This window comes from Electrona antarctica (genome assembly GCF_951216825.1).
Source record: "Electrona antarctica genome assembly, chromosome: 22".
In the NCBI taxonomy this organism is placed as follows: Eukaryota; Metazoa; Chordata; class Actinopteri; order Myctophiformes; family Myctophidae; genus Electrona; species Electrona antarctica.
In genome coordinates this window covers 35769301-35841389 of record NC_136805.1, presented here as the reverse complement: position 1 = coordinate 35841389, position 72089 = coordinate 35769301, and the positions used below count along the sequence as shown (strand labels likewise).

The following is a 72089-nucleotide window of genomic DNA, read 5'->3' as shown; positions in this document are numbered from 1 at the left end:
TGTGCGCAAGCAGAGTTGAAGTGGGCCATGAAGTGCGCTCACCACTGCTGGTGTTGGACACACTACAGCTCACCCATTCTTGATAATTGGGATATACCATGTCCTACCAAAACAAAATCAAATTATTACTTATACTAGTACTAGTCCATACCTGTTTGGGGATATGACGATATTCTTTTTTGTCTTTCTTTTGCTGCGACGAATTTGGTTGAGTGCATTGTGAGTACATGTCATGCTCCTCTAACAACCCCTGACCCTCCATACAATGCATTCCATACATTACATAGGGCTGGACCAAACATGGACGTATGACATCATCAACCTGCGGCGGGAGCAGTCCCTATTGAGTGAAAGATTCTCTATATATGAAAGAAATAAAATATTGGTGTTTTTATTTTCTCATTTTTGTTATAGAGGGCAAGTATAGTGTTTTAAGGCATATTTGTCATATTAGCCAGGGATCCTTTTAAGTATATAGAATTCACAATTCCAAAACACATTTCAACTATACATCAGGCGTTTTCTTTGTATATTTTAAACACTGCTATGAAGTGAATATTTTTGTTGTTCAGTGTAGGACGTCCTGGGAAGATCTGTCTGTTGGTAGCCTGATTATCAGACTGTAGCTTAGAGATGCAGTCCACTAAGAGAGTGGGCGGGGTCTTTGGGCTGGATCCAGGCTAGTCTGTTGGACCATCAGCCGCCGGGTGACCAGCTCATCGACAAAGATGCCTGCAGCGAGGACGAGGAGCATGACCCCGAGAATCAGGCCACGCCGTACCACCAGCTGTCTGCATGACAGAGCCACCCTCACTGTAGTGGCAGCTGCCACATCCTCACCCTGACCCGAATCAAGCGCTCCTGAGACCACGTCCGCCTTCTGAGAGGTCAGAGAACCAGATCCAGTGCCCAGCACCTCCTCCAGGGGTATGAGAGAAGACCCTGATTGGGGGAGATGAAGAGATGGGGAACAAAAAAGGTGTCATGAGAGTGAAGCTTCCCAGTGTCAAGAGGCCATTATTTGGGGTCAACCGCTGTTGATCCGAGCGTGGTTTGATAGCTCAAACATGAGATGCTGGTTCAGCTATCAGAAGTGTTACAGCACATGGAGGCTTATTTTTGCTGTGAAATGTGAATAACGTTTTTTTTTTAAATCCACAAAAATATCAAGTTTGTTCAGAGATGTGTAAGGATTCGGAATAGGAAATTGGAGTTAGCTTACTTTTTTCCCCGATTCCAAACATCTCTTTCCTCTCTGTGATTGGGACACCTGCTCTCTCCAATGCCTAATTACGGTATGTAAAGTACGTCAAATTGTCAGTCCAAAAGCATCTCATCCAAGTATAAGTTGACAGTTTTAATATTCAGTGTATAATCATAACAGCATTGTAATGATTAAATAAAAATAAAATAAAGAAAATGTAATGTAATGAAATTAAAATAAAACCTATGAGTCATGACATTTATCCATGGACATAGATGTAGGCCAGACACCTACCTCTGTAGTGGCCTTTTTCCAGTCCAGTTTACATAGGTAAACTATTAAAACTATGGACAACAATGTGACAGCGGTGAAAAATCCCAACCACAGCCCTGCAACACATAGGGAACCGATAAGGACAGAATAATTGACTCTAGTACAGTGACTCTCAGTATGTGCACTCTCTCCAAGCACAGCTGTACTGACACACTATTGTCTGTTTCTACTTTAGGACTGTGCATAATAACTGACATTTTATGAGACCTGTTCACATTTGTGTATCTTGGCTAGCTGTAAAGTGCAATCCATCTCTTTTAACTTTTCTAGTCCCAGGTCATTACTAGTTCTAGTAGTAACAGCTGCGTCCACATGTAATCAGTTGAGAACCACAGTTATGGCTAGTTTATAAGCACAGCCCTTTCGACAAGACAAGCAAAGCAATGAGTCATGAAATATAAATTAGCCTTTACTTATTGTAGTGGTTCTCAAACATACTGTATGCAATACTATGCATGTCAGGGATCCCCGATATGGACTCCCTTTTGAAAATAGTTTGTGCCAAGGACCAACAGGAAGATTTGTCAACATTTTCCAAATATAACAGCTCATCTATTATACACCGTTCATCTCTTCTCACCTACAATGCCCATTTTGACTGGGAACATTAGGGCCACTCCAATGGGGAAGCCGATGAAATAGAAACTGATGAAGGAACTCAGTGCACCGACATTCTGCTTCCCTGCTCCTCTAACAACCCCTGCAGCCACAGCCTGTGAAGATTTAATACACCTGATTCCAAATGCCTCTGGAATTTGCCCAACATAAGGATGCTAAGTAAGTAAAGTAAGTAAGTACTGTGATATTGTCAAACATAAATAAATATATATCTCTCAGACAGTCTGCATTTCCTTTTGGGAATCCGGTCTGACCAGAAGCAGGTATAAAACTATAGTCCGCACTGATTGTCCAGAAATTGAACCCTGTACATGACCTTGAAATAAAACAAGGCATTTTTAAATTGGTATATCCCTCACCGCAACGGCATCAGACAGATGGATAAAACCATACAGTATCATGACATCAGCAACCCTCGTAACGACATCTCTGAAAGAAAAGCAAAGACATTAACATCTTAAAATATATACACATATGTTTTAGAAAATATGAGGGAACATACACTAAAAGGGGAAAATATAGCTTAAATGTTTTTTGCGCAAATATTAGGTGAAGGTAATTAGTTAGTGTAGAACAAAAACACAAGGGGGCCTATTATAGGGCCTTGGTGAATTCTGTTCAACAAGTATAGTATACAGTATAGGATTAAGTGGTTAAGAGACATCAAAGTACCATAAGAATGTACTCACTTCTCTCGGGTGAAAATATATCCTATAACGTCTTTAGTGACTCCAAGAACGATCCCGACACAACATCCCCCTATAACTGAATTGGGGAAAAGAACCACTCTATTATAGTTGGCCGAAGCATGGAAGAATACTTACTGTACAACTGACACTCTAAACAAGGAATTAGAGGACATCCTTTGCCAATAGAATTGTGATGTAATAATAAAGCAATAAACCACAAGAGGTCTCAGGTTACCGTGTATTTTATAATGGCTGAGAGGCATGGTGAGACACGACGTCTATCCATTCCGTTATTTGTCTATCATCTGTCCTCTGTCCATCATCTGTTCACTAATGTTACTCCGTCTTTGTTTTGTTGTAGTGCATGTTCTGCCTGTGACATTGCTGATCTATGCTGCTATGATCTATCTATGCTCTGGTCTAGCGACTCACCTGTCAATCATTTGGTCCCAGCTGTACTTCATGAGTGATTGAGTGATTAGTGTCAGAGGAGCTGTGGCCAGCAGCTGAAACAGTTGTGTTCCCCTTTTGTTGCTCTGTTATTCTTTAGGTAAGTTTCAGATGGGCTGGTCGTAAGTATTCTTTTGGAGTTTGTTTAGTTTTCTTCTTTTGTTTTTGTAGTTTATGGGGTGTCTGGGGACTCTGACATGCACATAGTGCATAGCTCCCCCACTTATTAGTTTGACCAGCCCATATTTTTGTTTGTTTGTTTTTGTTTGATGCTTAGTTAGGTCTTTAGTTTATCTTGGTTATTGATTTTGGCATTTATTCATTTAGTCATTCTGTCATTCATTCAGTTCACTCAGTGCTTTTTGTGTTGTACATTAATTCATTCATTCATCCAGTGCTGGTTTTGTGGTGTTCAGTAGTCTTTTCTATGCCCGATTTCAATTTTAAATAAACTTGTAATATTTCATTGATGTAGTGATCCGTACTTGTACAGATGATGGAGACCTTGGCAGACAGCTTGGCCTGTTCCGTGTTACCAGCACCAAGAGCATTCCCAACACGCACACTGGCTGCTACAGAGAATCCTTGTGGTAACTGTGGGAAAGGATGAGGTCAAAATGTATACTGTAATAACATATAATAATGTAATAACACATGTAATTATTCCATTCTCTTTCACACATCTTGAAACACTGTACAGTACGTCTAAAACATATCTAAAATATTATATTTGTGAAACTATATTTCCATAGCCCAAAATGTGTTTCCAAATAAATGTATTGTGTGCCATGTTGTGTAGGCCAACGTTTAAAAGAAAAATATTATTTATTGCTTCATTTTGTCTATTTCATGTTCATTGTGTCCATTTTCAGTATTTTTAGCAATACATTGTCTGCAAACTATATTTATGTACAGTATACTACTTATACTGGAAAATGTATTTCTTCTCATCATGGATAAACATGACTGTATTGGATATTGAGAGTTACTTTGAAAGCAAGCCATGCCAGCCCATACACAACAGCCTGAGCATCCAGCTCGGTTTCACTTATGACACCAGCCAGGAAGTTTCCGATCTCATTCAACCACCACTCCAGGCACATCATCAACATGCTGGGGATGGCGATCCGCATGAATGGTCCCCAATCCTGAAGACATTCAGTTGACCACCCTAGGGGTCATAGACGGTCATGGGTCACACCGGTAAACGTTATTATATTGTGTGACTTTACATACTGAAACGGTGCAGTCCACATTTTAAACAGAAGAGGACCCTCTGGATACTGTAACAGACAGTCAAATCAATTGTTCCCCATTCAACTGCATTACTGTTTACAGTGTGTGTGTGTGTGTGTGTGTGTGTGTGTGTGTGTGTGTGTGTGTGTGTGTGTGTGTGTGTGTGTGTGTGTGTGTGTGTGTGTGTGTGTGTGTGTGTGTGTGTGTGTGTGTGTGTGTGCGGGTACTGCACACACACGCATGTGTCATGCTAAATAAATGGCATGATCAGTAACATTACAATACAACCCACTGATTTTCCTCAGTATGGAATGGAATGGAATTGGAATGAACTCAGTCAAATATGAAATGCCAGCATATCACCTTTTGTAGAGAAGTGTAGAGTATGCCTGTTTAAACAACGTGAGTGAGTCAGCCAGCCAGCCAGCCAGCCACCATATTGACTATTATACAACTTGGTCACATATTAGATATTACACACTGGAATGTGACCAATGGTCAACGTATTCTGACATTATTAGTAGGTTGAATGCAGAGCAAGAGGCACTTAATAATCGTTGCTGCAATGGCAAACGACTAAAAACCTTTTAATAGCCTCAGAACTGTCTTGTGGTCTATAATGACTCGGATTGAATGAAAAATGATTTCAATGGGAGACACATCTCACCATCCCATGTGGCCTCGTGTAGCCTCCTCCAGCGGATGTAAACGTACAGGAACACAGCCAAGGAATACTGGGTGATAGCATTAGCTGCAGCAGATCCACTTCATCAGGGATGAAGAAGAGCAAAAAGGTTTAGTGGAGTGAGCGATGCACTCTGTGGCATTACAGGGACCCCACCACACACAGTGCAATCCTCCTGTTCATTTAAAAGCTGCAATGCATATAGGATTTATCTCCTTCCAGGGATTCGAACGCAGGGCTTGACGCTAGTAGCAACATTAAACAAGGCTGTAAAAGGCTCATTTATATTTTGTCACATGACCTTTCTAACACTGGTTTCCTCAAGGTCCCCGAGGGGTTTCCAGGGGGTCCCAGCTGAATGATTGATATTTAGAAACCAAATGGATCCCTATGGGTTCATTCCATTTATAAGTGAAGGTACTGCACTGCATGACATACACTGTACAGTAGGTGACTGTGTACTGTATGGGTATATGTTAGACAATGCATATAGGCCGTGTCCAAAATCACTCACTGCTCACTAGATATTGGATTGTGCAACAGCAACGACATAAATAACAGTGCTCCGAGTAAGTGTGTGAAATGTGTTTGTTGTACTATACAGAGAAATAAGTGAATGAGCCATAGAGGCTGTGAAACTTACGCAACACCCATGTCCATAGGATAGAGGAAGATATAGTTGATAAGTGCATTAAGGAGATTCCCCACAGCTCCAGTTATCACCTGAGGCCATATGATGCCCTGCAAACAAACACCCTGCTTTTAAGATCACAAGATTTCTTTCATTCTGTATTATAATTTTACCTTGCTTTTAATATTTATTTTATTACTTATTTTAACAGCTCAGTGGCTTTGTGGTTAGACTGTCTGCCTGAGATTGGCAGGTGGGGCCAAGAGTTCAATCTCCAACAGATTCATAGCAAAGACTATAACAAAGGTACCCAAGGCCTCCCTGCTAGGTTGTCAGCATCAAGGGTTAATTTGGGGGTAAGTCCCTGTGACATACTAGCGTCATGTTCAGGGGTGTACTCGCTGCCTAACGTTACAGAAACAGGAGAAAGACTCCTGACCTCTGGGCCACATATGGGTCGGATTGGTTCCCAATACCACTTTCTCCTCTTTACAGTACATTGCCACATTCTAAACAGAGTGATTTGAATTAAAATAACATCCAGTCCAAGTCAACAGTACTGACCTTTCTTTTTAAGACAGCAGACAGATGTCTTACTGATGTTAGATGTATTACTATCCATATGTCAATTACTCAATTTACAATTTAGACATTTAGCAGACACTCTAGTCTTAACCAGAGCGACTTACAGTAAGAAGGTAAAGCATCAAATGCAGAGAGACAGTGTAGTGCCTCTCAGTAAACCAAGAACGTAGCATGAGTCTAAAATGCTAAACAATATATGCACCACACCTGGTTTTGAAGATATCGCCCCTGCAGCTGATACATGAAGGCAGCCTGTGAAAGACAGCCACAAAATAGCAGGGTTGAATGGGCATGAACAAAACAAACCATGAAACCATTAGGTATACTGGGAGTGAACTCGACTCACTGGCAGAGCTGGCATGAAGATCATCACATACAGCTGGGCAACTCTTTATGGCAGATGGACATGAAGGTAAGTTTTAATGACACTTGCAAATGAAAATGAATGACTTAATTAATTTAATGAGAGAAGCATTTTGGATCCATTTCTAAAATACTGAATTTCTTAAAGGTCTAAATGAAGAATTGGTGTTAAACTGTTTTCTATGATTATGTTATTTTTTAAATGAATTAGAAACGAATGGTTCGAAGTTTCGCTCGAAAACTCCTGCCGAAGTTCGAGTCCTAAAAACAGGGCTAGGGTACAGCTGTGTGTGTGTGTGTGTGTGTGTGTGTGCGCGTGCGTGTGCGTGCGTGCGCGTGCGTGCGTGCGTGCGTGTGTGTGTGTGTGTGTGTGTGTGTGTGCGTGCGTGTGCGTGTGTGTAAGGAGGCCTGACCGGGCGACCTCAGGGCTCTGTCTGACTGCCAGCAGTATAGGCTGGGTGTTAATGAGGAGCGCCCAGCAGGGGAAACAGGCGAGCAGCAGAATGAGAACCCCTCTTTGGAGCAGCACTCCTACACGCTTCAGGTTGCCACTCCCATACGTCTGCATGGAGGAAATGCAGGCAGTACAGTCAGTCATGATGTAGTCTCGCGTAGCTATTCCACAATCTCCGAATGCTATACTATAGCCCCCATGAGCTGAGTAACGGAAGCTGCCATTTCCGTTAATTAATATTAACTCTTATATTAAATATATTTTAAAATCTTTAGAGCTTATTTTTTTATTTCCTTTTCTGCTAAGCAACAAGCTATATATTCTTAGATGTTTTCTATTTATATTAGGATAAATGTGCGCGACTGTAAAGACGAAACGGAAGTGGCGAGGAGGCTCCACTTTCGCTTTATAGTATACTCATGACAGCTCTTCCGTTGGCCCAGACTGTATGATGAAGCGTTTGGAAATCGCGGAGGCAACAGTCTGGTAACGCGAGACTAGTCATAATTCATAATGGCACGTGGCAATTCATTTGTAGAACTTTTCAAATGACGCAAGATAATGATGTGAATTACTGTGGGTATAGGCCTATATGCTTCCATCAGTTACGTTGAAGCAATTCGATGTGTTATTTATTTGACATACCCAAAATAGGGATAGCAGGTTGAAAGTGGTATGGGCGTGATATTAAAGTGAGTGTGACAATTAATACAAGACTCAAGTATATTATATTACCTGAGATATTAGAGTATCACAGGCCAATGCCAAACCAGTGCCAATGGATATACCAGTGACGTTGATCACCTAGATTGAAATCAAACATTTTTAAACAGTAGAAATATATATACTGTGCAGGCACAATTAATGCATTCATTAATTAAAATTTTAGTCAGACTACATGTCTGCAATGCTTGGAGATGGACCTGTGTCCATGTTGGAGGGCTGACAACAAAAGGAAAGACTAGTTTATCATGGTCAAAATATGTTTCAACCCTGAAACACATGACCTATGATGGATCTGGTATGAACATGGACACATGTATGTATCAGTCAAACCTATTTTCAGCTAGGTACACTGACTGTACACACTGACTGTGCACAGGACAAACTGTAAGTTGATACTGTGGTGACACACAGAAGAGTAAACTGCTTAGAGGTATTTACAATTAGGATGTAAAAACGAAGCCTTTGTTAGAATGCTGTCAAACACCCCAGGGGGGTCGGGGGACAGTTCCTAATCATAGGGACAGCTCCTATCTCAAACTGCAAACTAACAGCTGTGTGTGTATAGGGGGCTTTCTGCTCTCTGTCGAAATGACATGATACTACAATGTATTTGGGCTTTAATCATTTAGACTGGTTAACAATACAGTTTGAACTATTTCATTACATGTGTTAAATAATGTTCTGCATACTTCATATATAGTAGATATTGAATTAGTATATCGGTATAAAACATATAGTTCGTTACATGAGCCAGTTGCCATGTGTCCCTCCTCCTCTCACAGGATTTTCCTGTGAAGGAAACATTCTGATTGGCTCCCATAAAGCGGAGGTAGCCTGTTTGTTTCCATGGAGGCGGGATCTTGAAGTTAGTAAATACTGCGATGCTGTGAACTTCTGTGTGTTCACATGAGATCAGCCTATACGATGTGACTCCTGAATGCCACGGGGCCTTCTGCCCGTGGTTGCCTTGTACTGAGTGATTCTGTTCAATAAAACTGATCAGATTCTGTGACGACTAGAACCTCGCTTGCCTCCTTTCTTCAACTCAACCATCACTGCTACAAAGACACAATGGGTCACTTGGTGCATAAAATATACATCACCTACACATTATGTTTGCACTCAAAAGGCTACAATGGAAATAAGCTCTTAAACCTGTATGTGTTCAATCCTTTTCACAGATATACAAATGTATCTCTGCTGTAGGGGCAGAAACCAGCTAACTCCAAAATGTCAATTTGTCAGGAAATTAAAACCTTATATTTTTAAAACAAATACTGCCTCATTAAATGTGGTATTGTGGGCCTGGGCCGTGGCTCAGCGGGCTATACAAAATATAAAATAAAGGTGAAAGCCACAAAAAAAAGTGCTATTGTGACTTTATATATTGTCAGATACTTGCACGAGAGGGGGAGATTTGATTGATTGATTGAATAGTTTATTGAACATCAATACAGTCAAATACATCAAATACAGTCAAAAGGGATAGCTGCACCAAAAAAGTCCTTGCGGTCTTGTTTCCATTCAGGCCCTATGCAATCAATTCATAGACATTACATGAATAATAACAAAATTCAATATCATCAATACCAACAAAACATCTATATAATTTCAGGAAGAAATATGTACATTATGTACAGAGTGGGGAGGGGGAAGGATCATTTCCTCTCCATTGGTCCTGCTGAACGGTGGATTTTCAGTTTTAAAAGACGTAAATGATCTGCATTATTTGAGGGAGGGGTCAGGGCATTCCACGCCTGGGTGGCTGTGTTGTAGAAGGAGAATTCTTTTTATTTTTAAAGAGGGTGGTACCAGATCGCTGTTCAAGCTCCCTCTGTGGCTGTCACTGTGGCTGTCACTCACTTTTTTTTAGGTAGTTAGTCAGGTACAGTATGCAGATACTGAGGGCATTGAGGGCAAGGCTGCATTTACAATTTTGAATGTCAAACCCATTTTCAATTGCTTAACTCTGTCTTCTACCCGGAGCGAGTTTAGACTAGCAAAATAGGTTGGAAAGAGGTGGGTCGTGGAATTAGTACATTTTGGGAGGTCTCTGAAGCTTAGTCTTTAAGTGACATTGTGATGCTGGAGAACCAAGAGGTGAAAGCATAGTCAAAGGAGGGCTGAATTAGAGCTCCCGCTAGAGTTTTGAGACTTTTGTTGACAAAAGAGGAAATTATTTTATGCTTCCCCAAGGAAGCATACTTCCTTGGGGAAGTATGCTTCCTTGGGGAACCCCACAGTTCACTGGGAGGGACGACGAGAACATGGTTCCATTGATGTCAACCACTTGTTTTCTTCCTTCCAGGTAGGATTTCTTCCAGTGTATTGATGTGCTATCAAATCCGAGAGGGGTGGTATTAGCTGATTTAGCAGATCCAGTGTCCAATGGAGTTAGTTGGTTTAGTCAGAAGCAGTTTTTCATTGGTTCAATATTTTGGTTTCAATATTTTTTAACCAACACACACAAAAAAGCATTGGTGTTCAAAAGCATTGATTTATGAAAAGAATTGAGTTAGCTGGTTTCTGCCAGACACTGACGATATGTTCTTGTACTGTATGCATTGTTGGCAATAAAAACATGTACCAATGAATCAATTTGTATATTTTGTCCCTACATACAACTCAGAAATATGCTGCTGATCTTGTAAACAGTGCCACCACCCTCTAAACATTCCACAATGAGAGGTCTTTACAGGAACAGATGTTATTAGACTGTAAAGAGTTTCCTTACTGCGATTGCCATTGACACACCTCCAAGCTCTATCTTGCCCAGGTGTCCACAGAATACCATGCTGATGAAACTCACCAGAAACATCATCAACTCTGAGACCACCTGAAATACAAAAAGAAACTCAATGACAATTCTAAACCATGTTATCCTTCTTTATCTTATCATTCTAATTTTTCAGTATCTTATCAAATGGCTGTAGTATCACAATGCATGGTAGCATGGTTCATTATACACAGAAAACATACTTTCTTAAAAAAAGCTTGTATGGTCCAAATGCTATATATATATATATATATATATATATAGCATCATCAATCAATTCCATTCTGTGTACCACAGAGAACGTTTATACACAATGACAAATCTGACAATGGTTCCTTCTGGCACTATAATGGTTAAGCATAATTTGATGTGTAATGATCATAAGTTATGTTTGTGAACTTCTCTAAATCAAAGAGTTATGCCTGACAGAAAACAGAAAACACAACACAAGTACAGTTTATGCCATGCCAGAGTTATGACAGAATCGAATGTTCTTTTGTCTATTCGGTCCAGTTAAGGATACAGTCTGAGCCTTAAAACTTGGCAAAACATCTTCAGTTATACTCATTGACAAATCAAGAACGTGTGTGGGGCTAAGACACAATGTGCTGTTGGTACGGGAGAGGCTTGTGAATGTTGTTTAAGGGACACAAACAGCAAATTCGACACACGCGTTCCACACCCCCGCAGGGAGTGCAGTGCCCGGTATCGAGTCGGTCGGACCCACGGTTCTCCAGAACCACCACAAAGGGCTCTGGTCAGGCTCTGCCAGTGGGCCTAATCAGCCTAAATCCCCTCACCTGTGCAATTTCCAGCCTCTGCCTCAGCCAATTGATTGACACGGCAACCCCACACCTGCCAATTGATTACTTAACCAGTCCACTTTTCAGTCTATTGCTTGCTGTAAATACTGCTGAAATGCAGGTGAATGTCGCAGTTCTGTCATAATTATGCGTGTGCTCTGTATAAAAAACAAATTAAACATTTGCATGTTGGTGGCTGCGGCAGTTCAACCTGCCACTGAGACTGACTGGTTAACATGTTAATTATTATTTATGATTGCAGAGTGATATTTGTTATTTTGACTATGTATATTGATTGATGACTGATTGGTAGCTCCATTGTAGGGAGCACCTACCAACTGTGTGTTTGGGTGTAGGGGTCATCATGCCAACCGTGTTTTGTTTAGAGAGTATATAGAGAGAACTCTAATTATCTTATATTGTTTGTATATGGTTAATTGATTGAATAATAAGTTATGTATAATATGTGATGAATAATATGTGTTGTCCCTGGACATTATGAAGTACTGGTTTAATTGTGGAATCAATTCAGGGTGGTATGTTTCAGTGGGAGGGGCTTAGCCTTTATATGTAGGGAGGCCTCCCACTGCCTGGCAGTCAAGGTAGGACTGTGGAGGTGGAAGGAGCCAGGGCCACCGGTCCAGCACAGCTGTAAATACCTTTGTTTTTGTATGTGTGAATAAATACGAACATCATCTCTGCATCAACGACTCTCTGTGACAGTGGCCCGGGGCCAGTTATCTCTAGATCCGCCTATGACAAATAGGCCTAGTGTGTACAATACTGTACATTCATAATGTACACTAGACATGTTTGAGATATTAACAACATTTAAGGTCCCTGCACACTGCTGCGTTTTTCGGATTTTTAGCAGCGTTTTTCTGTCGTTGCTGTCAATAGTGACGGAGGCGGAGGGTACATTAATAGTTTACAGAGTAAGTTGAGAATTATTTGCTTTCAATGTGCTTATACAGTACAACAGATTATATCTACAGACATAGAGCAGGTCAATTTGGGTTCTGCTATGATGAAATATCGAGTCGGATTATGAATGTATTACTAATAATAACACAATCTTAATTAGCATTCCAACCCTAATTACTCTAGTGAGTACATGGTACATCCAATGTAATTCTTACCACTGGTCCTGCTAGCTTTAAAAGTTGAACTATCTCATTCTTGTAGTCCACCGGTATCCAGGTCGTGATGCATTTAAGGAAAGGACCACAGCATACATGGGATTTGGGAATCATTCTTATGAGTAATAACATCCGTTTGTTCAATTTTGGTCTGTCCATTTACTCCATTGGCAGTTGTTGTAGAGTCGTCCATAGTGGAATGGGAATGGAATCTTGTACTACTTGAATAGTTTGAATGAGCTCCTTCAGAGGCAGGCGCCCCCGCCTATCTCGGGCGGGGCTAGATAGAAGGTAAACACACACACACACAGCGAGAGAGAGAGAGAGAGAGAGAGAGAGAGAGAGAGAGAGAGAGAGAGGCGGATACGCGCAATCTAGTTTGAATTCACTTTCTTTCAGCACCACGCAGTGGTGGACAGCTCCCGCGGAGAGACTCGAGGCTCATTTATACTCCGAAGTATGACGGTGTCGCTTGCAACAACAAAAAGACAGATCTACAAGGTAACAGTGCATTACAATGCGACGCATTGTTAGCTTGTAGATCTGTTTCTTTTGCCAAGCACGCAACACCCACTTCAATTCAAATTAAGGGCTTTATTGACATGAGAAAAGTCAGAAAACATATACGTTTACATTGCCAAAGCAAATTCAGGAAATACCGAATAAATTACGCGCATTCCACAATTTATTGTTTCAGTCAGCAATGAAACGAAAAGGCGGTAAAAAGAAAATCGGAACGTTTATCAGTAAGTAACCAAGTAAACTTGTACGCTATGCACTCTTACATCTCCTGACATCTCGAGAGGACCCTTTTATTTATAACACAAGGTTGTGGTGACATCTTGTGTTTATACCCTGCAAATACACACGCTCCCGTTGAGATCTCTCTGGGGCTTCACTGGTGTAAAGTAACTAAGTACTCATCATACCTTCAAGTTAAACGACTTTCATGTGTGGAATCTGGAATTCCATAATTCTAAGTAATGTGTGTTCCTGCATGTGTGTTCAGCCGTTGTCACCTACGTGGGTGTTGGCCTGAGACCCTCTTCTCAGGGTGATGGTTTGTTTACACCCCTGGAGCCTCTCCTGTGGCTATTTGTATGACAAAGGAGTTTGTTGACCTGAAGGTCAACAGTTTGTTCAACAAACAAAACATCTGTCGACACCCCACACTCATGTAAAATGCTTAAACGGTTAACTAGAATACGACCACTTTGTCAGTTGGGCGTGAGCCCTGTGTGTGGAGCATGTCTGCTGGCGTGAGCCTTAACCTGTGCCGTGCTGTACTTCGCTGAAATAAACAACAACATCTCATCTGCCGTGTCTCACAAACTTTCTTCGGTGCTCTCCCAGTTTTAACAGTATGGTATAGACCAGATACAACACCTTGACAGCCCATACATCCAAACAGAAAAGTCCTATCTGACTATACATTAAACGATGTTAAATCATGTTAAACTCACTTTGCCACTCGATTTGCCACTCACTTTATGCATGCGCATACCCTCTATAGTTATTCCCCTAATAGTTGGCTTTCTGTTGTAAAGCTCTGTCATTGTCTCTTTTCCTGCGAGAAATATCAGTACCAACTCGGCCATACCACCCGAAATTTACATTTTAAAACAAAATGTGAGACGCCAGAGGGGTTTAATAACAAAATTGTAGGCAATATTAGGCCTATGGTCGAATATGACAATCAAGGCACTTAATAAGTTGTTAACCCTGTCCCGTCCCCCCTGTCCCACACAAGTGATACGTAACGTCTGTCCCTCAAATGAACAGTTTGAATCTGGTGGTCACCCTATAGTGTGAACTGTGAACCCATTCTATTAGAATCAATCTGGTTGTCCCCCTGGCTGGAAACCCAGCTCTACGCAGCTCCAATGTCATTATAATGAGAAACTGTCTCGAAATAAATAACTATTTATAATTTCAGAATATTAGGCCTACTACTAAAACCTTGTTTTTGGGGCCTGCCTGCACCCAACCCAGGTGGTCTATTTCTACAATATAGACACACAAACTGACCAGAGAAGCGTTCACCAAGGCTGTGGTCTGACAGAAACTGACCTATGATTCCCGATGTGCAGCTTTATGTCATTCATTTAAATATTTATTTTATGGCTGAGTATGTATGTGTCAAGAGCTGAGCTCGTAAACCCACCAGTAATTACTAATTACTATAGAATATGATACACATTTCACAGTGTATGTCACAGTGTACAGGTGTAGCATTTCCTCCAACATGAAGTCTGGACTGAATTGGATTAATATAATTTTCTGACAAATGCATCACAAAACAACACGTGTTTATACTGTCTCCTTGTATACCGCCAGATAATCTTCATTATACTTCAGTTTATGCACATGCATTCAACCTTCTGCTGCAGATGGGTTGGTATTCACAGGCCTGAAATAGAGACTAGCTTCTCTGCAGCTTTTCAGTCAGCCTATGAGAATATATATATATAATAGCAATGTATCTGGTAGTTTTAGGACTGTACTGTATGTGCGGTTGTTTTTGTTTGTTTGTTTGTTTTCTTATTTTGACCATAAGACATGAAAAGCAAATCTTCTACGTCACTACAACTAAACTGTTGGTCTTCACTTGACATACATCTTCACTTGACATACATACAGTATGCAGAAGAGCGAAAATAGGAACCCATAGCTGCCACTGTAAATGATGCATTTATACAGCGATTTATTTAAATAGGCCTACATTTATTTACTTGGATGTCATGTAAATCAGAATCAGATACCTTCAGAGTCCTATTTTTCACACTCCATCGTTTTGTAGGTAGAGTGAGAGAAAAGAGAGATAGAAATTGAAGTTGAACAGGCAGACAGCAGACAGCTTCCTTTGGCATCTTAGGTGTGCCCAGACCCAATGGGAACCGGTTCAGTTCTTTTTGGTTCTTAGTCCAGAGCTCCAAAATTGGAACGTTAATTATGAATTGAGTGGGTTAAACTATACACTTGTTTATAGGATCAATATAAGTAAATTAACATATGATAACCCTTCCACAGTAGCTTTTTCATATTTTCAATTGTTTGCATATTTTCCTATATAAATAGGATATATTAAATTTGTAATACAATAAATCATTGTCTTTGTGTAAGTAATCAACTGGGGAAGTTTCATGGTGATAACAATTTAAACCACATTCAACCTGATGGTTTTTTTTTTATTTTTTTACAGAAAACATCTCGGACTTGGGACTTGCATCATGCATGCATTAACACCTATACATACTACTGAACTCTGGTCTGAAATGCTATAGTACATATCTTTCATGTGTTGTGTGAGAGGTGCCTTGGCATGAGTACATACTGCACATTAGTGTCTTGGTGAGAAGGAGATGCACGTTCGCAGTTCAGAGAGTTCAAACAAATGGAATGAATGGAACTTAATGAATGGGTTGACATTTGGCTGCATGGCTCTTTTTGACTATGAAGGGTAGGCTATAACCCAGAACCGAAACTTTCCAGAACCTTGTGAATGTGATGTTTTTTTTTAAACTATACACTTGTTTATAGGATCAATATAAGTAAATTAACATATGATAACCCTTCCACAGTAGCTTTTTCATATTTTCAATTGTTTGCATATTTTCCTATATAAATAGGATATATTAAATTTGTAATACAATAAATCATTGTCTTTGTGTAAGTAATCAACTGGGGAAGTTTCATGGTGATAACAATTTAATATAGGTATGGTTTGGTTTTGCACATTCAATTCATAATTAACGTTCCAATTTTGGAGCTCTAGGCTCATGGAAGAACCAAAAAAACCTGAACCGGTTCCCATTGGGAACCAACTGGTGGAAAAGGGGCTTCAGGGATATAGGCTAAAGTACATATTGTCCATGCCCTGAACAATATGTATACTGTAGCTAGGCTAGCTGGTTCAACCGGGTAAACAAATTGCGTGCGTGCGTGCGTGCGTGCGCGTGTGTGTGTGTGTGTGTCTAAAGTACATTTACTTAAGTACTACTATACTGACTACTGTACACTTAAGTACAATTTTGAGGTATTTGTACTTTAGTTGAGTATTTCCAATTTCCAATACTTTTACATACATCTCAGATGTATGTAAAAATTTCTACTTTTACTCCACTAGACCTACAATTATTTGAAAACTTTAGTTAGGCCTAGTACTTTGGAGATTTTAATTTTGATTAGAAAACATACATTAACCACTTCAACGCTAGCCTATATGTGTCGGGATGCGACACTCACAACCTAAACAAGCTTGTGAGAAAGGCAAGACAAAAAAAAATAGTTTAGCTTGTATAACTTGTTTACAGTGTCTCCTCCTAATATGAAGTACGCACCCATTCACCTTTGCAGCTAGTGGCCCTTTTTCTCCTGCAACTGTACTGATAATACCCAATTATGGAAATCCCAAACATGTAATATACTTGGACCATGCATATGCCACAAATAATGTCTGTCTCAGGAGGACTGCCACCTGCCAGTATACAGTGGATAACGTCCCAGTCTCGCTGGCTAACTATAGCTAAACACCCTGAAATCCCAATTTTTGGCATGTCATTATAGGCTACAAAGAAAAGAGAATTGCTGATGACCTTGTAGGTCGGCTTTTCCCCCCAAAACATTTAGATTTTTCTTTTTGATGAGTGGCTTGTTTTAACACTTGCATAAGGCCAGGTATACCACACAAGCTCTCCTGCAATGTTATTGGCTACTGTCTCCCCTTTTTTGTCCTAAAATATTGTCTATATACATACATTCATGAATCCACTTGCTGACCGGCTGTCAGTATTGAGCAATTTTTTTATAGGGGTTTCTTGTGACCCTACTATTAACATCCTTTGGCAGGCAAAAATGTCAAAAATGTCAAACTTTCCTTTTGCTTTAATGAATCCATTCCAAGCATTCGTTTTGCACAACATACACTCCTTGGGCTAAAAACAGCCATAGCCACTTGCCAAAATGTCCCCAAAATGTGCTGACCTTATCACATTTGTGCTGACCTCATCACATTTGTCATAACGTCTATGGCTGTTTTTAGAGTGTTTTTTGTGCAAAACTAATGCTTGGAATGGATTCAGAATCATGAAAACTCCCTAGTTTGACATGTCACATGCTACTTAAAAGCATAAGGAAAGCCTGACATTTTTGACAATTTTGCCTGCCATAGGATGTTAATGGTAGGGTCACAAGAAACCCCTATAAAAAACGTTCTCAATACTGACAGCTGGTCAGCAAGTGGATTCATAAATGTATGTATATAGACAATATTTAGGGCAATAAAAAAAGACCAGTTGGCATCTCTCGAGATGCCAACTTGCGCCTTGCACACAACTTGTGCGCAAGCAGAGTTGAAGTGGGCCATGAAGTGCGCTCACCACTGCTGGTGTTGGACACACTACAGCTCACCCATTCTTGATAATTGGGATATATCATGTCCTACCAAAACAAAATCAAATTATTACTTATACTAGTACTAGTCCATACCTGTTTGGGGATATGACGATATTCTTTTTTGTCTTTCTTTTGCTGCGACGAATTTGGTTGAGTGCATTGTGAGTACATGTCATGCTCCTCTAACAACCCCTGACCCTCCATACAATGCATTCCATACATTACATAGGGCTGGACCAAACATGGACGTATGACATCATCAACCTGCGGCGGGAGCAGTCCCTATTGAGTGAAAGATTCTCTATATATGAAAGAAATAAAATAGAGGGCAAGTATAGTGTTTTAAGGCATATTTGTCATATTAGCCAGGGATCCTTTTAAGTATATAGAATTCACAATTCCAAAACACATTTCAACTATACATCAGGCGTTTTCTTTGTATATTTTAAACACTGCTATGAAGTGAATATTTTCGTTGTTCAGTGTAGGACGTCCTGGGAAGAACTGTCTGTTGGTAGCCTGATTATCAGACTGTAGCTTAGAGATGCAGTCCACTAAGAGAGTGGGCGGGGTCTTTGGGCTGGATCCAGGCTAGTCTGTTGGACCATCAGCCGCCGGGTGACCAGCTCATCGACAAAGATGCCAGCAGCGAGGACGAGGAGCATGACCCCGAGAATCAGGCCACGCCGTACCACCAGCTGTCTGCATGACAGGGCCACCCTCACTGTAGTGGCAGCTGCCACATCCTCACCCTGACCCGAATCAAGCGCTCCTGAGACCACGTCCGCCTTCTGAGAGGTCAGAGAACCAGATCCAGTGCCCAGCACCTCCTCCAGGGGTATGAGAGAAGACCCTGATTGGGGGAGATGAAGAGATGGGGAACAAAAAAGGTGTCATGAGAGTGAAGCTTCCCAGTGTCAAGAGGCCATTATTTGGGGTCAACCGCTGTTGATCCGAGCGTGGTTTGATAGCTCAAACATGAGATGCTGGTTCAGCTATCAGAAGTGTTACAGCACATGGAGGCTTATTTTTGCTGTGAAATGTGAATAACGTTTTTTTTTAAATCCACAAAAATATCAAGTTTGTTCAGAGATGTGTAAGGATTCGGAATAGGAAATTGGAGTTAGCTTACTTTTTTCCCCGATTCCAAACATCTCTTTCCTCTCTGTGATTGGGACACCTGCTCTCTCCAATGCCTAATTACGGTATGTAAAGTACGTCAAATTGTCAGCCCAAAAGCATCTCATCCAAGTATAAGTTGACAGTTTTAATATTCAGTGTATAATCATAACAGCATTGTAATGATTAAATAAAAATAAAATAAAGAAATGTAATGTAATGAAATTAAAATAAAACCTATGAGTCATGACATTTATCCATGGACATAGATGTAGGCCAGACACCTACCTCTGTAGTGGCCTTTTTCCAGTCCAGTTTACATAGGTAAACTATTAAAACTATGGACAACAATGTGACAGCGATGAAAAATCCCAACCACAGCCCTGCAACACATAGGGAACCGATAAGGACAGAATAATTGACTCTAGTACAGTGACTCTCAGTATGTGCACTCTCTCCAAGCACAGCTGTACTGACACACTATTGTCTGTTTCTACTTTAGGACTGTGCATAATAACTGAAATTTTATGAGACCTGTTCACATTTGTGTATCTTGGCTAGCTGTAAAGTGCAATCCATCTCTTTTAACTTTTCTAGTCCCAGGTCATTACTAGTTCTAGTAGTAACAGCTGGGTCCACATGTAATCAGTTGAGAACCACAGTTATGGCTAGTTTATAAGCACAGCCCTTTCGACAAGACAAGCAAAGCAATGAGTCATGAAATATAAATTAGCCTTTACTTATTGTAGTGGTTCTCAAACATACTGTATGCAATACTATGCATGTCAGGGATCCCCGATATGGACTCCCTTTTGAAAATAGTTTGTGCCAAGGACCAACAGGAAGATTTGTCAACATTTTCCAAATATAACAGCTCAGCTATTATACACCGTTCATCTCTTCTCACCTACAATGCCCATTTTGACTGGGAACATTAGGGCCACTCCAATGGGGAAGCCGATGAAATAGAAACTGATGAAGGAACTCAGTGCACCGACATTCTGCTTCCCTGCTCCTCTAACAACCCCTGCAGCCACAGCCTGTGAAGATTTAATACACCTGATTCCAAATGCCTCTGGAATTTGCCCAACATAAGGATGCTAAGTAAGTAAAGTAAGTAAGTACTGTGATATTGTCAAACATAAATAAATATATATCTCTCAGACAGTCTGCATTTCCTTTTGGGAATCCGGTCTGACCAGAAGCAGGTATAAAACTATAGTCCGCACTGATTGTCCAGAAATTGAACCCTGTACATGACCTTGAAATAAAACAAGGCATTTTTAAATTGGTATATCCCTCACCGCAACGGCATCAGACAGATGGATAAAACCATACATTATCATGACATCAGCAACCCTCGTAACGACATCTCTGAAAGAAAAGCAAAGACATTAACATCTTAAAATATATACACATATGTTTTAGAAAATATGAGGGAACATACACTAAAAGGGGAAAATATAGCTTAAATGTTTTTTGCGCAAATATTAGGTGAAGGTAATTAGTTAGTGTAGAACAAAAACACAAGGGGGCCTATTATAGGGCCTTGGTGAATTCTGTTCAACAAGTATAGTATACAGTATAGGATTAAGTGGTTAAGAGACATCAAAGTACCATAAGAATGTACTCACTTCTCTCGGGTGAAAATATATCCTATAACGTCTTTAGTGACTCCAAGAACGATCCCGACACAACATCCCCCTATAACTGAATTGGGGAAAAGAACCACTCTATTATAGTTGGCCGAAGCATGGAAGAATACTTACTGTACAACTGACACTCTAAACAAGGAATTAGAGGACATCCTTTGCCAATAGAATTGTGATGTAATAATAAAGCAATAAACCACAAGAAGTCTCAGGTTACCGTGTATTTTATAATGGCTGAGAGGCATGGTGAGACACTACGTCTATCCATTCCGTTATTTGTCTATCATCTGTCCTCTGTCCATCATCTGTTCACTAATGTTACTCCGTCTTTGTTTTGTTGTAGTGCATGTTCTGCCTGTGACATTGCTGATCTATGCTGCTATGATCTATCTATGCTCTGGTCTAGCGACTCACCTGTCAATCATTTGGTCCCAGCTGTACTTCATGAGTGATTGAGTGATTAGTGTCAGAGGGAGGAGCTGTGGCCAGCAGCTGAAACAGTTGTGTTCCCCTTTTGTTGCTCTGTTATTCTTTAGGTAAGTTTCAGATGGGCTGGTCGTAAGTATTCTTTTGGAGTTTGTTTAGTTTTATTCTTTTGTTTTTGTAGTTTATGGGGTGTCTGGGGACTCTGACATGCACATAGTGCATAGCTCCCCCACTTATTAGTTTGACCAGCCCATATTTTTGTTTGTTTGTTTTTGTTTGATGCTTAGTTAGGTCTTTAGTTTATCTTGGTTATTGATTTTGGCATTTATTCATTTAGTCATTCTGTCATTCATTCAGTTCACTCAGTGCTTTTTGTGTTGTACATTAATTTCAAGTTCAAGTTTATTGGTCATTTAAAATAAACACACCTTATACAATGTATTCAGGGTATATATTTTTCTGTTGACCAAAAGGGATTGTTTGGCAGAAGCCTCAGCTTATAATGCCAGCCCTTTTAATATTCAACATAACTATAACGGATGAAAAATACCAACAAAAAACAAAAACAAGACAAAAACAAAACAAGCATAACAAAACAAACAAGACAAAAACAAAAACAAAACATACAAACAAAAAAAAGAAAAAGGACAAAGAGAAAATAAATAATAATAATAATAGTAAAAAATAATGATAATAATAATAATAATAATAATAATTATAATAATAATAATAACTATAATTATAACTATCATAATAATAATAATAATAATAATAATAATAATAATAATAATAATAAACGCAAAGGAGGGAGGAAGGAGTATTTGTTATTCTTTTATGATATCAATCCACTTTATAATTGTCTATCATATTGTTTTTAAGAGTTTTTTTAAATAAATGTAATGAGCTGCTTAATTTTACCTCTTTATTTAGGCTGTTCCATGATGTTACTCCTGCAAATGTTAAGGATCTTTGTTTGCCATTTGTTCTGGTTTTTATTTTTGAATAAACGCATGTACCTCTGAGATTATATCTTGTTTCTCTTATATGGAACATCTTCTGGATACAGTCTGGGAGCATGTGATTATTTATTTTGTACATGAATTGAGCGATTTTAAAGTCCACTAATTCTCTGAATTTTAGACTGTTTGATTTTATAAATAATGTATTGGTTGGCTCATAGTACTCAGCATTGTGGACAATTCTTATTGCTTTTTTTTGAAGTATGTATATTTGGTTGCTTAATGTTTTATAAGTGTTTCCCCAGACTTCAATACAGTATGTAATGTGTGGTAATATTAAAGATTGATACAGAATATATAGTGAATCCATTGAAAGAATGTTTTTTGTTTTATGCAGTATTGCGATGGCCCTTGATATTTTTGTTTTTAATTGATTTATATGGGAATTCCAGCTTAGCTTATGGTCAATAACCACGCCAAGAAATTTATTTTCATAGACTCTCTCTATTTTTACTGTGTCTATCATAATTTGTATATTTTGTTCAATTTGACGATTTCCAAATATAATAAACTTAGTTTTATTTAGATTTAATGATAGTTTATTTGCATCAAACCACCTTTTTATTGTTTTTAATTCCCTTTCCACTGTATCCAGAAGATGCTTCAGATCTGTGCCAGAGCAAAACAAGTTTGTGTCATCAGCAAACAAGACACAATCCAGCCTGTCGGAGACATTGCATATGTCGTTAATGTATAAAATAAAAAGCTTTGGTCCCAGGACGGATCCCTGTGGGACCCCACAAGTGACTGTTGATGATTCAGATCTATCATTATTAATTTGTACGTATTGAGTTCTATTTTCTAGATAGTTTTTAATCCATGCATTTGCAACCCCTCTAATACCATATCTATTTAATTTATCCAGTAGTAATCTATGATTTATAGTATCAAATGCCTTTTTTAAATCTATAAATATTCCCAAAGTGTATTCATTATTTTCGGTGTTGGTAGATATTTTATCTATAAGTTCCATGACTGCCATGGTTGTGGATCGGTTAGATCTAAAACCATATTGTTGGTCACTTAATAGTTTTTTTGTTTCTATGAAATGTTCCAGTCTGTGTGCAAAAAGCTTTTCTAATATTTTTGAAAATTGCGGGAGAAGAGAAATTGGCCTATAGTTGGAGAAATTATGCTTATTCCCATTTTTGAAGATCGGAATGACCTTTGCAGTTTTCATTTTATTGGGAAATATTCCTGTCAGAAATGACTGGTTGCAAATATGGGTCAGTGGTTTTGCAATATATAATATAATATTTTTAACTCATTTTTTTATTTTTAATTCATTCCTTCAGTCATTCATCCAGTGCTGGTTTTGTGGTGTTCAGTAGTCTTTTCTATGCCCGATTTCAATTTTAAATAAACTTGTAATATTTCATTGATGTAGTGATCCGTACTTGTACAGATGAAGGAGACCTTGGCAGACAGCTTGGCCTGTTCCGTGTTACCAGCACCAAGAGCATTCCCAACACGCACACTGGCTGCTACAGAGAATCCTTGTGGTAACTGTGGGAAAGGATGAGGTCAAAATGTATACTGTAATAACATATAATAATGTAATAACACATGTAATTATTCCATTCTCTTTCACACATCTTGAAACACTGTACAGTACGTCTAAAACATATCTAAAATATTATATTTGTGAAACTATATTTCCATAGCCCAAAATGTGTTTCCAAATAAATGTATTGTGTGCCATGTTGTGTAGGCCAACGTTTAAAAGAAAAATATTATTTATTGCTTCATTTTGTCTATTTCATGTTCATTGTGTCCATTTTCAGTATTTTTAGCAATACATTGTCTGCAAACTATATTTATGTACAGTATACTACTTATACTGGAAAATGTATTTCTTCTCATCATGGATAAACATGACTGTATTGGATATTGAGAGTTACTTTGAAAGCAAGCCATGCCAGCCCATACACAACAGCCTGAGCATCCAGCTCGGTTTCACTTATGACACCAGCCAGGAAGTTTCCGATCTCATTCAACCACCACTCCAGGCACATCATCAACATGCTGGGGATGGCGATCCGCATGAATGGTCCCCAATCCTGAAGACATTCAGTTGACCACCCTAGGGGTCATAGACGGTCATGGGTCACACCGGTAAACGTTATTATATTGTGTGACTTTACATACTGAAACGGTGCAGTCCACATTTTAAACAGAAGAGGACCCTCTGGATACTGTAACAGACAGTCAAATCAATTGTTCCCCATTCAACTGCATTACTGTTTACAGTGTGTGTGTGTGTGTGTGTGTGTGTGTGTGTGTGTGTGTGTGTGTGTGTGTGTGTGTGTGTGTGTGTGCGGGTACTGCAATATTGTTAGCATACGTGATGTCAGGCATGTGTCATGCTAAATAAATGGCATGATCAGTAACATTACAATACAACCCACTGATTTTCCTCAGTATGGAATGGAATGGAATTGGAATGAACTCAGTCAAATATGAAATGCCAGCATATCACCTTTTGTAGAGAAGTGTAGAGTATGCCTGTTTAAACAACGTGAGTGAGTCAGCCAGCCAGCCAGCCAGCCACCATATTGACTATTATACAACTTGGTCACATATTAGATATTACACACTGGAATGTGACCAATGGTCAACGTATTCTGACATTATTAGTAGGTTGAATGCAGAGCAAGAGGCACTTAATAATCGTTGCTGCAATGGCAAACGACTAAAAACCTTTTAATAGCCTCAGAACTGTCTTGTGGTCTATGACGACTCGGATTGAATGAAAAATGATTTCAATGGGAGACACATCTCACCATCCCATGTGGCCTCGTGTAGCCTCCTCCAGCGGATGTAAACGTACAGGAACACAGCCAAGGAATACTGGGTGATAGCATTAGCTGCAGCAGATCCACTTCATCAGGGATGAAGAAGAGCAAAAAGGTTTAGTGGAGTGAGTGATGCACTCTGTGGCATTACAGGGACCCCACCACACACAGTACAATCCTCCTGTTCATTTAAAAGCTGCAATGCATATAGGATTTATCTCCTTCCAGGGATTCGAACGCAGGGCTTGACGGTAGTAGCAACATTAAACAAGGCTGTAAAAGGCTCATTTATATTTTGTCACATGACCTTTCTAACACTGGTTTCCTCAAGGTCCCCGAGGGGTTTCCAGGGGGTCCCAGCTGAATGATTGATATTTAGAAACCAAATGGATCCTTATGGGTTCATTCCATTTATAAGTGAAGGTACTGCACTGCATGACATACACTGTACAGTAGGTGACTGTGTACTGTATGGGTATATGTTAGACAATGCATATAGGCCGTGTCCAAAATCACTCACTGCTCACTAGATATTGCATTGTGCAACAGCAACGACATAGATAACAGTGATCCGAGTAAGTGTGTGAAATGTGTTTGTTGTACTCTACAGAGAAATAAGTGAATGAGCCATAGAGGCTGTGAAACTTACGCAACACCCATGTCCATAGGATAGAGGAAGATATAGTTGATAAGTGCATTAAGGAGATTCCCCACAGCTCCAGTTATCACCTGAGGCCATATGATGCCCTGCAAACAAACACCCTGCTTTTAAGATCACAAGATTTCTTTCATTCTGTATTATAATTTTACCTTGCTTTTAATATTTATTTTATTACTTATTTTAACAGCTCAGTGGCTTTGTGGTTAGACTGTCTGCCTGAGATTGGCAGGTGGGGCCAAGAGTTCAATCTCCAACAGATTCATAGCAAAGACTATAACAAAGGTACCCAAGGCCTCCCTGCTAGGTTGTCAGCATCAAGGGTTAATTTGGGGGTAAGTCCCTGTGACATACTAGCGTCATGTTCAGGGGTGTACTCGCTGCCTAACGTTACAGAAACAGGAGAAAGACTCCTGACCTCTGGGCCACATATGGGTCGGATTGGTTCCCAATACCACTTTCTCCTCTTTACAGTACATTGCCACATTCTAAACAGAGTGATTTGAATTAAAATAACATCCAGTCCAAGTCAACAGTACTGACCTTTCTTTTTAAGACAGCAGACAGATGTCTTACTGATGTTAGATGTATTACTATCCATATGTCAATTACTCAATTTACAATTTAGACATTTAGCAGACACTCTAGTCTTAACCAGAGCGACTTACAGTAAGAAGGTAAAGCATCAAATGCAGAGAGACAGTGTAGTGCCTCTCAGTAAACCAAGAACGTAGCATGAGTCTAAAATGCTAAACAATATATGCACCACACCTGGTTTTGAAGATATCGCCCCTGCAGCTGATACATGAAGGCAGCCTGTGAAAGACAGCCACAAAATAGCAGGGTTGAATGGGCATGAACAAAACAAACCATGAAACCATTAGGTATACTGGGAGTGAACTCGACTCACTGGCAGAGCTGGCATGAAGATCATCACATACAGCTGGGCAACTCTTTATGGCAGATGGACATGAAGGTACGTTTTAATGACACTTGCAAATGAAAATGAATGACTTAATTAATTTAATGAGAGAAGCATTTTGGATCCATTTCTAAAATACTGAATTTCTTAAAGGTCTAAATGAAGAATTGGTGTTAAACTGTTTTCTATGATTATGTTATTTTTTAAATGAATTAGAAACGAATGGTTCGAAGTTTCGCTCGAAAACTCCTGCCGAAGTTCGAGTCCTAAAAACAGGGCTAGGGTACAGCTGTGTGTGTGTGTGTGTGTGTGTGTGTGCGTGCGTGTGCGTGCGTGCGCGTGCGTGCGCGTGCGTGCGTGCGTGTGTGTGTGTGTGTGTGTGTGTGTGCGTGCGTGTGCGTGTGTGTAAGGAGGCCTGACCGGGCGACCTCAGGGCTCTGTCTGACTGCCAGCAGTATAGGCTGGGTGTTAATGAGGAGCGCCCAGCAGGGGAAACAGGCGAGCAGCAGAATGAGAACCCCTCTTTGGAGCAGCACTCCTACACGCTTCAGGTTGCCACTCCCATACGTCTGCATGGAGGAAATGCATGCAGTACAGTCAGTCATGATGTAGTCTCGCGTAGCTATTCCACAATCTCCGAATGCTATACTATAGCCCCCATGAGCTGAGTAACGGAAGCTGCCATTTCCATTAATTAATATTAACTCTTATATTAAATATATTTTAAAATCTTTAGAGCTTATTTTTTTATTTCCTTTTCTGCTAAGCAACAAGCTATATATTCTTAGATGTTTTCTATTTATATTAGGATAAATGTGCGCGACTGTAAAGACGAAACGGAAGTGGCGAGGAGGCTCCACTTTCGCTTTATAGTATACTCATGACAGCTCTTCCGTTGGCCCAGACTGTATGATGAAGCGTTTGGAAATCGCGGAGGCAACAGTCTGGTAACGCGAGACTAGTCATAATTCATAATGGCACGTGGCAATTCATTTGTAGAACTTTTCAAATGACGCAAGATAATGATGTGAATTACTGTGGTATAGGCCTATATGCTTCCATCAGTTACGTTGAAGCAATTCGATGTGTTATTTATTTGACATACCCAAAATAGGGATAGCAGGTTGAAAGTGGTATGGGCGTGATATTAAAGTGAGTGTGACAATTAATACAAGACTCAAGTATATTATATTACCTGAGATATTAGAGTATCACAGGCCAATGCCAAACCAGTGCCAATGGATATACCAGTGACGTTAATCACCTAGATTGAAATCAAACATTTTTAAACAGTAGAAATATATATACTGTGCAGGCACAATTAATGCATTCATTAATTAAGATTTTAGTCAGAATACATGTCTGCAATGCTTGGAGATGGACCTGTGTCCATGTTGGAGGGCTGACAACAAAATTAAAGTTTATCAGACTAGTTTATCATGGTCAAAATATGTTTCAACCCTGAAACACATGACCTATGATGGATCTGGTATGAACATGGACACATGTATGTATCAGTCAAACCTATTTTCAGCTAGGTACACTGACTGTACACACTGACTGTGCACAGGACAAACTGTAAGTTGATACTGTGGTGACACACAGAAGAGTAAACTGCTTAGAGGTATTTACAATTAGGCTGTAAAAACGAAGCCTTTGTTAGAATGCTGTCAAACACCCCAGGGGGGTCGGGGGACAGTTCCTAATCATAGGGACAGCTCCTATCTCAAACTGCAAACTAACAGCTGTGTGTGTATAGGGGGCTTTCTGCTCTCTGTCGAAATGACATGATACTACAATGTATTTGGGCTTTAATCATTTAGACTGGTTAACAATACAGTTTGAACTATTTCATTACATGTGTTAAATAATGTTCTGCATACTTCATATATAGTAGATATTGAATTAGTATATCGGTATAAAACATATAGTTCGTTACATGAGCCAGTTGCCATGTGTCCCTCCTCCTCTCACAGGATTTTCCTGTGAAGGAAACATTCTGATTGGCTCCCATAAAGCGGAGGTAGCCTGTTTGTTTCCATGGAGGCGGGATCTTGAAGTTAGTAAATACTGCGATGCTGTGAACTTCTGTGTGTTCACATGAGATCAGCCTATACGATGTGACTCCTGAATGCCACGGGGCCTTCTGCCCGTGGTTGCCTTGTACTGAGTGATTCTGTTCAATAAAACTGATCAGATTCTGTGACGACTAGAACCTCGCTTGCCTCCTTTCTTCAACTCAACCATCACTGCTACAAAGACACAATGGGTCACTTGGTGCATAAAATATACATCACCTACACATTACGTTTGCACTCAAAAGGCTACAATGGAAATAAGCTCTTAAACCTGTATGTGTTCAATCCTTTTCACAGATATACAAATGTATCTCTGCTGTAGGGGCAGAAACCAGCTAACTCCAAAATGTAAATTTGTCAGGAAATTAAAACCTTATATTTTTAAAACAAATACTGCCTCATTAAATGTGGTATTGTGGGCCTGGGCCGTGGCTCAGCGGGCTATAAAAAATATAAAATAAAGGTGAAAGCCACAAAAAAAAGTGCTATTGTGACTTTATATATTGTCAGATACTTGCACGAGAGGGGGAGATTTGATTGATTGATTGAATAGTTTATTGAACATCAATACAGTCAAATACATCAAATACAGTCAAAAGGGATAGCTGCACCAAAAAAGTCCTTGCGGTCTTGTTTCCATTCAGGCCCTATGCAATCAATTCATAGACATTACATGAATAATAACAAAATTCAATATCATCAATACCAACAAAACATCTATATAATTTCAGGAAGAAATATGTACATTATGTACAGAGTGGGGAGGGGGGAGGATCATTTCCTCTCCATTGGTCCTGCTGAACGGTGGATTTTCAGTTTTAAAAGACGTAAATGATCTGCATTATTTGAGGGAGGGGTCAGGGCATTCCACGCCTGGGTGGCTGTGTTGTAGAAGGAGAATTCTTTTTTTTTGAAAGAGGGTGGTACCAGATCGCTGTTCAAGCTCCCTCTGTGGCTGTCACTGTGGCTGTCACTCACTTTTTTTTAGGTAGTTAGTCAGGTACAGTATGCAGATACTGAGGGCATTGAGGGCAAGGCTGCATTTACAATTTTGAATGTCAAACCCATTTTCAATTGCTTAACTCTGTCTTCTACCCGGAGCGAGTTTAGACTAGCAAAATAGGTTGGAAAGAGGTGGGTCGTGGAATTAGTACATTTTGGGAGGTCTCTGAAGCTTAGTCTTTAAGTGACATTGTGATGCTGGAGAACCAAGAGGTGAAAGCATAGTCAAAGGAGGGCTGAATTAGAGCTCCCGCTAGAGTTTTGAGACTTTTGTTGACAAAAGAGGAAATTATTTTATGCTTCCCCAAGGAAGCATACTTCCTTGGGGAAGTATGCTTCCTTGGGGAACCCCACAGTTCACTGGGAGGGACGACGAGAACATGGTTCCATTGATGTCAACCACTTGTTTTCTTCCTTCCAGGTAGGATTTCTTCCAGTGTATTGATGTGCTATCAAATCCGAGAGGGGTGGTATTAGCTGATTTAGCAGATCCAGTGTCCAATGGAGTTAGTTGGTTTAGTCAGAAGCAGTTTTTCATTGGTTCAATATTTTGGTTTCAATCTTTTTTAACCAACACACACAAAAAAGCATTGGTGTTCAAAAGCATTGATTTATGAAAATAATTGAGTTAGCTGGTTTCTGCCAGACACTGACGATATGTTCTTGTACTGTATGCATTGTTGGCAATAAAAACATGTACCAATGAATCAATTTGTATATTTTGTCCCTACATACAACTCAGAAATATGCTGCTGATCTTGTAAACAGTGCCACCACCCTCTAAACATTCCACAATGAGAGGTCTTTACAGGAACAGATGTTATTAGACTGTAAAGAGTTTCCTTACTGCGATTGCCATTGACACACCTCCAAGCTCTATCTTGCCCAGGTGTCCACAGAATACCATGCTGATGAAACTCACCAGAAACATCATCAACTCTGAGACCACCTGAAATACAAAAATAAACTCAATGACAATTCTAAACCATGTTATCCTTCTTTATCTTATCATTCTAATTTTTCAGTATCTTATCAAATGGCTGTAGTATCACAATGCATGGTAGCATGGTTCATTATACACAGAAAACATACTTTCTTAAAAAAAGCTTGTATGGTCCAAATGCTATATATATATATATATATAGCATCATCAATCAATTCCATTCTGTGTACCACAGAGAACGTTTATACACAATGACAAATTTGACAATGGTTCCTTCTGGCACTATAATGGTTAAGCATAATTTGATGTGTAATGATCATAAGTTATGTTTGTGAACTTCTCTAGATCAAAGAGTTATGCCTGACAGAAAACAGAAAACACAACACAAGTACAGTTTATGCCATGCCAGAGTTATGACAGAATCGAATGTTCTTTTGTCTATTCGGTCCAGTTAAGGATACAGTCTGAGCCTTAAAACTTGGCAAAACATCTTCAGTTATACTCATTGACAAATCAAGAACGTGTGTGGGGCTAAGACACAATGTAACACATCGTTTCTGCTGTTGGTACGGGAGAGGCTTGTGAATGTTGTTTAAGGGACACAAACAGCAAATTCGACACACACGTTCCACACCCCCGCAGGGAGTGCAGTGCCCGGTATCGAGTCGGTCGGACCCACGGTTCTCCAGAACCACCACAAAGGGCTCTGGTCAGGCTCTGCCAGTGGGCCTAATCAGCCTAAATCCCCTCACCTGTGCAATTTCCAGCCTCTGCCTCAGCCAATTGATTGACACGGCAACCCCACACCTGCCAATTGATTACTTAACCAGTCCACTTTTCAGTCTATTTGGATTGGCATTGGACATCGCTTTTTGGGTTGGGATTTAGCAAAGGGCTAATTGTGGTAGATTACATGTTATTATGTTATCTACTCCGATTTCTCAAAATGGGGCCCCCTCATTCATACAATAGCATCATAACACTTGACTGTATGGTCCTTTAGTATGTGTTACTAGTGTTAAGCCTTACCTGGCTGGGACATTATCCATTATACATTTTTCTTCTTAACTTTCAAATTTATTTGACATTTTTTTTGCAATTGCTTGCTGTAAATACTGCTGAAATGCAGGTGAATGTCGTAGTTCTATGTCATAATTATGCGTGTGCTCTGTATAAAAAACAAATTAAACATTTGCATGTTGGTGGCTGTGGCAGTTCAACCTGCCACTGAGACTGACTGGTTAACATGTTAATTATTATTTATGATTGCAGAGTGATATTTGTTATTTTGACTATGTATATTGATTGATGACTGATTGGTAGCTCCATTGTAGGGAGCACCTACCAACTGTGTGTTTGGGTGTAGGGGTCATCATGCCAACCGTGTTTTGTTTAGAGAGTATATAGAGAGAACTCTAATTATCTTATATTGTTTGTATATGGTTAATTGATTGAATAATAAGTTATGTATAATATGTGATGAATAATATGTGTTGTCCCTGGACATTATGAAGTACTGGTTTAATTGTGGAATCAATTCAGGGTGGTATGTTCCAGTGGGAGGGGCTTAGCCTTTATATGTAGGGAGGCCTCCCACTGCCTGGCAGTCAAGGTAGGACTGTGGAGGTGGAAGGAGCTAGGGCCACCTGTCCAGCACAGCTGTAAATACCTTTGTTTTTGTATGTGTGAATAAATACGAACATCATCTCTGCATCAACGACTCTCTGGAGGTTTGTCTACATATTTTCCTGGGTTTCACACTACCCACACTAGGCAAGTGTGACAGTGGCCCGGGGCCAGTTATCTCTAGATCCGCCTATGACAAATAGACCTAGTGTGTACAATACTATACATTCATAATGTACACTAGACATGTTTGAGATAATAACGACATTTAAGGTCCCTGCACACTGCTGTGTTTTTTGGATTTTTAGCAGCGTTTTTCCGTCGTTGCTGTCAATAGTGACAGAGGCGGAGGGTACATTAATAGTTTACAGAGTAAGTTGAGTTATTTGCTTTCAATGTGCTTAATATACAGTACGACAGATTTGATATATCTACAGACAGAGCAGGTAAATGTGGGTTCTGCTATGATGAAATATCGAGTCGGATTATGAATGTATTACTAATAATAACACAATCTTAATTAGCATTCCAACCCTAATTACTCTAGTGAGTACATGGTACATCCAATGTAATTCTTACCACTGGTCCTGCTAGCTTTAAAAGTTGAACTATCTCATTCTTGTAGTCCACCGGTATCCAGGTCGTACTCGTGATGCATTTAAGGAAAGGACCACAGCATACATGGGAATCATTCTTATGAGTAATAACATCCGTTTGTTCAATTTTGGTCTGTCCATTTACTCCATTGGCAGTTGTTGTAGAGTCGTCCATAGTGGAATGGGAATGGAATCTTGTACTACTTGACTGAATAGTTTGAATGAGCTCCCGTGTGAGCAGCCGTGTGATGTAGGTAGTGATCAGCTGGGACAGTAGTAAAGCTCTCGGCCAATCCTGAGCCGAGTTCAGTCAGGGGAGGGTCCCCCAACACACAGGCGCGGCGCACAAATGTTTGACAGAACGCCCACAGACAGCCGTTTTGAACTGGCGTATATTTGTGTTTCAGTGTCTAAGAGGCGTAGAAGAGTATACCCATTCCCTGATGGTACCAGGTCGTCTCGCCCCTTTTCCAACTCGCCCCCGCGAAAAGTGAAGACTGCTCGCCACAGAATTTCGAAAAGTGATGACGGCTCGCCCCGAGCCGTGGAGAGCCCGTCCCAAAGTGTGGACAGCTCGCCCCAACGCACGGATATCTCGCCCCGTGTTTATTTCATGTTTATTTCACCTTATTTCTCATATTAGAACATTGTTTGTCAAAGGAGAACATTTAGAACCAGTTTGTTGTTGGTCAAATGAAAATTATGCATGGATAATGAATGGCTTACTCTCATATTGTTCTGGAAATTCCATTCAAAGTACAGTACTTGAAATTCCATTCTGGAAAGGTGTTCCATTCCTCCATTACTGAAATTAGTTGTTGTACTATTATGTTAAACTTTGCCATATGCACTCATGTGCATGTCATGGTATGGAGTTGCTTATTTCATTGTTTAAAAAAAGTTAAAGATTTAGCTGGGGACCTGGAGCCTGTGAAATCTTTCACAGACTTACAGTGCCACCAACAGGTGGATTTTTGAAAATGACTGAAATCATGAAGGCAGCGTGCAATATAGTGGAATCTTTCACAGACTTTCATACTAGTCTACTACTACTGTTAAACGTGGGACACAGCCATATGCACTCATGTTTTTGTTTCATGTCATGGTAATAATAGTAGTAGTAGTAGTAGTAGTAATAATAATAATATAGGCCTTCCTGCAATTTTGCATTTATTTCAGCTCCCCTCCATTGTTCTGGAAATTCCATTCCTCCATGAAATTAGCAGACAGAGTCCAACCTTGCCCAGTTATGGAAGGACTTTGAAAGGGGCAACTTAACCGTTCCACAGTCGCTAAGGAGGGCAACTAAAGTGCATGTCCCAGTGCCCACTGTCACTGTCCCAGTGACCACTAAGGGACACTGAAGACCATTTCCGTTACCTTTTTGCTGGACTTTGAAACTAACCCTATGGGACACTAGTTTTTGCTGCTAGTATTGAAGTAGCATTGTATATATATTTTTGTTCAACTTTTTTTTTGCTGCTAGTATTGAAGTAGCGTTGTGTATATATATTTTTGTTCAACTTTTTTTCTTCTAGTATTGAAGAAGCGTTGTATATATTTTTTTTGTTCAACTCTTTTTTTTTTTAAAGTGGCATCTGTATATATTAACTTGACCATTATTTATCTCAAATAAATCGTTACATTCCTACAGTTGATCTGTTGTTCTTGTAACAACCCAGCACACTCAAACAAAAGAGGCTGATGACCCCCCTTGGGCCCCCTCTACTCACTATAACTAGACACATACGTCGTCGTCGTCGTCGTCCCCCCCCTCTCTCTCTCTCTGTTTAAAAGTACAGGAAGAATATCAAAGTACATGTACAAATATAGTACAGGTAAAAATCTCTCTCTCTCTGTTTAAAAGTAGGCTACTATTGTGAATCAGTGGACCATGACAGCTTAAACACAACTCTTCTTTACTTTCAAAACTCAGAGTCAATAATAAGGCAAAGCAACATCATCACACATCATGTATGTCAAGACTGAAGTAGTCGATCCCAGATAATCCCCCCAATCATCACAAACTACACAGGAATATGCAATCAAACAGCTGTCAGTGAGACATAACAGCTACATGTAAAAATCTCTCTCTCTCTTTGTTGGGGCGACTTCTCCGGACTTTTGGGTGCGACTTCTCCGGACTTTTGGGGGCGACTTCTCCGCGCTTTGGTGCGACCGGCCGCTCTTCCCGTTGGGGCGACCGCTCTTCCCGTTGAGGCGACCGATCTTCGCCGCTTTGGGCGAGTTGGAAAAGGGGCGAGCCGTCTCGTATTCCTTCTGTGTCAGTTCTGTGGCCTGCATGCTCCGGTCCGCGCCTCCACGCACACGCACACGCACACTCACACACAGCGAGAGAGAGGCGGATACGCGCAATCGAGTTTGAATTCGCTTTCTTTCAGAACCACGCAGTGGTGGACAGCTCCCGCGGAGAGACTCGAGGCTCATTTATACTCCGAAGTATGACGGTGTCGCTTGCAACAACAAAAAGACAGATCTACAAGGTAACAGTGCATTACAATGCGACGCATTGTTAGCTTGTAGATCTGTTTCTTTTGCCAAGCACGCAACACCCACTTCAATTCAAATTAAGGGCTTTATTGGCATGAGAAAAGTCAGAAAACATATACGTTTACATTGCCAAAGCAAATTCAGGAAATACAGAATAAATTACGCGCATTCCACAATTGTTTCAGTCAGCAATGAAACGAAAAGGCGGTAAAAAGAAAATCAGAACGTTTATCAGTAAGTAACCAAGTAAACTTGTACGCTATGCACTCTTACATCTCCTGACATCTCGAGAGGACCCTTCTATTTATAACACAAGGTTGTGGTGACATCTTGTGTTGATACCCTGCAAATACACGCGCTCCCATTGAGATCTCTCTGGGGCTTCACTGGTGTAAAGTAACTAAGTACATTTACTTAAGTACTACTATACTGACTACTGTACACTTAAGTACAATTTTGAGGTATTTGTACTTTAGTTGAGTATTTCCAATTTCCAATACTTTTACTTACTTCTCAGAGCCAAAATTTCTACTTTTACTCCACTAGACCTACAATTATTTGAAAACTTTAGTTAGGCCTAGTACTTTGGAGATTTTAACATACATTAACCACTTCAACGCTAGCCTATATGTGTCGGGATGCGACACTCACAACCTAAACAAGCTTGTGAGAAAGGCAAGACAATCAAAAAAACTAGTTTAGCTTGTATAACTTGTTTACAGTGTCTCCTCCTAATATGAAGTACGCACCCATTCACCTTTGCAGCTAAGTGGCCCTTTTTCTCCTGCAACTGTACTGATAATACCCAATTATGAAAATCCCAAACATGTAATATACTTGGACCATGTATATGCCACAAATAATGTCTGTCTCAGGAGGACTGCCACCTGCCAGTATACAGTGGATAACGTCCCAGTCTCGCTGGCTAACTATAGCTAAACACCCTGAAATCCCAATTTTTGGCATGTCATTATAGGCTACAAAGAAAAGAGAATTGCTGATGTCCAAGCTCACAACATGCGGTGATGTGTTGTGACTGTGAGCTTGTAGGTCGGCTTTTCCCCAAAAAACATTTAGATTTTTCTGAGTGGCTTGTTTTAACACTTGCATAAGGCCAGGTATACCACACAAGCTCTCCTGCAATGTGATTGGCTACTGTCTCCCTTTGGAGCTCCAGATGCTTTGACACCTTCTCACCCCAGTTAGTCCGGCAGCCGAGGTGGACGGGTGGAAATTTGGTATATAGCCTTTTTTTTGGTCCTAAAATATTGTCTATATACATACATTCATGGATCCACTTGCTGACCGGCTGTCAGTATTGATTGAACCTATTTTTTATAGGGGTTTCTTGTGACCCTACCATTAACATCCTTTGGCAGGCAAAAATGTCAAACTTTCCTTTTGCTAGTCAAACTAGGGTTTTTTCATGATTCTGAATCCATTCCAAGCATTAGTTTTGCACAACATACACTCCTTGAGCTAAAAACAGCCATAGCCACTTGCCCAAATGTCCCCAAAATGTGCTGACCTCATCACATTTGTGCTGACCTCATCACATTTGTGCTGACCTCATCACATTTGTCATAACGTCTATGGCTGTTTTTAGCCCAAGGAGTGTTTTTTGTGCAAAACGAAACATTTTGCCTGCCAAAGGATGTTAATAGTAGGGTCACAAGAAACCCCTATAAAATATTGCTCAATACTGACAGCCGGTCAGCAAGTGGATTCATGATGTATGTATATAGACAATATCTTAGACTTAGGGCAATAAAGAAATCACACCCGTGTGAACTGAGTGGTGCAAGGTCTTATATAGCCTGATCAGCTGTGGTCTGACGTAATGTCAGTGACCATGGTAACCATGCTCACCTGTGCACGGACACGTATAGGTACAGGTACACAAACATACAGACAAAGCTGGTTGTTGGGAGTGGTTTGCACCACTCAAAAGACCATATACCTTCCCACTTTAAACAAAAGAAGCCTGACGGCTGCCGTACTAAGTGGCGTACGTTGAGGTTTCCAGTGGGGTTTGAGGTGTGAACTTAAAGTTCACTCCTGTGGGGAAAAAAAGGTTGACAGGGGAACCTTCTGAGAGCTTCATGGGCAACGATAATCAACCTTAAAATCTCAAAATGGTTCAGAAAGACCTTACAGACGCGTAAGAAGTGTTAAAACGCGTAGCGCAGTTGAATAGAGTAGACAAGAGTCCATGTGTAGGCTATACATTTGTGTTACTTTCTGGTAATATTATTGATCACTTGTTTTGCATGTCCATGGCAAAAATAAAACATTAATGGAAATGTCCATCACAGGCATGGTGCAGATAGCTGCTCTTACTATCATGATTATTACCCCCCGAGCAATACCGAGCAATATTTATTTCCCACCACGGAGTAACCTACTTTTTTAAATTGAATGTATAAACAGCAACACAGTACAGTCAAACACTCCAAAAGGTGGAATAACTTTGGCTACTTTCCATCGTTGTGGCCATATATTACCTCCAAGACTCATGTTAAAAATATGACATATGGGTGCAGCAATGAACTTTAGTAGCTTACCGTCTAGGAGGTTGTCGAGTTCACAACACTCAACACGGCTACTCGCGCCCCTTAGGGCACTCTGTGATGACTCCCGTGGCTTTGCCCCTCCCTACTACCATGAGCCATAGAGTAAGACAGAGTTACGACAACTCTGTTTGCTTCTTGGGGCCAGTCCAATGGCGGCTCTTCTACGTAGACTTCTATTGGTTTGTCCCCATTTGAAGGCTTCAAATGGGGACAACCGGAAGTTTAAAGAATGCATTGAGTCTATGGGCTCGCGTGAGTACATGACCAGGCTGTTTTCTGCCCCCTCAATGTCGTAACTCTGTCTTACTCTAGTAGGAGGGGAGCCAATCAGAGGCAGCCGGGGGCGCCTGCCTCTGAAGGAGCTCATTCAAACTATTCAGTCAAATAGTACATGATTCCATTCCCATTCCACTATGGACGACTCTACAACAACTGCCAATGGAGTAAATGGACAGACCAAAATTGAACAATTTATTACTCATAAGAATGATTCCCATGTATGCTGTGGTCCTTTCCTTAAATGCATCACGACCGGGATACCGGTGGACTACAAGAATGAGATAGTTCAACTTTTAAAGCTAGCAGGACCAGTGGTAAGAATGACATTGGATGTACCATGTACTCACTAGAGTAATTAGGGTTGGAATGCTAATTAAGATTGTGTTATTATTAGTAATACATTCATAATCCGACTCGATATTTCATCATAGCAGAACCCGAATTTACCTGCTCTATGTCTGTAGATATATCAAATCTGTCGTACTGTATAAGCACAACTCTCAACTTACTCTGTAAACTATTAATGTACCCTCCGCCTCTGTCACTATTGACAGCAACGACGGAAAAACGCTGCTAAAAATCCGAAAAACTCAGCAGTGTGCAGGGACCTTTTAATGTCATTATCTCAAACATGTCTAGTGTACATTATGAATGTACTGTACACACTAGGCCTATTTGTCATAGGTGGATCTACAATAGAGATAACTGGCCCTGGGCCACCAACATGCAAATGTTTTTTTATACAGAGCACACGCATAATTATGACATAGAACTGCGTATAATGGATAATGTCCCAGCCAGGTAAGGCCTAACACTAGTAACACATACTAAAGGACCATACAGTGAAGTGTTATGATGCTATTGTATGAATGAGGGGCCCCCATTTTGAGAAATCGGAGTAGATAACATAATAACATGTAATCTACCACAATTAGCCCTTTGCTAAATCCCACCCCAAAAAGCGATGTCCATGCCAATCCAAATAGTTTAGCAACTGCAGGTCAAGCTTTCACCACCTCATAGCTGTACTGTGTTGTTGAACATATACACGGCTTAACATCGAGAAGGTTACACGACTGACCCACCCAGGTGATGGCAATAATACTAATGGCCGTAGTCTTACCGTGCAACATGAAAACTCCTGTCGGGTGGTGGTTAAAAGTTGATTTCTCCCTCTATAACTTCCTAGTTTATTTAAATAATGTCATGCAAATTTGTCCAGTGCATAGCCTACTGCAGGCCAGGTTGACTAGATTTAGAAGACATTTTGATGTTCTTGCTACTGAAATGATTGATTATTTATATGGAGAAATCCCGTCATTTAACATTCATCTCTATGGGGGAGAAGGATAGCTTGGCCTGTCTCCTCGATGCTAACGTGCCTATTGGACAAGGACGGGTTGGGGAGGGACTTAGCGAAGGGCTAATTTATCTAAACTAGACCTGTACGTGCCCGTCAGGCCGGCCTACTTGAGAACGATGCAACTTGGGAACCTAATAATACCCGTCATAGCACCCGTTTTAACTATCTGTCTGTGTCCCACATGGAGATCTCTGTATCTGTCTGTCTGCCTGTGTCTGAAGAGTGACTATGAAAAGTGGACTGGTTAAGTAATCAATTGGCAGGTGTGGGGTTGCCATGGCAAACAATTGGCTGAGGCAGAGGCTGGAAATTGCACAGGTGAGGGGATTTAGGCTGATTAGGCCCACTCGCAGAGCCTGACCAGAGGCTTTTCTGGTGGTTCTGGAGAACCGTGGGTCCGACCGACTCGATACAGGGCACTGCACTCCCTGCGGGGGTGTGGTGGAACGTGTGTGTCGAATTTGCTGTTTGTGTCCCTTAAACAACATTCACAAGCCTCTCCCGTACCAACAGCAGAAACAATGTGTTACATTGTGTCTTAGCCCCACACACGTTCTTGATTTGTCAATGAGTATAACTGAAGATGTTTTGCCAAGTTTTAAGGCTCAGACTGTATCCTTAACTGGACCGAATAGACAAGAGAACATTCGATTCTGTCATAACTCTGACATGGCATAAACTCTGTACTGGGTGGAAGAGGATATTTGATGTCTTTCTGAGATATTCATGTTTAAAGCCAGCTATCAAAGCCTTGTCATTATAGTTGTTTTTTCTGTTTTTGCAGCAGAGCTCTACACCAGGCATAACTATTTGATCTAGAGAAGTTCACAACATAACCAGCTTATGATCATTACACACCAAATTATGCTTGGAACCATTATAGTACCAGAAGGAACCATTGTCAAATTTGTCATTGTGTATAAACGTTCTCTGTGGTGTGTGGTACACAGAATGGAATTGATTGATAATGCAATATAATATATTGCATTATCAATCAATTCCATCTATATTATACCCTATTGGTCTGAATATAAGATTACATTTTTGTCCAATGGAAATATCCTAAACGTGGTCGTATTATGTATAATCGGGTACTAGACTATTTGACATTCAATGTTCAATGCTCTTTTTCCACAAATGAGTCATGAAACACGGGGGTCGTCTTATATTCTGGCCAATACGGGTATATATATACACACACACACACACACACACACAGACACACAGAGACACAGAGACACACACACACACACACACACACACACACACACACACACACACACACAGACACAGACACAGACACAGACACACAGACACAGACAGCATTTGGACCATACAAGCTTAAAAAAAAATTATGTTTTCTGTGTATAATGAACCATGCTACCATGCATTGTGATACTACAGCCATTTGATAAGATACTGAAAAATTAGATGGTAAATGATAAGATAAAGAAGGATAACATGGTTTAGAATTGTCATTGAGTTTCTTTTTGTATTTCAGGTGGTCTCAGAGTTGATGATGTTTCTGGTGAGTTTCATCAGCATGGTATTCTGTGGACACCTGGGCAAGATAGAGCTTGGAGGTGTGTCAATGGCAATCGCTGTAAGGAAACTCAGTATACAGTCTAATAACATCTGTTCCTGTAAAGACCTCTCATTGTGGAATGTTTAGAGGGTGGTGGCACTGTTTACAAGATCTGCCCCTACAGCAGAGATACATTTGTATATCTGTGAAAAGGATTGAACACATAAAGGTTTAAGAGCTTATTATCACTGTGGCCTTTTGAGTGCAAATGTAATGTGTAGGCCACGTGTTTCAGAGTTGAAACTTGCCATATTTTGACCATGATAAACTAGTCTTTCCTTTTGTTGTCAGCCCTCCAACATGGACACAGGTCCATCTCCAAGCATTGCAGACATGTAGTCTGACTAACATTTTAATTAATTAATGCATTAATTGTGCCTGCACAGTATATATATTTCTACTGTTAATTTTTTTTTGATTTCAATCTAGATGATTAACGTCAGTGGTATATCCATTGGCTCTGGTTTGGCATCTGCCTGTGATACTCTAATATCTCAGGTAATATAATATACTTGAGTCTTGTATTAATTGTCACACTTTAATATCACGCCCATATCACTTTCAACCTGCTATCCCTATTTTGGGTATGTCAAATAAATAACACATCGAATTGCTTCAACGTAGCTGATGGAAGCATACCCACAGTAATTCACATCATCATTATCTTGCGTCATTTGAAAAGTTCTACAAATAAATTGCCACGTGCCATTATGAATTATGACTAGTCTCGCGTTACCAGACTGTTGCCTCCGCGATTTCCAAACGCTTCATCATCCAGTCTGGGCCAACGGAAGAGCTGTCATGAGTAAACTATAAAGCGAAAGTGGAGCCTCCTCGCCACTTCCATTTCGTCTTTACAGTCGCGCACATTTATCCTAATATAAATAGAAAACATCTAAGAATATATAGCTTGTTGCTTAGCAGAAAAGGAAATAAAAGATAAGCTCTAAAGACTTTAAAATATATTTTCGTGAACGGAAATGGCAGCTTCCGTTACTCAGCTCATGGGGGCTATAGTCCCAGACTCTATATAGCATTCGGAGATTGTGGAATAGTTGTTTGGCTACACGAGACTACATCATGACTGACTGTACTGCCTGCATTTCCTCCATGCAGACGTATGGGAGTGGCAACCTGAAGCGTGTAGGAGTGCTGCTCCAAAGAGGGGTTCTCATTCTGCTGCTCGCCTGTTTCCCCTGCTGGGCGCTCCTCATTAACACCCAGCCTATACTGCTGGCAGTCAGACAGAGCCCTGAGGTCGCCCGGTCAGGCCTCCTTACACGCGCACACACACACACACACACACACACACACACACACACACACACACACACACACACACACACACACACACACACACACACACACACACACACACACACACACACACACACACACACACACACACACACACACACACACACACACACACACACACACACACACGGCTGTACCCTAGCCCTGTTTTTAGGACTCGAACTTCGGCAGGAATTTTCGAGCGAACCTTCGAACCATTCTTTTCTAATCAATTTAAAAAATAACATAATCATAGAAAACAATTTAACACCAATTCTTCATTTAGACCTTTAAGAAATTCAGTATTTTAGAAATGGATCCAAAATGCTTCTCTTTGCAATAATTGTCATTGTCATTAAATTAATGAAGTCATTCATTTTCATTTGCAAGTGTCATTAAAACTTACCTTCATGTCCATCTGCCATAAAGACTTGCCCAGCTGTATGTGATGATCTTCATGCCAGCTCTGCCAGTGAGTCGAGTTCACTCCCAGTATACCTAATGGTTTCATGGTTTGTTTTGTTCATGCCCATTCAACCCTGCTATTTTGTGGCTGTCTTTCACAGGCTGCCTTCATGTATCAGCTGCAGGGGCGATATCTTCGAAACCAGGTGTGGTGCATATATTGTTTAGAAATTTAGACTCATGCTACGTTCTTGGTTTACTGAGAGGCACTACACTGTCTCTCTGCATTTGATGCTTTACCTTCTTACTGTAAGTCGCTCTGGTTAAGAGGTGTCTACTAAATGTCTAAATTGTAAATTGAGTAATTGACATATGGATAGTAAAATATCTAACATAAGTAAGACAAGTCAGTGTTGGAATGGATGTTATTTTAATTCAAATCACTCTGTTTAGAATGTGCTGTAAAGAGGAGAAAGTGGTATTGGGAACCAATCCGAGCCATATGTGGCCCAGAGTCTTTCTCCTGTTTCTGTAACGTTAAGCAGCGAGTACACCCCTGAACATGACGCTAGTATGTCACAGGGACTTACCCCCAAATTAACCCTTGATGCTGACTACCTAGCAGGGAGGCCTTGGGTACCTTTGTTATAGTCTTTGCTATGAATCTGTTGGAGATTGAACTCTTGGCCCCACCAGTCAATCTCAGGCAGACAGTCTAACCACAAAGCCACTGAGCTGTTAAAATAAGTAATAAAATAAATATTAAAAGCAAGGTAAAATTATAATACAGGATGAAATAAATCTTAAAAGCAGGGTGTTTGTTTGCAGGGCATCATATGGCCTCAGGTGATAACTGGAGCTGTGGGGAATCTCCTTAATGCACTTATCAACTATATCCTCCTCTATCCTATGGACATGGGTGTTGCGTAAGTTTCACAGCCTCTATGGCTCATTCACTTATTTCTCTGTAGAGTACAACAAACACATTTCACACACTTACTCGGATCACTGTTATTTATGTCGTTGCTGTTGCACAATGCAATATCTAGTGAGCAGAGAGTGATTTTGGACACGGCCTATATGCATTGTCTAACATATACCCATACAGTACACAGTCACTACTGTACAATATGTCATGCAGTGCAGTACCTTCACTTATAAATGGAATGAACCCATAAGGATCCATTTGGTTTCTAAATATCAATCATTCAGCTGTGACCCCCTGGAAACCCCTCGGGGACCTTGAGGAAACCAGTGTTAGAAAGGTCATGTGACAAAATATAAATGAGCCTTTTACAGCCTTGTTTAATGTTGCTACTAGCGTCAAGCCCTGCGTTCGAATCCCTGGAAGGAGATAAATCCTATATGCATTGCAGCTTTTAAATGAACAGGAGGATTGTACTGTGTGTGGTGGGGTCCCTGTAATGCCACAGAGTGCATCGCTCACTCCACTAAACCTTTTTGCTCTTCTTCATCCCTGATGAAGTGGATCTGCTGCAGCTAATGCTATCACCCAGTATTCCTTGGCTGTGTTCCTGTACGTTTACATCCGCTGGAGGAGGCTACACGAGGCCACATGGGATGGTGAGATGTGTCTCCCATTGAAATCATTTTTCATTCAATCCGAGTCGTCATAGACCACAAGACAGTTCTGAGGTTATTCAAAAGGTTTTTAGTCGTTTGCCATTGCAGCAACGATTATTAAGTGCCTCTTGCTCTGAATTCAACCTACTAATAATGTCAGAATACGTTGACCATTGGTCACATTCCAGTGTGTAATATCTAATATGTGACCAAGTTGTATAATAGTCAACATGGTGGCTGGCTGGCTGGCTGGCTCACTCACATTGTTTAAACAGGCATACTCTACACTTCTCTACAAAAGGTGATATGCTGGCATTTCATATTTGACTGAGGTCATTCCATACTGAGGAAAATCAGTGGGTTGTATTGTAATGTTACTGATCATGCCATTTATTTAGCATGACACATGCCTGACATCACGTATGCTATAACAATATTGCAGTACACACACACACACACACACACACACACACACACACACACACACACACACACACACACACACACTGCCCTTGAACAAGGCATCAACCACTACGATGAAATGTGTTCTATGAGCAGGGCCTGGCTGGAAACAAGTTCTTGAGCTTAGCCCAGATACCCTGGGTAAATATAGATTTCATTTCATTTAATTTCATTTCACACACACACACACACACACACACACACACACACACACACACACACACACACACACACACACACACACACACAGTAAACAGTAATGCAGTTGAATGGGGAACAATTGATTTGACTGTCTGTTACAGTATCCAGAGGATCCTCTTCTGTTTAAAATGTGGACTGCACCGTTTCAGTATTTAAAGTCACACAATATAACAGGGCCGTGCAGAGAGCACTGAGGGGGCAGGGGCTCAAACTCCATAAAAGGGCACATGTGTGCGCGCACATGTGTGCGCGCGTGTAGCGCGTGCCGATTTTTGGGGTGGTCTTTTTGTGGAGTCCGTCCCTTGTGCCATTTCATGTCATTGGACAGTAAAATAAGCAATATGTTCTCATTAGTCTGAAACTAAAACTGACGGATTAAAAGATAATTCATTATGATAGTGGAATTATCATTACTTGTCAAATGTTTGTCTTGAAGGGCCAATGGCACTTATTGGCCCCCCACACAAGCCCTTATTGGCCCCCCACACATACTAAGGTTGGGCGATAGTTCGAATCAGCCGTCCGACGCGTTAAAATTACCACCGCTGAAGTGCCCTTGAACAAGGCATTGAACCACTACGATGAAATGTGTTCTATGAGCAGGGCCTGGCTGGAAACAAGTTCTTCAGCTTAGCCCAGATACCCTGGGTAAATATAGATTTCATTTCATTTCATTTCATTTCATTTCGATATGCCAATCTTTTTCAATCGCCCATCGTCTGTCCAAAAATCGATGAAGTTCAGTGGGTTGAATCAGTAGCTACACGCTAAGCTAACGCTAAGCTAAGCGCTAAGCTAACGATCCCTGAGCCTACACTAACACTAGCAGCCTGTTTTTTATTTTTCCCCCCCGACTTCACGGGTGGCGCATTGGGATTGTGATGAGACACGAGACAGCAGTGTGCATTCTGTTGTGACTGTATATTATTAAACTGCATGGGTCTGGACTCCGGAGCGTAAACAACATGTAGGCTACAGTACAGTAGCCTCCCTCGGCTCGGTCCCGGGTCCCAGCCTTTACTCTGGCTGCCAGAGTGATGCTGCGGAGTGCGGGGACTCTGGGACCATACCATTATAACGGGAGGATGGGATTTCCACCCGGCTGCTGTTACTACTTTGCTGGCCCAAATTGATTCACATGTTGCTCACACTTTACAGGTTAATTGGGCTAATATTTTGCAAAAGAAAAAATCGTCCCGAAAAATCGCCTAATAAATATATTCGGCGATTGGACTCGTACATTCGCGATTGACGATAGATTCGTATCGTCACCCAACCCTAACACATACGCCCTTATTTGCCCCCCACACAAGCTGTGTTTAGGTTCACATTTTAGGGTCACATTTTAGGGTTACATTTTAGGGTCACATTTTAGATTCACATTTTAGGGTCACATTTTAGGGTTACATTTTAGGGTCACATTTTAGGGTCACATTTTTGGGTCACATTTTAGGGTCACATTTTAGCGTCACATTTTAGCGTCACATTTTAGCGTCACATTTTAGGGTCATAGTTGTTCTGGAGGACCGTACGACACCTCAGGAGGGGAAAGCGGGGAACCATCCAAGCCGTGTACGGTAAGGATGGGACTGCACCGTGGACTGCACCGTTTCAGTATGTAAAGTCACACAATATATTAACGTTTACCGGTGTGACCCATGACCGTCTGACCCCTAGGGTGGTCAACTGAATGTCTTCAGGATTGGGGACCATTCATGCGGATAGCCATCCCCAGCATGTTGATGCTGTGCCTGGAGTGGTGGTTGTATGAGATCGGAAACGTCCTGGCTGGTGTCATAAGTGAAACCGAGCTGGATGCTCAGGCTGTTGTGTATGGGCTGGCAACTCTTGCTTACAAAGTAACTCTCAATATCCAATACAGTCATGTTTATCCATGATGAGAAGAAATACATTTTCCAGTATAAGTAGTATACTGTACATAAATATAGTTTGCAGACAATGTATTGCTAAAAATACTGAAAATGGACACAATGAACATGAAATAGACAAAATGAAGCAATAAGTAGTATTTTTCTTTTAAACGTTGGCCTACACAACATGGCACACAATACATTTATTTGGAAACACATTTTGGGCTATGGAAATATAGTTTCACAAATATAATATTTTAGATATGTTTTAGACGTACTGTACAGTGTTTCAAGATGTGTGAAAGAGAATGGAATAATTACATGTGTTATTACATTATTATATGTTATTACAGTATACATTTTGACCTCATCCTTTCCCACAGTTACCACAAGGATTCTCTGTAGCAGCCAGTGTGCGTGTTGGGAATGCTCTTGGTGCTGGTAACACGGAACAGGCCAAGCTGTCTGCCAAGGTCTCCTTCATCTGTACAAGTACGGATCACTACATCAATGAAATATTACAAGTTTATTCAAAATTGAAATCGGGCATAGAAAAGACTACTGAACACCACAAAACCAGCACTGGATGAATGACTGAAGGAATGAATTAATGTACAACACAAAAAGCACTGAGTGAACTGAATGAATGACAGAATGACTAAATGAATACATGCCAAAATCAATAACCAAGATAAACTAAAGACCTAACTAAGCATCAAACAAAAACAAACAAACAAAAATATGGGCTGGTCAAACTAATAAGTGGGGGAGCTATGCACTATGTGCATGTCAGAGTCACCAGATACCCCATAAACTACAAAAACAAAAGAAGAAAACTAAACAAACGCCAAAAGAATACTTACGACCAGCCCATCTGAAACTTACCTAAAGAATAACAGAGCAACAAAAGGGGAACAAACTGTTTCAGCTGCTGGCCACAGCTCCTCTGACACTAATCACTCAATCACTCATGAAGTACAGCTGGGACCAAATGATTGACAGGTGAGTCGCTAGACCAGAGCATAGATAGATCATAGCAGCATAGATCAGCAATGTCACAGGCAGAACATGCACTACAACAAAACAAAGACGGAGTAACATTAGTGAACAGATGATGGACAGAGGACAGATGATAGACAAATAACGGAATGGATAGACGTCGTGTCTCACCATGCCTCTCAGCCATTATAAAATACACGGTAACCTGAGACCTCTTGTGGTTTATTGCTTTATTATTACATCACAATTCTATTGGCAAAGGATGTCCTCTAATTCCTTGTTTAGAGTGTCAGTTGTACAGTAAGTATTCTTCCATGCTTCGGCCAACTATAATAGAGTGGTTCTTTTCCCCAATTCAGTTATAGTCTCATGTTGTGTCGGGATCGTTCTTGGAGTCACTAAAGACGTTATAGGATATATTTTCACCCGAGAGAAGTGAGTACATTCTTATGGTACTTTGATGTCTCTTAACCACTTAATCCTATACTGTATACTATACTTAGTTGAACAGAATTCCCCAAGGCCCTATACTAGGCCCCCTTGTGTTTTTGTTCTACACTAACTAATTACCTTCACCTAATATTTGCGCAAAAACATTTAAGCTATATTTTCCCCTTTTAGTGTATGTTCCCTCATATTTTCTAAAACACGTGTATATATTTTAAGATGTTAATGTCTTTGCTTTTCTTTCAGAGATGTCGTTACGAGGGTTGCTGATGTCATGATAATGTATGGTTTTATCCATCTGTCTGATGCCGTTGCGGTGAGGGATATACCAATTTTAAAATGCCTTGTTTTATTTCTAGACCACTTTGCAAGGTCATGTACAGGGTTCAATTTCTGGACAATCAGTGCGGACTATAGTTTTATACCTGCTTCTGGTCAGACCGGATTCCCAAAAGGAAATGCTCTCTGTCTGAGAGAGATATATTTATTTATGTTTGACAATATCACAATGCAACACTTTAATTTAAAATGGATGTAAACCACATTGACCCTAGCATCCTTATGTTGGGCAAATTCCAGAGGCATTTGGAATCAGGTGTATTAAATCTTCAACAGGTTGTGGCTGGAGGGGTTGTTAGAGGAGCAGGGAAGCAGATTGTCGGTGCACTGGCTTACTTCATCGGTTTCTATTTCATCGGCTTCCCCATTGGAGTGGCCCTAATGTTCCCAGTCAAAATGGGCATTGTAGGTGAGAAGAGATGAACGGTGTATATTAGCCGAGGTCCAATAAGTCACTGGTTGGTGAAAGGGCCTTTCTGTGTGGAGTTTGCATGTTCTCCCCGTGTCCCCTAGGGTAGGTACCCTCACAAAAACATGCAGTAATCCTGGTCTCTAAAACTACCTCCCCCTGACCAGCCGGGGCGCCTGATGGAGGGGAAAGGAACTGGTCGGAATAACGTGTTCCTTCCTCGCGCTACATCCGGCCAGGGAAATTCCCCCCTATCAGGTGAAAAGAAGCAGCTTGGACTCCTCATGCATAGAAGGAGGCATGAGGTCAGTCCGCTGCCCCCCCAGGTTGGCAGAGGAAGTGTAGCGCCCAGGATTACATTAGATAATTGGCACTGGGTGGAAAAACTGGGTTGCAAAATCAACTTAAGTAAAAAAAATAATAATAATAAGTCACTGGTTCTCAAGGGGGACCCCCAGATGGATCATTGGGGCGAGCAAAATGAGGAACAGTTTAAAAAGTTATTTTATTTTTTTGGCTATTCGAAAATCTACAAACTTGAGCTGTTATATTTGGAAAATGTTGACAAATCTTCTCTTACGGTGTTGGTCCTTGGCACAAACTATTTTCAAAAGGGAGTCCATATCGGGGATCCCTGACATGCATACAGTATGTTTGAGAACCACTACAATAAGTAAAGGCTAATTTATATTTCATGACTCATTGCTTTGCTTGTCTTGTCGAAAGGGCTGTGCTTATAAATTGCCATAACTGTGGTTCTCAACTGATTACATGTGGACCCAGCTGTTACTACTAGAACTAATAATGACCTGGGACTAGAAAAGTTAAAAGAGATGGATTGCACTTTACAGCTAGCCAAGATACACAAATGTGAACAGGTCTCATAAAACGTCAGTTATTATGCACAGTCCTACAGTAGAAACAGACAGTAGTGTGTCAGTACAGCCGTGCTTGGAGAGAGTGCACATACTGAGAGTCACTGTACTAGAGTCAATTATTCTGTCCTTATCGGTTCCCTATGTGTTGCAGGGCTGTGGTTGGGACTTTTCACCTCTGCCACATTGATGTCCATATTTTTTATTGTTTACCTATGTAAACTGGACTGGAAAAAGGCCACTACAGAGGTAGGTGTCTGGCCTACATCTATGTCCATGGATAAATGTCATGACTCATAGGTTTTATTTTATTTTCATTACATTACATTTTCTTTATTTTATTTTTATTTAATCATTACAATGCTGTTATGATTATACACTGAATATTAAAACTGTCAACTTATACTTGGATGAGATGCTTTTGGACTGACAATTTGACGTACTTTACATACGTATTGTACCGTAATTAGGCATTGGAGAGAGCAGGTGTCCCAATCACAGAGAGGAAAGAGATGTTTGGAATCGGGGAAAAAAGTAAGCTAACTCCAATTTCCTATTCCGAATCCTGACACATCTCTGAACAAACTTGATATTTTTGTGGATTTAAATAAAAAAAACGTTATTCACAGTTCACAGCAAAAATAAGCCTCCATGTGCTGTAACACTTCTGATAGCTGAACCAGCATCTCATGTTTGAGCTATCAAACCACGCTCGGATCAACAGCGGTCGACCCCAAATAATGGCCTCTTGACACTGGGAAGCTTCACTCTCATGACACCTTTTTTGTTCCCCATCTCTGCATCTCCCCCAATCAGGGTCTTCTCTCATACCCCTGGAGGAGGTGCTGGGCACTGGATCTGGTTCTCTGACCTCTCAGAAGGCGGTGAGGGTGGCTCTGTCATGCAGACAGCTGGTGGTACGGCGTGGCCTGATTCTCGGGGTCATGCTCCTCGTCCTCGCTGCTGGCATCTTTGTCGATGAGCTGGTCACCCGGCGGCATCAGTGAGGGACCTCACACAGCGACACGTCGCTGTGTGAGGTCCAACAGACAGTTCTTCCCAGGACGTCCTACACTGAACAATGAAAATATTCACATAGCAGTGTTTAAAATATACAAAGAAGGCCTGGGCCATGGCTCAGTGGTGTGCCGCGGGTTCGACTCCCGATCCTGACGGCTTTTACTGCATGTCTTCCCCCCATCTCTCTCCCCATTTCCTGTCAGCCTACTGTCTGTCCCTCCATAAAATATATAAAATAAAGGCGAAAGCCACAAAAAAAACATTTAAAAAAACTAAAATATATCTACAAAGAAAATGCCTGATTGTTGAAATGTGTTTTGGAATTGTGAATTCTATATACTTAAAAGGATCCCTGGCTAATAAGACAAATATGCCTTAAAACACTATACTTGCCCTCTATAACAAAAATTACAAAATAAAAACACCAATATTTTATTTCTTTCATATATAGAGAATCTTTCACTCAATAGGGACTGCTCCCGTCGCAGGTTGATGATGTCATACGTCCATGTGTGGTCCAGCCCTATGTAATGTATGGAATGCATTGTATGGAGGGTCAGGGGTTGTTAGAGGAGCATGACATGTACTCACAATGCACTCAACCAAATTCGTCGCAGCAAAAGAAAGACAAAAAAGAATATCGTCATATCCCCAAACAGGTATGGACTAGTACTAGTATAAGTAATAATTTGATATTGTTTTGGTAGGACACGATATATCCCAATTATCAAGAATGGGTGAGCTGTAGTGTGTCCAACACCAGCAGTGGTGAGCGCACTTCATGGCGCACTTCAACTCTGCTTGCGCACAAGTTGTGTGCAAGGCGCAAGTTGGCATCTCGAGAGAGTGCATCTAGTTACAGTGTAGATGTTATGACCAGAATGAGCCTGATTAAAATCAACCTCTGTGTGAGTTCATCCATGTGGGACTGCATGCAGCACGTGCTTTTGCTGATTTACATCGTTGAATTGAGACGCCAGATGTCTTTATTTGACACGTGTTTGTGATGGAAGTTGAAGTAGTACTCACATGTTTTACTTAAGTAGTAATTATACATTATGCATTGCAGTATATCAAATACTCAATACAAGTACAAGTCCCGTGTTCAAAATGTACTTGAGTAAATTAATGTGCAAAAGTATCAGCATCATCAGGTACAAGTATAGTACTAGGTAAAAGTAGCCTACTCATTGTGCAGAATTTCTCATTTCAAGTTGAAAATGCATTACAAATCTTTAAAAAAACATGTACATATGTACAAAGCTCACAGTGTGAGCGTGTTTTGTAATAATACTACTACTAATCTATAGTGGAGTAAAAGTACAATATATAATGTAAATACTGAAGAACATAAAAAAAGATCTAAAAATTGTACTGTACATGTACTTAGTTACTTTACACCACTGTTTTTGACCATGCAGCAAATGCGGAATTCCATCTGTATTCTATTAACAGTAACATTTGCATGTCCATGTGCATGGGACTTTATGTTCAGTCACAATGAATCACCTTAATTTCACCTAGTGGTTGGCAAACTAAATCCTGACGCAGCAAAAACAACATGGACATACTGTAATTAAGCTGTGTGTGCATTTGATGTCCTGTTAGCTGACTGCTAATGTTATGCTTTCTATCAACAGCCGTTGTAATTGAATTAGACCACTAGTCCACACGCAGACAGCAGGCAGTCCTTATAGTTTGCAAGAGGCCATTCTTAGTCTGAAGTCTGTGTTAATAATCTGTCGGATTGGACAAAGGCTCCGCGGAATGAACGCACCAGGAATCCTAGAGGAGATGCATTAACTACTTCAGCCCTGTTTGAAATAAAATATCTGTTTTTTAATTCTAAAAACAACGTTTGAGATCATTTTTATTGATTCCTAATAACCCTGATGTTTTATAATAAAGCTGAAAACCTTTTGTGTTGCTGTTGCCCTCAAATTTAGACCAGTATTTTCTTCCAAATTGAAATTGCCTTTTGTTTTGTCCTGAACTGACTTTTGGTATGCGGTCCGGTTTAGGCCTGGCTCAGGGAAGATGACACCCTGCCATGCATAGTCCACCATGTACTGTTGGAGGTGTGATAGTCCTAGCAGGAAGACCATATCCTTCTGTAGGAAATACTGTTTATTTGACTTTAAAACACTTTTTTTAACATCTACTTTTGTGTGCACCTCACCGTTTTTAAGTTACCAAGCAATCAACTTCAAACTTCATGTTTGACTCAACACGCACGTTCCTGCTTCTGGTGACTAATGAGTGAGGATATTTTTCAAATTTTTTTGTGTGTATGGAAAATGACCAGAAAATAAAAGGCAGGGTAGATGTTAAAATTGTGTACCACATTATGTGAGCACATGATCATTCATTATAGCGTACACTTGATGCTGGAGTTCAAGAGTTAACATTGTTATGTCATTCCTCTGCAATCAGGCAACATGCCTATTTAATTCTATAGGACTGTGTGCCTCTATAACCCACAATGCAAGTGCTGACTCCCTGTCCCTGATCAAGACAAGCTGATGGGAGACAGTCAGAGGATTTCAGCCGTTCTCACTGCACTCTGGCATCATGCCAGAGTGCAGCAGTCACACCAGGGTTACTGTGACACAGACTTAAGAGCCTATAGGCTCTAGATCTCTCTCTCTCTCTCTCTCTCTCTCTCACACGCACGCACGCACGCACACACGCACGCACGCACGCACGCACGCACACACACACACACACACACAGGGACTGGATTATTAGAGTTCACTGTGTAGCACAGACGTCACAGTGCAGGACCTAATAGGTTTTATTCTGCTTGAGAGATGATGCAACTGCATGCTATGTTGGCCTAAACCCTAATGCAAACCAAAGCTAAAGTAAATAAATAAATACAATGAAATGCTTGCACTTTACTGCAGGTAGAGTATGTCAGTCCTGGAAGAAGGCTATAGCAAGATTTGTTTTTCGATTGATTTTGTCTGGAACCGGCCAAAGGTTGGCTGCTGTACAGCTTTAATTAAAGTCTCAAAAAGTGGAGCACTCACATTCAATATGATAAACAGGTCTATAACAGACAGATGATAAATTAAAAAAGGGACAATGGGAGCCACGGTTATGTTTACAGTCTGTTTTGTTTAATGTAATTACCTGGTCATTTCCTTGTGTTCATCCCATAGATAAGACAAAGCGACTTTAATCAATAACAGTAATGTATTATTGAATATGTCAATTTGTTTGTCTGTTCTTTATTCCAAATGAACTCTGACCGTCTGTCAGGGTTAGCCCTTAGCAGAGTAACCACTCCTACCTTATGCATGCTTCTCTGATTTATACTTTGGCATACTGGAGATTCATTTTTGGCAAGTGACAATATAATAATATGTCAAAGTATAATTATGCTTTAGTAAAGACAACTTTACTAAGACAACTGCCGCCATGACAGGGTAACCCGTAATGAATGTACCTGCTGCCACTTATTATAGGGTGACCATTTTTTTTGTTCAGTGGTCACGGCTATTCAACGATTGCAGCTATTCCAAAGGGAATAGGTAAATCAAAGAATGGGTCAAAGGGAACACAGTAATTTATTGCAAGTGGTCAACATGGGGAAAAACGAACATCATGCAGTGGCAGTGCACCTTTGGTGCTTTGGGAATCATGGGGTAATTGCTCTTACAGCACCTAACATGTTGAAGTCAAACTGATGCATCAGATTGTAGTTCACTTTGTACAGTAGTTGAAACACGTACAATGTGTTGTGCAGGCAGCGCGCTGCCATGTATGTGTCACACTGTTTCGTTCGGTCTAACGTGAACAATCAACGGAAAATAGCAGATTTACAAGATTGTCTTTTTTTTTTTAGCCTTGGGTGACCTCGGCTGAATTTGTTTGTCGGTATTCCACTGCGCTCTGACCGCCTGGCGAGTTGTCCAAGTCATCTATCAGTATTTATATTAGGAAAGGGTCACACTTAGTAAAAGTCCCTTTGCTTAGTTGAGTAGTTCATATGATATATATGATATATCACAAAATATTTCCGACCGCCCGTTTTTCATCAGTCTGTACAAGTGATAATATTCATTATTTCGATGAAGGCCGGCCGGACAAAAATCTTTTGTAATATGGCATAAACTATAAACTAAGCATATTGACCCTTTCCTTATATAAACACAGATTTTAATGGACCGTCTCTTCAAGGTCGCCTTAATAAGACTTGACCTGATAACACTGCACCAAAAAAAACATTCTTCCAATGTGGAACCTATTGCAATACTGTATGAGTGCATTGTTATTTCTAGCAAGAACGTCACGAGAGATTCCTTTCATCTTCCTTTTAACTTAATCACTGGTTCAACGATCTTCTCTCCGGTAAGGAAATTCCACAACCCTGGTCGGTAGAACTCATTTCCAAAGGAGTAGATGAGAGCATTAAAGATGGGGTTCGTCTTTGCAAGAACCGGAAGCACCTATAGGGGGGGACAGAAACACGCTTTCCAGATGTCTGCCTTCATTTGATCTCAATACCAACTGATAGTAATGTGATTCCATTCCATCTACATCATTACAGTATCTCACCATTCTTAGCTTTGGAGATATGAACGTGACGTTGTCAAAGCACGCGTAGACGCACAGGATGATGTAGGGACCCCAGCACATAAACAAAACCCTCAGAGGCAAGCTGGTGTTGAACTGGAATAAAGTTCAAGGATAAAGTTTCACTTTATATTGCAAATTTAACAGCACGGAGCATTAATACACAAACAATGTATACATACTGTAATAGGATTACAACCTCAATGTACAGTTGGAGGCCATCGATATTGTCCTTTTCTTTTTGCTGAGGTTTGCGTGATCTGCGCAAAAGGACAGTTAACCCATTTTGGGCGGGAACCCCTTTTGGTGTTTTAAACATTATGTTATAATTTAGCTATTGAAAAATAGCAGATCTACAAGCTCATAGCGCGCCACCGAGTGGCGCGCTACGAGCTTGTAGGTCTGCTATTTTTGAAAAATCGTGAAAATATTTATTTCAGAAAACTGGAGAATTTAGAAGGATTTTTAAAAATTTTGAGGTCAGGCCTAAATGGGTCAAATCATAAGGGACAATATCGGTGGCACCCAACTGTATGCAATACTGCGTTTGAACCAGTGAAACACCATATAGTTACCCTGTGGTTGTGCAGCTTCTTAAAGTGCTTGTGGATGGCTTGATAAGAGGTCAACAGAGTGATGGTAGGGAACATCAGGTAGATAACCACCAGACTCGTCAGGTAGTTTGTGTAGTTGCTGTGGATTACATATACCTGATAAACACATGTGCAGTGGTGGAAAAAGCACTCAAAGTTTTTACTTAAGTAAAATATCAATACTGCAATGTAGAAATGCTCTGTTACTATGGATTACATATGATAAACGCATGTGCCTCGATCAGTTGGGTTCTGATCAAATCAACACGTTTTACTCATCAGCAGTGTTGGAAAGGTTACTCAAACGATAATATATGAACTATTACTAGTTACTTTAAAAATAAGTAATATTTGTATTACTTAAAAGTAACCAGTTCGGGTTTTTTTCTTGCCCCCAGAAATGGCATCTTTTGTCCCCAAAAGTCTCACACTACCCAGTTTGTTCCGGACGGTTTAAGGCCTGCCCATCCGCATCCAATAATGCATGCGTACAGACAAGTACGCATCTTTTCCGTATGCCTGAAAAGCAACTCGATCCCAACCCAGTCTACCATTAATGTAGCAAAACAGTCAAGCCCACATAGTACCACCAAGGCCCGTGAAAATAGCAACAAGTTACTTTTGGAAAATAGTAACATATTAGTAATATTATTACTTAAAATGTAAAGTTATTAGTTACTGGTGACTGCATGGTTAATGGAAAAACTCAAAATGTAAAGTTATTAGTTACTGGTGACTATACTGGAAAAGTTACTGGAAAAAGTTACTGGAAAAAGTTAATAAGATTACTTTAAGTAAAATATTCATTTTGTTTAATAATTACTTACTTTCCAACACTGGTCATCAGTGGTTCTCAACCTTTTCAGGCTGCAACTCCCCCAAATAATTATAATTGAACTGGGAGCCCCCTGTCCCCCACCCTGACAAGCAGGGTGCTCAGTCCGGATTTGGATCTGGATTTGGCCATGTATGCTAGTGTATAGTATACCACACCTGTCATTTTTAGTGTAGTCCAGTGTGCAGCAGACCTTCATGGGCTCAAAGTCATAGACGCCATAGCCATAGAGAGGAAGAGCAGCCCAGAAGATGGACAGCCCCCAGATGACGGCAGACATGAACATAGCTGTGCTCCAGAAGAACTTCTGTCCTACAGGAGGATGTCAACATGAAGAGCAGCTTGATTTGAAAGAGGTGGTTTAAAGTAGGGTTGTCCCGATCGGATCGGGTGATCATCGGGACATCCCTAGTATCAATATTACATACATATCATGATATTTGACTGGAAATTGTCTGTGATTTGGGATATTGTACTATTGTGATATGGCATAAACGTGTTCTATAAAATATGAATATCGGATCTTCGTTTTTGTTGCATTTCTGGGCCAATAATTTGATGTCCGGGTCATCGGTGTTGACAATCATGTTCTAGATGTTATTATATTATATTATATTACATAAGTAGGCCTCGTATAAGCCCCTTGGGCTTCTTGAATCTTGCCTCATCCTAGCACTTAATCCCCTCATGTTTTTGTATGTTTTATTGTATTGTTTTTATACTGTGCTAAATATAAATCAAATCAAATCGGTCAATAGAAGACTCAGTAGGAGACTCTTACCTACTGGAGACTGTGTCATGATGATCAAATTATTGGCTATGGTGTGTTGTAATTGATAGAAAATAAGTCAAGTTTTGGGTGAACTACTGTACCTTAACCATTTAAGCCTTATTTCAAAAATAGAATAAAGCTCACAATACATTGCATTGTGAATTTGCTATGTGCTGTGAGCTTGCAAATCGACTATCTTTGAATTCATTTTCACCTAAAATGACATGCATGCCCATCAGAGTATGAAAGTATGAAGGTGTTTAAGCAGGCATTGTCATACGACGGTACACTCACTGGTGCAGTACTGGTGGTATCTATCCCAGGCAACGCAAGCCATGAAACTGATGGAGGCCAGGACTGAGATCATCCCCTGGAAGGCATGGTAGGTGCACCCTAGCTGGCCCCATGGCCACCCTCTGGGAGGACATGGATAAACGGTAACATCTCACTCATACTGTTTTTACATAATGCAATAATACTGTAGAGAATGACCTGATAATAATATTACATAAACATGATTATGGAGAGCATGTGACTGCATGGTAATGAGTTACGTCATTTATTTAAGATTTATCTACATGTTAAGTCGTGTGACGTAAGGGCCTATATTCAGTTTTCAAGTTGCTTGATTCCCTCTACATAATGAGTTCATCATGTTTAACATATGGGGCCATGCCTGATCAAATGAATATAAAATGTCTAAATATTAAATCAAGCTAATTACAAATTAGACGTGTTTTAAAGTGAAATAGCCCTTTAATGTTATTGGTACAGTAGGCTACTTTGTCACAACAGTAGCCTATGCTGAAATTGGTTAATATAACTGCATCTAACAACCTATAGCTTAGAGCTAATTGTACTGATTGATTTCACTGGCAAAATAACGACAAGCCTTCTATAAATGTCAATAGTGAAATGTTCATCCCTGTTAGAAGTTTCAAATTAATTCAAAGAGTCTTGGTACCTGAGATAGCTGGCATAAGCAGCTGTCAGGGCGTTTAAGGTCAGACTCATGTCAGCCAGGGCCAGGTTGAACACTAAGAAGTTGTTTGGCGTTTGCAGTTCCTTCACTCGGAGGAAAGCCAATACTGATGCTGCATTGAGGAGGAATCCCAGCGCGCCTGAAAACCCATAAAATAAAAACTTTAATAACAATCGTCAATAACTTCTTACACAAGGATATTATTTTAACGTCACTTCAGTCCATTGAAAAGTTTTATTGTGATTGTGTAAGTATGACCAATTTTAAACAGGGTTCAAACGATGCAACAATGTCCAAACTACATTATAGACACGTACACACGGTTATGTCTGTTTGCCAATGTTTTTGTGTTATGTTGATGTTGTATTTGCTGCTAATAATTCTTTGTTGTCCTATTATTACCTTAGCTTTATCATTATTGTTATGTTGATGTTGTACAGTGGGCTATTGTGGATATTACCACACTTTCGCTGCTTGTTGTGCCTGTATGAATAGTGACAAATAAACCTTCTACAAACTACAATAAAGATGACGGCTAGTGTCCAATCCGGTACACCGTCAGCTTCAAATAACTTTATTGACAATGTCAAAAAGTGGGGTCTAAATTTCTCAAGGCAGAAAGACCAAGCTCCAACTACTGCAGATGTGCTAATAACATTGTGATAACAGACTCTCTAACAGACTCTCCCATACAAATTGGCTAAAATAATGTTTTATTTATTAAAATATGTCCCAAATTATAATGTTATTATTTTATTCCGCTTCACATGGGTTTTAGTGAACCCTCTCATAGCACATTCTAAGCTCCCTGTTCATGAGTCACATGGGCAGTACGTGTCACCAACAGAACAGCGTCTGTCGGTAGTTCAGACATGTGGCAATTAGCAGTGGTGGAGTAGATTTGGATTATTATTACACATATAGTAGTTTACCACTTTAGCCCTATTTATAGCCTACTTTGGCTATTTGAAAATAGCCAATCTACAAGCTCACAATGCGCAGCATCACGACGTGTTGTGAGCTATTTCACTTTTGAAACCTGTGAAATGGGACATTCTGCATAATTGGTAACCTACTTTTACTTGTGGTGCTTTAAGTATATTTTCATGCCAAAACCTTTAGGCTACTCAAGTCAATTTTGAATTCCGGACTTTTACTTGTAACAGAGTATTCAAGAGTATTTCTACATTGCAGTATTGATACTTTTATTTAAGTATAGGCCACACAATGGAGTACTTTTACAACCACTGAGTAACTATGACATTTATTTTTACCTATAGCCTATACATTTAATCAACTGTAATTTTGTTAGGTTAGTGAAAATGCTAACTATATCCAACAGCTAACTGGCTTGGTAGATGAAATATGATATAGGTAATAGAAAGCATTTATGTCCTAATTATGTGTGAAGTGTGTCCATCATTTCAGCATGTTTTTGAATCGCTGATGATAGGACACCTGTCCAATGTCCTTGTCTCTGATTTGTTCATAAACACAATGTCAGCATAGATCATTTATACTAAAATAAAGCAATTATTTTGACTCAAATGTAGTCTACCCTAAAAGCTTGCCACTGTATCATCACCACAATAAATGCAAAATAACATGCAAACATTGAACCTGATACCATCAGGTCATCATGGCCTGCATCAATTTAGATTTTTGCATTTTTACTTCTTCCAAAACTTTCATGATGGAATCTATCCAAAGCCACACACCACAAGTAAAATGCACATTTCACCCATACACTCCATCAGACTTTGGGTAAATTAGCCTAAGTTAGTGTGTGATTGCGGAGCTTTGGTGCTCTCGTACTTACCTCCAACGAGAAGAGCTGTGCCGAATGCAAACATATCGAATTCATCAAATCCCTCCGGTAATGCCATTATGAAATGGCAAATGTTAGGGTGCACCAAAAGAGAAGTCCTTGTATTTGACAGAGTGCCACAGATTGCAAATAGACCCCTTTATAAAGGCTCTTTCACGTGACAAAGTATACTAATGACACTAACAAAGGACACTAATCTTTGTAAACCCTTTGAAATCCGGCGAAGAATGCACTTGGGATCTTATACTTTTCCCCCACAGTTTCATAGTCTTCACTTGCACCAAAGGTTTGCGCATTTGCTGCGCTATGGTCTGGCGCCGTGCTATGAGCTTGTAGATCTGCTATTTTTGAAAATTCTGTTGGGATTTAGAAGACATTTGTAGAATCGAATACTCTGGTCTTAATGGGTACCTTGTCAAACCTTAACTTTAATGGCTAACCTTGTCAAAATGAACACAGAATTCTTGTCTGATAACATTATCTAAGGCACAGGTTCAGATTATGTGACATGACATAAAGGATGATAAGGGGTTGTTTGTGTGTGTGTGTGTGTGTGTGTGTAGTGTGTGTGTGTGTGTGTGTGTGTGCGTGCGTGCGTGCGTGCGTGCGTGCGTGCGTGCGTGCGTGCGTGTGTGCGTGTCAGTGAGGTCGTGCGTGTCAGTGAGGTCATTATAACATGTATGATGACTTGCATCGTTAGGCCAGCGCCCAAAGGGTGCTGGATAGTTTATTTACGAGCTGGCCTGCGTTTTGCAGAGGTGTTTTTGTTGGCTATAGTGACCCTCCAATGTATATGTATGGCTTTCAGAGAAAAATATCACACCCGTGTGAAGTGAGGGCGCTCTAAGTCATGTGGCTGCAACAGCCGGCGGCCCTCACTTCACACAAGTGTGATTTCTTTCCCCTTTACAACCATATAGGACCTAAAAATAGCCCATAGGAACAGTGACGTTTGACACTTAAACCAGTCTGAACCTTTTAAAAAGTAACATTTGGCCAGATTCTGATTGCATCACTAATCTGCACACAGATTAGCACAAACTAATTAATTATGAGGTAAGGATGTGTTACAATTAGCCCTTTATCAAACAGTCCTATTGACTATGGCCAACTTGCCATCAGAGTTTGGAAGCAGCTTTTAGTGTGTGTGCACAAACTTTGGTTAGTGCCTTTCATGGTTGCCTCCACCATCTGTGTGTGAATGTGTGTACTCACTACTCATGCTATAGTGCTTTGGAAAAGGCGTTATAAAAACGCAGACCGTTTACTACAAGCACCTTTTCACTTTTTCAGAGCCGGCAGTGCATAGTAGCATTGTGAGAAAGTATGTGAACTTTGGCCCGGGGTGCTGCTTTCTCAATGCAAACAATTCATAAAGAATTCTGTTAATCTCACTGTACCAGCTACAGTGTGAGCATGTTGAAATGAAAACAGCTCCTCAGCTGAGCCAACACATCACCTCACATACGTAGCAGTTTGATGATACATTATTATTACAATCATGTGTTTATTTCTATCAATCCCACACCATCTTTCAAAAGACATTTAGACAATAACATCCCCACCACCAGAAAGACAAAGTCTGGTATATGATTGCCATTTGTTTGTGTTTATTTGTGAACTATTGATTACATTAATCCAGTAGGCTACTTTGAATTATGCAGGAATTTGACTGAAATGTAATTTTGTCACAAAGGTTTTTTTTTTTTTTAATAATATTTGTATTGACTTTTTTTTTAACAACATAGGCCTACATTACATACAATACATTCACACACATGTACTCACACATATAATTGCACTTGCACTTGTATAAACCAAACAAAAATAAGTATCTAAATAAGAAAAAATCACACCCGTGTGAACTGAGTGGTGTAAGGTCTTATATAGACTGATCAACTGTGGTCTGACGTAATGTCTCATTCCGGCCAATCACAATGCACCATGCTCATTTTTTGGTACGAACAGACACGTAAACTAACAATGAAATCACACCCGTGTGAACTGGGTGACCATAGCAACCATGCTCATTTTTTGGTACGAACAGACAGACAGACAGACAGACAGACAGACAGACAGACAGACAGACAGACAGACAGACAGACAGACAGACAGACAGACAGACAGACAGACAGACAGACAGACAGACAGACAGACAGACAGACAGACAGACAGACACGTAAACTAACAAAGCCAGTTGTAGGAGTGGTTTACACCACTCAAAAATAAAACATTTGTGTAGTTCTTTAGTTTTCATTTCTGTTTCTTTTCCTCTTAGATAATAGTCTGTATAGTATTCATATATGTCTCCCAAAGCTGGACAAAATCATTCTGTCTGACCCTAACTAACTATATACATAAGTCTTTCCAGTCCAATACAATTCATAATTTCCTTTTGCCACATCCTCAGTGTTGTCACAAAGGTAATTATACGCATCACTGATATACTGAAAGACTAGGCTATGGCTATTATTCATCTGTTCAACACATTTTTGTGTACTGTGTGATGCTTATGGAATCGTTAATCCATAGGTTTACCATGTTTGTGTCACATGTTTCATTATTACCACATCATAATCTGCTGTTTCACAATAAAACCTAAGCTACCTTTGATGGATTACAACTACAAGTAAGCAACTATAGGCGTGTGTGTTAGTTTTGAGGCTTTTTTTTGGTTTTGTTTTTGTGAAACTAAAAGAATGTGTATAATTTTTCCAACAATGTTTCGAAGTTCAGAACAGATAAAAGTAATAATAACAAAACTGTGGCATATATTTGACTCCTCTGACTCCTCTGACCTCTGACTAAAAGGGGTATTATGCTAGAGCAGGGGTTCTCAACCCGTGGGTCGCGACCCCTCGGGGGGTCGCCAAATTATTTTGGGGGGTCCCCAAATTATTTTCAAAAAAAAAAAAAAGATTTCGTTTTTTAATTTCTTTTTCACGATTTTTCAAAAATAGCAGACCTACAAGCTCGTAGCGCGCCACTCGGTGGCGCGCTATGAGCTTGTAGATCTGCTATTTTTCAATAGCTAAATTATAACATAATGCTTAAAACACCAAAAGGGGTTCCCGCCCAAAATGGGTTAAGGTTATTGTAGCAGTCAATTTATATTGGGGGTCGGGAGGGGGCGGGGCGGGGGTCCCGAGACATTGCCAAAGCATTTCCGGGGGTCCCCGGCCAAAAACGTTGAGAACCCCTGTGCTAGAGGATGGCTCAGGTCTTCAAGATACAAAACAGGGATACCCTGTACCTGTCAGACTACTTCAATAGCGTAAAAGACACAAACTGGTCAGTAGGCACAACACCAGAGGGAGCCCCACTGATCTCACTGAACCCAGATTCGGCCCACAAAAATGGTGAGTGGTCTTATCTGCTCACGCACGCACGCACGCAGTCTCACACACGCGCGTGGGGGGGGGGGGGGGGGGCACAAGAGAGTCACATTCCACCTCTGTTGCCTTTCTGCCTGGCAGGATGATGACATGAGTGTTTTTTTATCAGGACTATGCTCTTTGCTCCCATCTAGTGGCCAATTGGTGTATCACCAAATGTTTGCTGTGAGTGGGACACAGCTGTGGCACATCAGATCAGGACAAGCCTAGTAGCCTGCCTGCCTACCTTTGAGTAAGTATACGTTACCTTGTTTGTTTCGTGGAACAACTCAAATCCAAACAAAAGGTCTGCAATGCAACTATTTAATTTCAACAGAAATGAATAAGAAAAAGGTATCTCCTATATAAAATTAAGGTCAGGATAAGATATAACACATTTCTTGAGAAAATTCACTTTAATTTAAGTTTTGTCTCATATGTGCCCACTTGAACCAAACCATGTGCAACTTGCATGGGCTCTGCATGGGCTATAGGCCCTACCTTTCATACAGTATTTGAACGTCTACATATATAGGCCTGTCGCCTATCTTGTGCTTGTAATTGACAAACCAACAATAAACCATTGAAAAAGTGTTACATTTACAATAATGTCAATAAAAACAATGCAGCCTATCAGCTTGCAGGAAGCAATAATCGTGTGTGAATGAAAATATCCCATGAGTCCCTTCTTCACTAATCCTCTGCCCGCATGTCCTTTATCTCAGGACCCGCCACGGTCAGAGTAAAGCTCTGAGCTGCACACTGCGATGCATCTGATGCTCGACTAGACGCGATAGCAGTGGATTAGTTTATCTGTAGGTTTAGTTTGATAGTGTAGTATACTACCTTATTGGCGAGAGAAACATGAATAGAACTGTTTTGTGTTGCATGGCGTTATTGCTTTGCCTTCCGAGGCTGTCCAGCTCATGTCCAGTGCAGTGCACCTGCTATTTCCACAAATTAAACGACGGCTCTAAGGCAAGGTAAGAAATGAACTGATTTTTTATTTTTTATATATAGCCTATGCATCTTTTCATTATTGTTTATTGTCAGACATTTCACATTCCTGTGTTAATTTGGACTTTCTTTTCCTTGTAGTGTATAAACATTGAAATTCAGGGCAGCTCTCACTTCAATCACCATGTAGAGGATTAACTTGCAGTTTCCCCTTTAATCTCCTTTGCTTGTTACTGTAGTGAAGTATACTAGTTTTCCCCTTCCTGAAATATACAGTATCATACTGTAGTGGTGAAATAAATAGACAGGTTCCATGTTTTTTTAATGTTTTTTAACACTATTATTTTTTTGACCTAACCCATATTAAAAATATGTGCTTGCTGTAAATGTGCACTGAGTGATTTTCTTTTGTTAAAACAAGTGTTAAATAGCTCTATATATAATTAGGATAGCAATCATTGATATAGTGTTTGTTCAGTCTCTCCAGCTTTTTAGTGGTTAGGGTCAGAAAATGCATTTTCAGGTCAGGATGCCACGGATAAACAAGTGAAACTGGAAGTGATGACACATCGAAATGAGCAGATTCAATTGAAACTGGAACACAATAAAACTGAAGCTGAAAAATGGGGATTGGGTGAAATTGGCAACCCATCTGAACATGCATTTTCTGTAAAAAAGATGAAGAGACAGCTATTGGACACTTGAATATGAATGTAGAGCTTCAACCTTTTCACAAAAAAATATTATATATATATATATATTCACTTACACTACCTTTTAAATATAGATAACACCCTCTTTCCTTTTTGTATTAAATATCTTCTTTTTTTTGTTTTTTCTAGGAGTGTGCTTTGCAATGATCCAGAAATCACTGTGGTCCCTCCGAATTTTCCTACGGACACATCAAAACTACGCATTGAGAAGACGGCAATCACCAGGATTTCAAGAGACAACTTCCACTACCTAAACGACTTGGAGTTTTTGTGGATGTCTTTCAACTCGCTGAACTCGTTGAACCCGGGCAGTTTCCGAGGTCTGCTCAGCTTGGACGAGCTGAGGCTGGAGGGCAACGCCCTTACGACCTTTCCCTGGGAATCTCTGCCTGACATGCCCAATCTGAGGCTCCTAGACCTGCACAACAATAAAATCTCCTCCATCCCCGCCGACGCAATCGCTTACATCAAGAACATCACCTATCTGGACTTATCAAGCAATGCTCTGACAACCATTCCCTCTGAAGTCCTCACGACGTGGCTGAGTGTGAAGCCGACTCAGGGCACAGATTCGTCCAAACTAATTCTCGGTAAAGCCTGAGTTATACTGGGATTCTGGGAATACTGGGAATAGCAGATCTGCACTCTCACATTGCGTCACAGCCTTGAGTCTCAAGTGCGACATAATAGGTCACCGGACAGTATTCTTTTTTTAAGCCACCTTGCCTTGCCAGTGGGTTATGCAATGTACAGTCAGCATTTAGAATCCCTAGAATGGGGATTAGTCTTATTATAGTAATTGCATCCAATCTATTGAGTTGTCACACTTGGCCTATAGCCATCGGTGTTTGTTTTTGCTTGTTCAGATTGTATTTTCCCTTAACATAAATGATGACACGGCATGCTTGGTGTCCCCTGCAGGTCTCCATGACAATCCGTGGCTGTGTGACTGCAGGCAGTACGACCTGGTCCAGTTCCAGAAGTCCCCCTCGTCCTCTCTGGCTCTCATTGACACCAGGCTGCGGTGCGCGGACCCAGAGGGCCTCTCTGGGGTGCTCTTCACAGGAGTCGAGCTGCAGAGGTGCCAGGGGCCCCGTGTGCACACCGCCGTGGCCCACGTGCGGAGCTCCGTGGGCAACAATGTTCTCCTGCGCTGCGGCACCGTCGGGGTCCCCATTCCGGAGCTCTCTTGGTCCCGTGCTGACGGCAAGAAAATGAACGGCACCGGTGAGTTCATTTAAACTCATTCCAGACGGACATGCGGGTGTTTGACTGTGAATAGATCAATATGTTTATTCTCGTCAGTCATGGACCATATCTGACCTCAATCTTATTTTTCTGTTTTTCAGTTCAGGAAGAGATTTCAAAGGAGGGAATCATTTGGTCGATCCTCAGCGTGCCCGCTGTCTCCTACCACGACTCTGGGAAATATGTGTGCAAAGCCACGAACCTCGTGGGAAGGGCAGACGGCGTGATTTCCTTGGTTATTGGTCCTGACACGGCCAGGAGACCCAGCAGGGGAAACAAAGCTGGTGCCATTGGAGGAAGGGCAGCATACCATGAAAAACCTATGGCCAGATTTGTACCTCCACCAACCACCACTGTTGCCCAGCCTATCATTGAACCTCTCAACCGCTACGGTGTTTCTGACGACGGTGCGGATGGGAAGACCGCCACGCCTAAAATGGAGGTGGAGAAGAAGGAAGCTCTTGGCAACATTGCGGCCAATGCCTCGTCCTTACAGGCGGTTCCCGAGAGAAGGATAGTGCGATCTGTGAAGGTGATCGGCGACACTGACCACACGGTCTCTCTAAACTGGCGAGCCCCTGCGGCCCGCAACACCACCGAATTCAGCGTCCTGTATGCCGTGTTTGGCGACAGGGACATGCGGCGGATCGTCGTGGATGCAGGAAAGAACCGGATCACCATCGACGGCCTCGTGCCAAAGACAAAGTACATTGCCTGCGTCTGCGTCAAGGGCCTCATCCCGAAGAAGGAGCAGTGTGTGATTTTCTCCACCGATGAGGCGGCCAGTGCCAGCGGCACTCAGAAGCTCATCAACGTGGTGGTGATAACCGTGGCGTGCGTAATCGCCGTCCCGCTGACACTGATTGTCTGCTGTGGCGCCCTAAAGAAACGCTGCCAAAAGCTGCTGGGAAGGACGCCCAAAGACGTCGAGGACACCTATGTCACGTTTGAAACCCTTGCTCCAGGGGCCAAGGGCAAAGGTGTTGTGGAGGGGGAGCAGTATCTCAACAGGATGAATCAGTCTGAGTCCAACAGGCTGATCTCTGCGAGGTCGAGCGTGGATTCACAGTCCACGGCCCGGACTGAGGGGGCCCAAACCGGGGCCCCAAACGAATACTTCTGCTGATACCAAATGTATGCCTCAGCTATTTATTGGAGGGTGGCGCTTTGCTTTTTGTATGGTTCCTGGGATGTCAGGGGCTAACACTACTCTGCTCAGAAGACCTGGACCACCTCACTTATTTTGAAAATAGCTGATCTAAGAGCTCACAACACATCGCTGCATGACGTGCAAGTTATGAGCTTGTAGATTGGCCTTTTTAATGACAAAAGTGTTATTTTTTTTATTTTTTTATATTCCTGTATTGGAATTACAGGAAAATTGGGACGCTATAGGTTTAAAGGAGTAGTTCACCACAAAAATGACTTATTTTATACTCATCATGAATATTTTTTGTCACATTCCTGGGACAATAATTTGATGACCGGGTTATCGTTAAATAGGAGACTCATTAGGAAACTCTTACCTACTGGAAACTCCGCCGGTCATCAAATTATTGCCATACGCAAATAATAATAATAATAATAATAATAATAATAATGAAATAAATAAATAAATCTGTCACTTTTGGGGTGAATTACTATTTTAAAGTGGTTAATGAACATGCATAACTGTTAGGCTCAGGTCTATCGTATCTGTTAATTTCCAGCCAAGTGGGAATACAGGCCGCCTTTTGATGTGGTGAACTGCAAGAAAAGGGAAATGTATAATTCGTTGCTGTCGGGAGGAAACCTAACTCCATTTTTGAGGTTTTAGATATTTCTTTTGCATAAATCAGTGCTATTGAACACCCTTTATGTCTGTGTGTTGTTTCAAAAATATTGAACCAATTATGGAAAGTAGTAAAAACGCTTTGGACAAAACCTCTTAACTCCATTGGACCCTCAAACTGTCTGCTAAAGCAACTAACTCCACCACCGCTTCCCCTCTCATGCAAGTAATTGACAATATATAAACTTTGATGAGGCATTATTGCTTTGTTTTGAAAATATAAGGTTTTCTTAATTTCCTGAAAAATCTACATTTTTCATTTCCTGATAAATGAACAATTTGGAGTTAAGAGGTTTCTTCCCGACAGCAGAGATATGTAATATGATTTCAATACAAAGTTTAAAGTATGAAAACCTTATTGTATTTGTCTTGCACTTTCAAGAAGGTACTGTATACTTTCTGAAATGTTGTCCTTAAGCTGTCTAACAATCCATTTTAGGCAAAGAAAGAGTCCTCTTGAGATGTATCCTAAGCATGCTGTCACAATCTTTTATTACATGAATCTTAGTAGACAAGATGAGGCAGCAATAATGTCTTTAGTATATATTTTTGTCTCCGCCAGGACGGACAGCCAATGGCCAGAGTCCGTGTGTGTGTGTGTGTGTGTGTGTGTCTGTGTTTGTGTCTGTGAATAGCTAATCTCCGGCACCTCTGGACCGATCGGTGTGTTATCTTTGCACGCACAGTCCCAGTAGGCCAAGGAAGAACCTCTCCCCCAAATATTCCAAATCGGCCTCATGGTGGCGCTATAACGGGGGCCTTCCCTTTGGACTATAGCTCTTGAAACGTAGGTTTTACAGTCAAAGTTCATATTCCATTACAATTGGCTATAACTGCCTTCCAAACTGCAGGCCTTGGGTAGGCAACCCGGCCTGGCGGAGACCTGCGCTCAGAGGAGCACACTTTTCTAATCTACGTAATGTTACTGTAAACGCATCTAATTTGCATCTTAATGTGCCAGGTTTTTTGTTGGACTCTCAAATCCTAACATACCATATATTTTATAATATGTATTTATAATCCATAATACATTTGATTGTATGAATGTATGATAAATAAATATTTTTTTAATACTATGTATGACAGTAAATGCAGGTCTTTCCCTACATCACTCTAGACACTGTTGGAATTTGACATTGATCTTTAAACTGGGCAATTCTTAGAACACAAAAGAAAGAAAACATACACTTGTGAAAACGCATATGAAAATAAGCATCTCTATGAATAGAAAATATTCCCATACAGACCAATGCATTTTAAATGTAAGTCAATGGGCTCTGTGCATAACTCTAGTCTGAGGTTTCCATAAATCTATTATAATAAAATACGCCCGCACACTGTATCAGCTGGGTACAAGAGGGCAACGTTTCGGTCCCTACCGAATGCCTGAAGAAGGTCTGAAAAGCTTTTCTCTACAATGCAAATCTTTTGAAAAAATTTGTATGTATTTATTTTTTTAAATCTTGAAATAATGAAAAACTAAAGCCAAAAACTAAAGCGAAGTTGTTGTATAGCTCAGTTTCACAATGTTTTCACCGGCTGCAGTCATTTCACTTCCGTGCTTCCTAATTGCAGCCAATAGTAGAGCCCACCGTCTCCATTGCATGTTCTTTATGAGTAACCTACTGTAACTGGTGATTATGGGTTGATGCAGGTGTTTACTCTCAACCCATACAACCTTTAGGAAACAGTGTGTGAGTGTGTTAGATAACAGACCAGTATAATACACATTAAGACTTGAGTAAAGAGTACAATCAGTCAGTGACAAAATGTGGTTGGCAAGATGACAAATACAACGCTCTTAAAATCTTATTTTAAAGGCATGTATCAAGTAGTGATGGGGACGGAGAAGAAAAGAAAAGTTGGGTGATACCGAAGCAATCTCAGTAAACCAGTAAATGGTTAAAGGAGAATTCCATGCTAGAAGGCTTTCTTACCTTTATTTGTAGTTGTTACGTCCCCACCAAAGAGGTCCAGGTGTTATTTTGTGCAAAAGCTCCTTATTGGCTATTTCCCTTACCATAAGCCCTAAATGAATTGCATTTAATTGAATGGGAATTGAATGGGGCTATGGGGTGTTGTGCTAATTCGCTTATTTCCATCGCTCAAAATTATATATTTTTTGTATATATCCTCTCTTCATAATGTAAATAATATCCCAAGCGGCACACTTTACTACTTATTTCGATGGAACTAAGCGAATTAGCACAACACCCCATAGCCCCATGAAATTCCCATTCAATTCAATGCAATTCATTGAGTGCTTATAATAGGGGAAATATCCAATAAGGAGCTTTTGCACAAAGAAACACCTGGACCTCTTTGGTGGGGACGTAACAACTACAAAGAAAGGTAAGAAAGCCTTCTAGCATGGAATTCTCCTTTAACTATAATGTATGCAGGACCAACCAATAAGGGTGGGTGAATTACCGTGCAGTGGTGGAAAATGTACTCCCATGTTTTACATAAGTATCAATACTGCAATGTAGAAATACTCTGTTACAAGTAAGAGTCTGGAATTTGAATAAAAGTACAAAAGTATTGGTATCAACTATCAAAATTACCAAAAGTAGAAAGTACTCATGAAAATAGCAGATCTACAAGCGCATAATGCGTCACATTGCATCGCATTGTGAACTTGGCCCAAATGTATATAGGTCTGAAGTGGTTAATGTATGTTTTGTAATAATAATAATCAAACGTAACTATAGTTTTCAATTGATTGTAGTGGAGTGAAAGTACAATGTTAGCCTCGGAGATTTAGTGGAGTAGAAGTAAAAGTATTGAATATTGGAAATACTCCAGTAAAGTAAATGTAGGCCTACCTCAAAATTGTACTTGAGTACAGTACTTAAAGTTACTTAAGTAAATGTAATTAGCTACTTTCCACCACTGCTCGTTAATTGGCTCTGTTAGCAAATGAGCATCATCTGACTAGAGTACTAAACCCTAATGAGCCTGTCTGTCAGTTTGAGATACCAACTAGAGCCATTAGCCTCCTTGACCCATGATTTATACTTCATTGTACAAAGGTGTCACACGCTGAAAATATAAGATGTACAAGCTCATCATCATCCTTTTTCGACCGCGGTCGAGATCATGGATTTCACAATGCCACGCCAGACTTTCCGGTCCTTCATTGCCCTGTCCCTAGCGATGACATCAGGGAACGACAGTTTTCTACCTCTGGACTGCTTTGAGGCAAACAACGTGTCGCGGATGTAAAGCTTCTGA

The 72089-nt window shown here is 40.5% G+C and overlaps 4 protein-coding genes across 4 annotated transcripts; 2 read left to right on the top strand and 2 right to left on the bottom strand.

Moving 5' to 3' along the window:
- Positions 1 to 13697: 13697 nt before the first annotated feature.
- Positions 13698 to 30691, bottom strand: LOC306915122 (multidrug and toxin extrusion protein 1-like; the record flags this gene model as incomplete). Its single annotated transcript, XM_079492371.1, has 16 exons — positions 13698 to 13784; positions 18692 to 18939; positions 19219 to 19282; positions 19494 to 19588; positions 20113 to 20245; positions 20510 to 20579; positions 20840 to 20915; positions 23700 to 23808; positions 24204 to 24385; positions 25086 to 25183; positions 25747 to 25844; positions 26527 to 26571; positions 26666 to 26708; positions 27098 to 27246; positions 27873 to 27941; positions 30605 to 30691. 16 exons carry the CDS (start codon positions 30689 to 30691, stop codon positions 13698 to 13700), a joined length of 1653 nt encoding a protein of 550 aa, XP_079348497.1.
- Positions 30692 to 41164: 10473 nt separating this feature from the next.
- Positions 41165 to 51128, top strand: LOC306915121 (multidrug and toxin extrusion protein 1-like; the record flags this gene model as incomplete). The annotated part of the gene is made up of 13 exons (XM_079492370.1): positions 41165 to 41251; positions 41663 to 41731; positions 42350 to 42498; positions 42959 to 43001; positions 43096 to 43140; positions 43763 to 43860; positions 44421 to 44518; positions 46859 to 47040; positions 47436 to 47544; positions 48411 to 48486; positions 48745 to 48814; positions 49114 to 49246; positions 50938 to 51128. 13 exons carry the CDS (start codon positions 41165 to 41167, stop codon positions 51126 to 51128), a joined length of 1350 nt encoding a protein of 449 aa, XP_079348496.1.
- A 4323-nt stretch (positions 51129 to 55451) lies between these two features.
- Positions 55452 to 60790, bottom strand: rgrb (retinal G protein coupled receptor b; the record flags this gene model as incomplete). The annotated part of the gene is made up of 7 exons (XM_079492367.1): positions 55452 to 55595; positions 55705 to 55818; positions 56298 to 56415; positions 57309 to 57462; positions 58217 to 58338; positions 58887 to 59043; positions 60724 to 60790. The coding sequence occupies 7 exons, from the start codon at positions 60788 to 60790 to the stop codon at positions 55452 to 55454; spliced, it is 876 nt and encodes a 291-aa protein (XP_079348493.1).
- Positions 60791 to 64936: 4146 nt separating this feature from the next.
- LOC306914950 (leucine-rich repeat, immunoglobulin-like domain and transmembrane domain-containing protein 1) lies at positions 64937 to 69057 on the top strand. Its single transcript, XM_079492188.1, has 4 exons — positions 64937 to 65089; positions 65906 to 66366; positions 66698 to 67003; positions 67126 to 69057. Exons 1-4 carry the CDS (start codon positions 64971 to 64973, stop codon positions 68148 to 68150), a joined length of 1911 nt encoding a protein of 636 aa, XP_079348314.1. The 5' UTR covers positions 64937 to 64970; the 3' UTR covers positions 68151 to 69057.
- The last annotated feature ends 3032 nt before the right edge of the window (positions 69058 to 72089 follow it).

Excerpts from the sequence above, each read along its gene's own strand:
- LOC306914950 (XM_079492188.1), top strand. The coding sequence starts at position 64,971 with ATGAATAGAACTGTTTTGTGTTGCATGGCGTTATTGCTTTGCCTTCCG. Across the intron at positions 65,090-65,905 it reads AACGACGGCTCTAAGGCAAG|GAGTGTGCTTTGCAATGATC; the intron begins GTAAGAAATGAA and ends TGTTTTTTCTAG. Across the intron at positions 66,367-66,697 it reads TTCGTCCAAACTAATTCTCG|GTCTCCATGACAATCCGTGG; the intron begins GTAAAGCCTGAG and ends TGTCCCCTGCAG.